This window comes from Heterodontus francisci, chromosome 12 (genome assembly GCF_036365525.1).
Source record: "Heterodontus francisci isolate sHetFra1 chromosome 12, sHetFra1.hap1, whole genome shotgun sequence".
Classification (NCBI taxonomy): domain Eukaryota; kingdom Metazoa; phylum Chordata; class Chondrichthyes; order Heterodontiformes; family Heterodontidae; genus Heterodontus; species Heterodontus francisci.
In genome coordinates this window covers 30,166,660-30,227,607 of record NC_090382.1, presented here as the reverse complement: position 1 = coordinate 30,227,607, position 60,948 = coordinate 30,166,660, and the positions used below count along the sequence as shown (strand labels likewise).

At 42.6% G+C, this 60,948-nt stretch overlaps 2 protein-coding genes and 1 non-coding gene across 4 annotated transcripts; all 3 read left to right on the top strand.

Annotated features, from left to right (window-relative positions):
- Window positions 1–365: 365 nt before the first annotated feature.
- sil1 (SIL1 nucleotide exchange factor) lies at window positions 366–19,376 on the top strand. Of its 2 annotated transcripts, none has more exons than XM_068043261.1 (10): window positions 366–432; window positions 1,453–1,557; window positions 4,022–4,163; window positions 5,250–5,370; window positions 5,794–5,893; window positions 11,562–11,753; window positions 11,834–11,955; window positions 14,376–14,472; window positions 16,685–16,849; window positions 18,704–19,376. In XM_068043261.1, the coding sequence occupies exons 2-10, from the start codon at window positions 1,471–1,473 to the stop codon at window positions 19,055–19,057; spliced, it is 1,380 nt and encodes a 459-aa protein (XP_067899362.1). In that variant the 5' UTR covers window positions 366–432; window positions 1,453–1,470; the 3' UTR covers window positions 19,058–19,376. The 2 variants fall into 2 exon arrangements, with proteins under 2 accessions (XP_067899362.1, XP_067899361.1); XM_068043260.1 differs by lacking the exon at window positions 366–432 and adding an exon at window positions 439–693.
- A 2,013-nt stretch (window positions 19,377–21,389) lies between these two features.
- On the top strand, window positions 21,390–56,710 carry hspa9 (heat shock protein 9). Its single transcript, XM_068043259.1, has 17 exons — window positions 21,390–21,618; window positions 33,908–33,966; window positions 35,158–35,245; window positions 39,810–39,991; window positions 40,100–40,224; window positions 40,573–40,646; window positions 41,274–41,380; window positions 49,835–49,997; window positions 50,466–50,558; window positions 52,316–52,525; window positions 52,776–53,003; window positions 53,208–53,312; window positions 53,860–53,977; window positions 54,351–54,445; window positions 55,702–55,794; window positions 55,913–56,053; window positions 56,238–56,710. The coding sequence occupies exons 1-17, from the start codon at window positions 21,571–21,573 to the stop codon at window positions 56,310–56,312; spliced, it is 2,004 nt and encodes a 667-aa protein (XP_067899360.1). The 5' UTR covers window positions 21,390–21,570; the 3' UTR covers window positions 56,313–56,710.
- trnae-uuc (transfer RNA glutamic acid (anticodon UUC)) lies at window positions 36,844–36,915 on the top strand. Its single transcript has one exon. It is a non-coding gene; the product is annotated as a tRNA-Glu (tRNA).
- Window positions 56,711–60,948: the final 4,238 nt, after the last annotated feature.

The following is a 60,948-nucleotide window of genomic DNA, read 5'->3' as shown; positions in this document are numbered from 1 at the left end:
ACTTCAGGTGACTGAATGAAACAAAGTCTGCTTTCATTGCATCGGATCCTAGAATTTTATTGCTGTTTTGGGGGCCACATTTCACTGTTATTTCCATTATTCTTTGAAATCTGCAAACCGTGGCTTTCATTTTAGGAACTATAGTAATCCAGAATGTTAGTTTAATAAAACGTAATTAAATAGAATAGGAAGCCTCTTTGGAGAGAGGCTCTGGATGCTGTTTGAAAAGCAGCCCGGGAAATCTGTCCCATGAAGTGGTGTTTGCAACCTGGGGCAGTGTCCCTGCAATGCTGGGCGCTGGCCCTTTAAATTGTTGCATCAGCGCGCGGACATTGCTGTGATTGGCTCCCTGGTTGTTACGCGAGAGGACGTGGCTGTTCCAGAGGAAAGCAAGTCAGCAGCCGGAAGCGGTGGTAGTGCAGAGGGAGAGAGGTTAGTGTGTGAGAGGAGCAGGGATTGAAGAGCTGTCGCTGTGAGAGAGGAGTAGGGCAAGAGGGGAGTCACTGAGAGGGGTGTAAGGAGAAAGCAGCATCTGCGACTGTGTGTGAGAGAGAGAGAGAGTGAGTCGGGAGTGAGCAGTAACAACAGTGTGTGAGAGAGGAGTTACTGAGAAGGAAGCGGGGAGAAAGCAGCAGCTTCCACTGCAGCTGGAGAGGCAGCTCAGCATCGCTGAGGCAGGCAAGGAGCTGTCAGGTACGACAGGTTTTGGGATCCCAGTTGCTATCAATTTGCGTTGTTTTAAAAAGAAGTTGAAAGTTTGTTTACTCTATGTAAGAATGTTGTCTCTGGTGGGAGATGGTATTGCACTCTTAAGCTGCTTATGCTTGTGTAACCTGGAGTTTAGCAGTGTTGTAGCTGGGATGTTAGTAAGATACAAAGACGGACATGTGAAAGTTTGGCTAATGATTAAACCCTCACTTTTCACATGTCTCCCAGCCTATTGAGATCATTTATTGTAGCCTAAGTATAAAACTCCAAAGGATACAGTAGTGCAGTGGTTACTGAACCAGTAATTCAGAGGTCTGGCTTAATAAACCATAGAATGAGTTTAAATCCTGTTTTTCAAAAAACAAAATTGTCGATTTTTTAAAAGGCCTGTAAAGGTGGCTATAAATTTATTGGAATGTCATACAACACCATCTGATTCATTGATCTTGAAGTTCTCTCCCCACCTTGCCTGGTCTGGCCTATGTGACTCCAGTCCCACACCAATATGGTTGATCCTTAACTATCCTCTGAAGTGGTCTAGCAAGTTACTCAGTTAAATCACTACCTTCTCAGGGCAACAAATGCTGGCCTTGCCAGCAAGAATAGAAAACAAAAGGCTTGCTGTAGTAATATAGTGAGGCAGCTGAATGCTGATGGGGTGAAATGAGTTAAAGGTTTGATAAATGGGTTAGTGTCATTCTGTATTTGCATGTTTTCACAACACTGCACTATTTACTTTTGTAGATTCTGGAAGTTCTCACAATGCAGCTTGATTGTCTGAACCTGGTCTTGCTACTGATTTGTGTGCACTGTTTCAATTACTGTTGGAGTGAGAACAGCCAGCAGCAGGTAAGAAAGGTCCAGAGAATTAGCTGGGGTCTGTGGGGGATGGAATAAAATGAGATTGGAGCAATGGTAGTGGAGCTTTATCTGAATGAAATTTCACCATTTGTGTAGCAAAATGGAAAGTTAAAGACTTGTGCAGTGGTTAACACTGCAGCCTCACAGCTACAGCGACCCGGTTCAGTTCTGGGTACTGCCTGTGTGGAGTTTGCAAGTTCTCCCTGTGACCGTGTAGGTTTCTGCCGGGTGCTCCGGTTTCCTCCCACAGCCAAAGACTTGCAGGTTGATAGATAAATTGGCCATTGTAAATTGCCTGTAGTGTAGGTAGGTGGTAATAGAATGGTGGGGATGTGGTAGGGAATATGTGATTAATGTAGGATTAGTATAAATGGGTGGTTGTTGGTCGGCACAGACTTGGTGGGCCGAAGGGCCTGTTTCAGTGCTGTATCTCTAAAATTAAAATAATAAAAAAAATATAAGAAACATGGATGCCATATTACCATACAATGAGGTCCCACAAGAGAAATGGTTAACATGTTTCCAGTGATGGTGCAATAGAGGTGGTTTGACTCGCACCCTGGGAAAACCACCTGCTCTTCATAGTGCCATGAAATTTCTTAGTGTCTGCTGGAACAGAAAGATTATTTAAAAGCTCATCTGAAGGACAACACCTTCTATAATGCAAAACTTGCTTAATACTGCACCGGATTATCAACTTAGATTATAGGCTCAAATCCTGTTGTGCAGGTTGAACCCGCGACACTTTGGTTAAGAGGTGACAGTTATCAATAGACCAGAAATTAGAAGAAAGGGGAAAACATCGATTTCTCAGCGTGTCCCAAACTGCGCAGCATTCAATGAAATATGTTTGAGAAGTGATCACTATGGCAAAGATGACCAGTGTTGGTAAATTGTGTAGGGTTTTAACTAAAAGGTGCCCATTTTCAAGGTATGGGTGATTATACTCGGTGTCGCTGCTGTAGCTTTTCACTGCAAGCTCTTGATTAGGTTCAGCTCCAGTTTTATGAGAACCTAAGCAAAGGTCAGAGTAAAACTGTATATACACATTCAGTCCTCGATTATGTTGATTTCCGTGATGGTCCAGGTCATTCTTGAAGGTGCTAGATCTTCCTCTATTGAGGTGCACTGCCAACTTTGTAAGCTGTCCTTTTTCTCTCCAAGTTGAGATGAGACTCCGAGGTCTTGAGAGTCAATGCAAAGCAAGCATCTGAATTTGAACTAGTTTGGAGTCTACCATTCTGCAAGTGTGCGTTTAAGCCCAGTCGTCAACTGAATGCAAGGGCAAGACTGAGAGTGTTTCAGTTTATAGTGGAACCCAGGACAGAATTTTTACCTCCGCTATTGGGACGGGACTGTGGTAGGCGAGCGCATGATATTGCAAGGGTGTGCCGGTTTGCTGGTACCATCCAGCCCTGAGCCATTTTGGGGAAGGCTAGACCAGGGGTCCAACAGCGACCCACCCACAAGTGTTGGTTAACTAGCCAATCAAGGCCATGGATCAAAGATTGACTGGTGTCGGGCGCATGGCAGCTGCCTGGAGGCAACGTCCTGAAGGAAGACTGTGGTGCCAGTGCTCCAGGATGCCTTTGAGGCCCCATGGCCACTGCTTTCCCCCCCCCCCCACCCCCCCCCCCCCCCCCCCAACCTAGCCACAGGTCATGCTGTGGAGGACGGTTGCATAGTGGTAATGTCACTGAACTAGTAATCCAAATGTCTAGGCTAATGCCCCTGGGACATGGGTTCAAATCCCATCATGGTAGCTGGTGGAATTTAAATTCCATTAATTAATAAAAAATCTGGAATTGTAAGCTAGTCTCAGTAATGGTGCATGAATCTATCATCAGTTGTCATTGAAACCCATCTGGTTCACTAATATCCTTTTAGGGAAGAATATCTGCTCTCCTTACCTGGTATGACCTACATGTGACATCAGACCCACAGCAATGTGGTTGACACTTAACTGCCTTCTGAAATTGTCTAGCAAGGGCAATTGGGGATGGGCAACAAATGCTGGCCTTGCCAGTGACGCCCACATCCCATGAGGAAATTTTTTAAAAAATTCTCCCTCCATGATGATGGTCCAGCAGCTGTGGCAATTTTCTATTTCAAATTTGTTAAAGTTGCTGAGAGGGCACCTCGGATTGGAGTTCTTCTGTGCTGGAGGGCCTTCTATTGGACCTCCAGCTTTGAGAGCCCACCTGCTGTCCTTAGTGCAAGCACCCTCTGGCCACCAGTTGGCCAATTCAGGCAAAATCAAGCTTGGGTGCCTGCTCCTGGCACAGGGGTCCCGACCCAAAATACTAAATCCTGCCCCCAGTGTCCATTTCCCTAGTTTTGAGTCACAGTACCTGGCTCTTGCTAACAAATCCTCTTGTAAAATCCTTGGAAAATTGAAGTAAGCCTTACTTTTCTATAATGCCTCCAAAACTCATTCTCTGTTGGTCTATAGAAAGTGTCTGCTCTTACTGTGGTGGATAAGACTGAAGAAAATATTGGCACGAGGAAGGAGGAAGCAACAGTGGAGGATGATCTGGACCCTGAGGACATGGAGGTCTTTTACCCAACTACCGAATGGAAAATAGTTAAACCAGGTAACTTCTCTGCCTCCTGGTGCCCCTCCCTCGCTGTCGAGTCCAACTTTTTTTTGCTTTTTCTCCACAGATCCTCTAACATCTGACTATTTAATGTCAGGCAGCTAATTGGCTGATTGTCCTCTTGGAGTATAACCTTGCCTGATGCTATTATTTAAATGTGGAGTTTGCAGAGAAGGAGCTTCAGTTGCTTATTTTGAATAAACTATTGGGGGTAATGGTGGGCCACCCAATGTTGTTAACAAGCAATTGCACAAGTGACCCTCAAACTGAGGAAGAACCACTAATGTAATTAAACATAAAATCTAATTAACCAAAAATAAAAATATTAGTCTCAGTAAGGCACTCTGTCTTGCCAGGTTAAAAAGCTGTACTTTTTATGTTTGCCTAACAAAGTTCCTGAGTTAGAAATGGGAATCTTTCAGTGTATAATCTCAGTCTACAAGGTAACTTGCCTAATTAGCAATGGCAGCAGGATTCTCCTCTGTAGTCTGTATATGTCAGAAATGTGACCAGCTGCCCAAAATTTTCCATCATGAACTGGCAGTGGCCTGTGTATACTCCAATTACTCCTATATCCTGGAATGGTATGCTGTATCATTACATAGCTCAGAATTCCCAAGAGTCTTGGCCTCATCCCATGATGAGTTTTAAATCTTCAAGATTGGTGCCACTTAGTCAGTACTTCATGATTTTCCACATTCTTTTGTCTACTTCTGTTTTGACACTGGCAGAAGTGTCCTACGCTATGTGGAAGGAACTGAAAGAACAAAGTGGAATAATTTTTCCCTTTTCTAAATGGAAGTGGATAATACTTGAAAAGGAAAAAATTGCACGTCTGTGGGAAATGAACCAGGGTGTGGGACTAATTGGATAGCTCTTTTGAAGAGCCAGCACCATGACTGGCTGAATGGTCGCCTTCAGTGCTATATGATTGTAATTCTCAGTTGTACAACTGTATTCTAGTTCTCGAAGTACAGACACCCCTGTAAGTGTAGAGAAATTGCCTGTGTTGCAGTGTCATTCCTGATCACCTGCTTTTTTCCACCCAACTCGTGTAACCAGGCGTCTCTTCTGTTTGTGCAGGTCAGGCTATTCCTGCAGGGCTACATGTGCGGATCAACTTGGAGACTGGAAAAAATGAGGCAAAAATCCCGGATGACGTGAGTGAGAAGAGTGGACTGAAATACTGGAAGCAAGGAAGCAGGTACTGTGGGAATGTTGCAGCCATAAAAATATTTTGCTCTGCAGTGAAGAAAGAGAAAGATTTGGGGATTTTTAACTTTTTGAAATCTGTCTGGCAGCAAATTACACGTGAAGCCCCGATTTTAGCTCTGCGTGCATTTGGGACAGGCAGGATACAGGGAGGAAGGGGGAAATACCTCTGCGTGCATTCCCCCTCTCCCCTCCTCCTCACCACCCCTCAGGGTAAGTTGTGCATGAGGCCCAGGTCATCTTAACTCCTGGTCCGCATTTGAATTTGGCAGAACAGTCACCAGGCCAATCCTAGTGATTTTCAATTTTATAAATTGAAATAGCTTGACCATAAGAATTGTGCATGTTGTTTTATTTTTAAGCAAGCATAGCAACATTAGGACTCCTGGTCTTTCATCTAGTTTTGCCCTTTCAGACAGGGAATGGTGAATACAGACTCTAAATCCTTCACAGCTGAGGAGCTGAAAAGGGCCTTGAAGTTAATGAAACAAGAAGGCAACACCGAGATTGAGGAGGTAAGGAATCGACCAGAATTTTCCAAAGAAAGCTTGCAGTTTATAGATGTTAGTGTAAAGAATTCACATAGTATAATTGAATGAGAACTCCATATGGAGTTTATCTGTTCTATTGAACTGTTGTGTAATTTCTGCCTGCGATCTTTGCCTTTTTTATTAAGTGTTCTTGTAATTTCAAACTGCTGGTAAAGGTGAATATTTTTGTTTGTGTGGAGCTCACAACTGATGTGTTATCATGACATTCTCCTCTAATGAGCTGAAATTATACCCACTCCCCATTTTAAGTTATCTTGCCTGGTCAGGTGGAGGGCAAAGTGCATTGAGTGATTTCTTCCACCACCCCTCCCCCTCTCTCCTCTTCTCTACCCTCCGCCGCCCCCCCCGCCCCCCCCCCCCCACGCTGCAACTCAATCAGGTCATCAGCAAAACAGTAAGCTGGTGAGCCCATCAATCTCTCCTTTTGTAATAATTGCATGGTAATTCAGTAAAACATTCAAAGCAGGATCTCTGGGTTCTTTTAAGTTGGGGCACTTAATAAAGCAAAATGAAGCGTTTAAAAATTGTAGGCTACAAACGTAAATTACAGAGACGACTTAAGGTTTAGTTCTGAGCAGTAGGTGAATGTAGCTCTTTCAACGAAAGTTGTTTCCTCAAAAAAAAATGGTTTGTTTCCGAGTTAAATTTGTCAAATTAAAGTGACAGCCACAACAGAATTAATTTTCCTTCCACGCAAGGCTCATTGAATTTTAAAAATCAAATTATTGCTGAGTTTCCAGTCTTTTCCTTTATCTGTAAAGTCTTCAATTTAGTTCCATGTTTGTCTTTGCTTTGAGTAAGTTAGATTGATCATTATTTTTGTTAGGTAAGGGTATTTGTGGGATGTGGAACCAAGGTGGGTAAATGGAGTTTAGTTTAGTTCAGTGATACAGCACTGAAACAGGCCCTTCGGCCCACCGAGTCTGTGCCGACCATCAACCACCCATTTAGACTAATCCTACACTAATCCCATATTCCTACCACATCCCCACCTGTCCCTATATTTCCCTACCACCTACCTATACTAGGGGCAATTTATAATGGCCAATTTACCTACCAACCTGCAAGTCTTTTGGCATGTGGGAGGAAACCGGAGCACCCGGAGAAAACCCACGCAGACACCGGGAGAACTTGCAAACCCCACACAGGCAGTACCCAGAATTGAACCCGGGTCGCTGGAGCTGTGAGGCTGCAATGCTAACCACTGCGCCACTGTGCCGCCCGTTGATACCGATCAGCCAAGAGCTAATTGATTGGCAGAATAGACTTAAGGCTCTGCATGGCCTACTGCACTTTCTTTCTACCATTTACAGAATAGCAACTGGGACTTTTCTGTGGATGAGCTGTTGTGATATCAGCTGCTGCATGAGCTCAGTAATAACTTCTGTTACTTCCCAGTAGCCTATTGGAAAGATCAGGATGCTACAATTTGGGCCCTTTTCCAAAACTTGCTTTCTTTTTGGCAGTTTAGAAAAGCAGAGTCCCTTAAGTGAAACTTGTGCCTTTTTCATGTGTGGGTTAGATTTTCCAGGTTTAACAATTAAACACTTTGCTGCTGTGGAATAGTGGGATTCCTACCAAGTTGTCCTGTCACCTCTCCATCTGACCATTAAAGCTGGATAGCTCTTTTTGGCCAGCACAGACATGGTGGGCTGAATGGCCTTCTCTGTGCCATAGATTTCTGTGATTTTACTTGTTCCCATTCATCCAATGTAATACACAATTAACATATAGCAAGATACTAAAAGTACAATAACCAGCTTTACAAAATGTGAATGGTACAAAAAAAAGTAAACTCAATCCAAATTTTTTTGTTCTAGTACAACCCTTTGAATGGAAGGGATCAGACCCTGAGCTTTTTTTTATTTGTTCATGGGATGTGGGCATCGCTGCCTAGGCCAGCATTTATTGCCCATCCCTAATTGCCCTTGAGAAGGTGGTGGTGAGCTGCCTTCTTGAACCACTACAGTCCATGTGGGGTAGGAACACCCACAGTGCTGTTAGTTTGTTCCTTATGTGTAATGGCTCAGCAAAGCAAGAGATTGAAACCCTCGAGTTTGTCAGTTTTAAAAGTATCCTGAAAAGCTGAAAAACCTTTGAAGGTAGTCTTTAGACATTCTTTTCAGCAAGACGCACATTAATAATCGAGGGAACAAGCAACACTTTGGTAATCATGCTTCTTGGTATAAATGCGATTGTACCCAGGAAAAGAGATGGCAGAACCACTTTTTCCCTTGCTGTTCTCTGTCTCAGATGGACATAAAAGAACTCATGCTGCTATTTGAAGAAGAGCAGGGGAGTTCTCCCTGGCATTTTGGCCAATATATTTCCCCAAGCAACATCACTTTATAAAAAAAAAAACATTATCTGATTTTGGGACCTTGCAGTGCATAAACTGGTTGCTGCCTAAGCTCATGAAATGGGCTATATAAATGAAATAAAAGCAAAATACTGTGGATGCTGGAAATCTGAAACGAAAACAAGAAATGCTGGAACCACTCAGCAGGTCTGGCAGCATCTGTGGAAAGAGAAGCAGAGTTAACGTTTCAGGTCAGTGACCCTTCGGAACTGACAAATATTAGAAAAGTCACAGGTTATAAGCAAGTGAGGTGGGGGTGGGGCAAGAGATAACAAAGGATGTCTAGATTGGACCAGGCTGCATAGCTGATCAAAAGGTCACGGAGCAAAGGCAAACAATATGTTAATGGTGTGTTGAAAGACAAAGCATTTGTACAGATTAGGTGTAAATACACTGAATATTGAACAGCAGCAAGTGCAAACCTGAAAAAAAACAGTGGGTAAGCAAACTGAACAAACTAAGATGAAATGAAATAAATGCAAAAGAAAATTGTAAAAAATGTAAAAAAGAATGTAAAAAAAAAAGAGGAAGAAAAAATAACTAAAAATGAAAGTAAAATTGGGGGGCTGTCATGCTCTGAAATTATTGAACTCAATGTTCAGTCTGGCAGGCTGTAGTGTGCCTAATCGGTAGATGAGATGCTGTTCCTCGAGCTTGCGTTGATGTTCACTGGAACACTGCAGCAATCCCAGGACAGAGATGTGAGCATGAGAGCAGGGGGGAGTGTTGAAATGGCAAGCAACCGGAAGCTCAGGGTCCTGCTTGCGGACTGAGCGGAGATGTTCCGCAAAGCAGTCACCCAGTCTGCGCTTGGTCTCCCCAATGTAGAGGAGACCACACTGTGAGCAGCGAATACAGTATACTACATTGAAAGAAGTACAAGTAAATCGCTGCTTCACCTGAAAGGAGTGTTTGGGGCCTGGGATAGTGAGGAGAGAGGAGGTAAATGGGCAGGTATTACACCTCCTGCAATTGCAGTGGAAGGTGCCCTGGGATGGGGACGAGGTGGTGGGGGTAATGGAGGAGTGGACCAGGGTGTCGTGGAGGGAACGATCCCTTCGGAATGCTGACAGGGGAAGGGAAGATGCGACTGGTAGTGGCATCACGCTGGAGGATGATCCTTTGGATATGGAGGCTGGTGGGGTGAAAAGTGAGGACAAAGGGAACCCTGTCACGGTTCTGGGAGGGAGGGGAAGGGGTGAGGGTAGAGGTGTGGGGAATGGGTCGGACACGGTTGAGGGCCCTTTCAACCGCAGTGGGGGGAAATCCTCGGTTGAGGAAAAAGGAGGTCATATCAGAAGCACTGTCATGGAAGGTAGCATCATCAGAGCAGATGCGTCGGAGACGGAGAAACTGGGAGAATGGAATGGAGTCCTTACAGGAGGTAGGGTGTGAAGAAGTGTAGTCGAGGTAGCTGTGGGAGTCGGTGGGCTTATAATGGATATTGGTAGACAACCTATCCCCAGAGATGGAGACAGAGAAGTCGAGGAAGGGAAAGTTTGAAAGTTTGTTCTTCCTAGTTTTCTCCCACCCCTGCTGTCAGTCACATTTGCAAAATTGGGGACTTGCTGCCCCGGGACTTTTTCTTTCTGTTGCAATCAGTAGATGGAAAGTTGTGCTCAGTGGGTTCTGTGATTTCCTGTTGTGTATTAGCAGGCTGGGCTTTCCACCAGGAGTGTGTACCTGCAATATCAATCCATATCCATCATACAAACAAGGATGCAATTATCAGCTCCAAGTAGAACAAAGCTAGTTCTTTGGATGTATGTATGATTTCCATACAGAACAAAGGAGTATTTTACATCAAATAGATTCTTATATAGTTGGCCAGCATGAAGCTAAGAATAGGCAGAGAAATCTAACCAGAAATATGTCTGATTTTTTTTCTCTATTTTTTTCCCCCCATCACAGAAGAAAAATATATCCCAGCAGGGGAGGTCATCATCGAATCATAGAAAGTTTACGGCACAGAAAAAGGCCACTTGGCCCATCGTGTCTGTGCCGGCCGAAAAACAATCCACCTATTCTAATCCCACCTTCCAGCATTTGGTCCGTAGCCCTGCAGCTTACGGCACTTGAGGTGCATATCCAGATTCCTTTTGAATGAAGGGTCTCTGCCTCAACTACCCTTTCAGGCCGTGAGTTCCAGACCATCACCACCCTCGGTGCAAAAGCTTTTCCTCATCCCTCTAATTTTTCTACCAATCATTTTAAATCTATGCCCCCTCGTCACTGACCTCTCTGCTAAGGTGAATAGACCCTTCACCTCCACTCTGTCCAGGCTCCTCAAAATTTTGTAAATTTCAAACAGATCTTCCCTCGGCCTTCTCTGTTCTAAAGAGAACAGCTCCAGCCTATCCAATCTTTCCTCATAGCTGCATTTTTCTAGTCCTGGCAACGTCCTCATAAATCTCCTCTGTACCCTCTCTAGTGCAATTACATCCTTTCTGTAATGAGGTGACCAGAACTGCACACAGTATTCAAGTTGTGGCCTAACCAATGAATTATACAGTTCCAGCATAACCACCTTGCCCGTATTCTATACCTCGGCTAATAAAGGAAAGGATTCCATATGCCGCCTTAACCACCTTATCGACCTGTCCAGCTACCTTCAGGGATCTGTGGACATTACTTCCACACTTCTCAGTATTTTCCCATGTATTCTCATGTATTCCTTTGCTTTGTTTCCCCTCCCCAAATGCATCACCTCACACTTCTCCAAGTACTTCGCCATGTACTCTCTTCATCTCCAATAGATATGCCAGGGCAGGTTACCTTCATAAATGTACAGTAATATTCCATGTTTTTTTGTTCTTACTATGCTGAGTCAGTGTTAGGGGTACAATAAGGGAGTGTGTAAAGAACAGCTATGAATCCCGTGCTGAATTCAGTGACCCCTGCTAAGAAATGTAGATGTCTGAAGTTTGGATTGTCCTTGGTTGAGGTGTGCATCCAAACGTGCTACTCAATAGTCGACTAGGACAGTTATTTTGAAAGTCTGTATGCATGGGGAACATTGAATATAATAGAACAACCAGCGTTTAAATAGCGTCTTTAACATAGTAAAACCTTCTAAGGTGCTTCACAGGAGTGTAATCAGACAACATTTTACATCAAGCCAAAGTAGGAACCCTTGAAACAGGTGACCAAAAGCTTAGTCAAACAATTGAGTTTTAAGAAGCATTTTGAAGGAGTCGGAGGGATTTGGGGGAGGAATTTCAGAGCCCAGTACTACAGAAAAATCTACCTTTTGTGTTTTTTTTTTACATCAAGGGCCATCAGGAGAAGGTGCGAGAGACATTCCGCCCAATCAAGGAGCTGATGGAAGATTTTGAAGCAATGAATGTGGTGATGGAGACTGATATGGAAGTAATCAATAAACTTGTCAGCAAATTCAACAGCTCCAGTGTGACACTGGAGGACAAGATCGTAGCTCTGTACGACCTGGAATACTACGTCCATCAGGTACGGGCAGAGCTTTCAGTGTTCCATGTGACTGCTGGGAATTGGGAGTGAGGTTTAACTTTTATTATGGTTTCTCCTAGGTGGATAATGCCCAGCACTTGATGGCCATTGGGGGGCTGCAACTTATGATCAACGCATTAAACGTGACTGAGCCCGTTATTCGGGAGCATGCTGCCTTCGTGCTAGGATCCGCACTCTCCGGGTAACAACTTGCTTGTTGCACACTTGGTAGGACTTAAGACTGTATGTAGAATGTAACTGCAGCAGATGTAAAATTTAACTTGTCGAGTACTGGAGGCAGACTTCAACACAACGGCAGCTTAACAATGTTGGCCAAGTTGTTGTTGTTGGAGTCGGACATCGCATGCGTGACCCATTTGAGGGAGAAACTATCTTTATTCTTCAGCTCCAATTTTTTGAGCCACAATTTTTCTGGAAATCAATGGGACCTCTGGGACCATAGTGAATGACAGAACCAACAGTATATCCTGAATCAATAAGATTGAAGAATGGAGAAAGAAATGAGGAATAACAAAAAAAAATAGGGTGAATTAGTCAAATTAGATACAGAAAGAGAGAGAAAGAAAAATTAGATTAAGAAACGAAAAAGAGACAAAAGTTGTTAGGACCGCATGGTGTGACGTGGGTGTTTAACATAGAAACTAGGAGCAGGAGTAGGTCATTCGGCCCTTCGAGTCTGCTCCGCCATTCGTTATGATCACGGCTGATCATCCAACTCAGTAACCTGTTCCTGCTTTCGCCCCATACCCTTTGATCCCTTTAGACCCAAGAGCTATATCTAACTCCTTCTTGAAAACATACAGTGTGTTGGCTTCAACTGCTTTCTGTGGTAGTGAATTCCGCAGGCTCACCACTCTCTGGGTGAAGAAATTTCTCCTTTATCTCAGTCCTGAAAGGTTTACCCCGTATCCTTAGACTATGACCCCTGGTTCTGGACTCCCCCACCATTGGGAACATCCTTCCTGCATCTACCCTGTCAAGTCCTGTTAGAATTTTGTAGCTTTCTATGAGATTCCACCCCCCCACTCTTCTGAACTCCAGTGAATATAATCCTAACCAACTCAATCTCCCCTCATACGTCAATCCCGCCATCCCAGGTTCCCACTGTTCAGCTCCCTATCTGACACTATATTTGTATTAGAGTTTAGCCCTTTGTTTTATTTTTCAAATAACCACACAGCTTAGGTTTTTAGAAACAGAAACTCAATTGTTTATTGATCAATACACCTTATCCTGAAAATGTTGCAACTGCATCCATGCATACGTGCACGCACGCACACGCACGAAGAAACCGATAAATAGAGGAGGAAAAACGGTGGGTACCTTTTAGGTTGGGGGGTGGGGGGGAAAGGTTATGATATTTCTGTTGAATTCTTTTGGGAATCAAGTTCTAGATGGATGCAGGCCATCGCTGCTGTATAATGTAGATGTCAGAGTTTTTACAACAGGGTATGTGCTTGGTTGAACGCCAGCTATTCATATTGCTTCTCTTTTCTCCCCCCCCCCCCCCCCCCCCACTCAATTTCTTTTAAGGAAATCGCACTTCCAGTGTGTGTGACAAGGTGAAAAGAGAATTTATTTATTTTTTTTTTTACATCTCCATTTACTACCTGCAACAGAGACTTCAGTTTCAGCTGTTTCCTTTCTGGGTCTCCTAGGCTGAGTGGCATTGCAAGAACATAAATCTCATTATCAGGATCCTTCTGTTACTTAAGTACCAGCCCTAACTTTTTTGTCGTGGCTTTCATTTAACAGTGGGAATGCAGCAATTTCTTGAAGTGCACTAGAAGGTTGACTGCAAGCTCTCACAAAGCTAATGAAGTGATGCGATATGTCCAACAATTTGTGCCGATTCCCAACTCACTGGGTATCTTCTTGTCACAAATGGCTGGGTTAATTCCCACCAATAAGGTATACACTAAACTTGCTGTTATTCTACCAGAAAATTGTCAGCCTTGGCTTAGTGCTAACATTCTCGCCTCTGATTTATAAGGTTGTGGGTTCAAGGCCCAGTTCAGTACTGGGGGATTGCTGCACTGCTGTCTTTAAGATGGAATGTTAAACAGAGGCCCTGCTTGTCCTGTTGGGTAAATGTAAAAGATCTCATGGCACTATGCGAGGAAGAACAGAGGAGTTCTCCCCAGTGTCCAGGCCATTATTTATCCCTCGACCAACATCACTAAGCAGATGATCTGGTCATTATTCTTCTTGCTGTTTTGTAGGATCGTGCCATGCACAAAATTGGTTGCCACAGTTCCCTACATTACAGCAGTGACTGCACATTGAACATACTTCATCGTCTGTCTGTAAGGCACTTTGAGACATCCCAAAGTAATGAAAAGCATTGTGTGTGTATATACAAGTCCTTTCCTTCCTGGATTTCTTACTAGACTTGTGACTACACAAAGCCATTTGACAGAAGTGCATTTGTTGGGCTATTACTTCTATGCCAATTGTTTGCCAGAAATCTCCATGTGTTATTTATGATCTCTCTGATTACTGTTTTGCAAAGCAGACCATGCAAATATCTCAACTTTCTGTGGTGCTGTGGGGTTTGAAAATCATCCTCTCATTGAACACTTTTTTTTTATAACCCTTTAGCAATCCAAAAGTTCAGATTGAGGCGATAGAAGCTGGGGCTTTGCAGAAATTATTGGTACTGTTGGCTACTGACCAGCCAGTGGCTATGAAGAAAAAGGTAACAAAATCTCCCATGTGGGCCAGAGGGTGAAGGCAAGGGCAGATCTCTAGGAAGGAGCCAGAGGGTGAGGGCAGATTGCTAGGAGGGGGCCAGAACCAAGGTAGTGGCTGTTTGTGGTGAAGGCTTTCTGTATCTTGGCTACTAACTCAAAGTGAAATGTTAGGAAAGGTAACATACTTGGATTCTAACTTTTAATGTGAAATTGTTCTTTTTATTGTGTTGGGGGAAGGGAAGAAGGAATGTCTGAAACGGTGTACTTCCAAAGCAGATGTAACTTTTTTGATTCCCATCCTTTTGAAGTGTGCATGTTCTGGCCAGGCAGCACCTTGAATATTGCTTGTAAGCAGCATGAAGGGCCATGAAGCTGATGCCTAGTGTTAGGAAACTGCGTTATGAGCTTGCTTAGTAAAGCTTTCATTCTTCTATCTTGATAGGTGAATGACAGTATAGAAAGTAGGAACAGGTGTAGGCCATTCAACCCCTCTTGCCTGTCCTGTCATTCAATTGGATCATGGCTGATCTATACCTCAACTCCATTTAGCTGTCTTTCCTTCATATGCCTCGATACCCAAATCTTTTTTTTATAAAAAAAAAACTGTCAGACTCCGTATTGAAATTTTCAACCATCCCAGAATCCACATGTTATGACCAGGTGAGAAAGGTGGCTAGGGGTCCCTTTCAGCCTTTGCCTGGTCTTACTGTAACAGGGTTTTATTTTTAAACAGTGTTTTGAGCTCCCCCTTGGTGAATCCTTGTTCACCGCTTTCCCTTTATAAGATAAAGAAATGAGCACAAACAGGCTTTCTTGGGTTTATCGAAGAAAAGTGAAATTTATTAAAACCTACTCTAATTTGGTTAACAGCTACGGATACGCACTGCGCTAGCATGCATACGCACTACGCACATGCAAATAAAGACAGAAAAGAAAAATAAAGCTGAGAGGTTTGACGCAATACCTGAAGAGTTTGTTACGCTTCTTCGAGCTCACTGTAGAGTCTTTGCTTGTAGGCAATTCTTGCTTTTCATTGGGGCCCAGTATTATTCCTGCTCACTGAATGAGATTCTATTCTCTTGGAGTTCATGTGTCTTCAATGGATTCCAAAGCTGGTGAGAAAGAGATAGGAGCAAACAGGAGAGATGTTCTCAATCTAGGAGCCAGGAGCTTTCTGTCTTCAAACACACTGTTTCTCTAATTCAAATCTCTGCAACAGCCAGTTTGTCACGTGACTAAACTGGTCTGACCACGTCCGTTCTGTGTATTGGGAGCAGGGACTGGTTCCTTTGTTCCAACACTGTCTGCTAGTATGCAAAAATGTCTTTCCAGTTAGGGGCCTGGTAATTCCTTGTAATAGACCCTCTTTTCTGCTCAGCAACAATTTGCAATTTAATGTCTATGTGGTGAAATTAATGTGCCTCATTTTTGGCAGGTGGGGGCCTGCATGACGCACAATATTTTGGGGGAGAGGATTCTATGTTTTCATTATCTTTTGTGTGAAACCATGTTTCCTGATTGGCATGGCTCTAACTTGGAGTTTGTTCCCACTTGTTCTGGATTTCCCCAGTAGAGGAAATTGTTTCTCTGCATCTGCCCGATTGAATCCTTTTATTTTAAATACCTTAATCACCTCTCATCCTTCTAAAGTTAAGGGAATACAAGCCAAGTTCATGCAACTTGCCCTCATAATTTAGCCCTTTAAGCCCTGATATTCATGAATCTGCACTGATATTACTTTTTGTAACCTGTCCACCAGCTTTTGGTGATCTGTGCCAATGGACACTCAAATCATTTTGCTGCTCTATAATTACTGGTTTCTTGCCATTAAGAAAATACTCATTTGTCTGTCTTTGCAATGTGGATGACCTCACACTTCCCCACATTGAACTCCCATCAGTGGCTACAGTTTTACGCACCCACTTAATCATACCTTATAGTCCACTCTAAGGCCCCTCTCGTGAAATACAAAATGTTAAATCTAACCTCTAGGACGATTGGTACAAAGTAGTAAAAATGCAAGTTCATGATGACTGATGTTAGGAAGCCTTTCTTCATCTCGAATGGACTTCCTGGTAAAGTAATGGAGCTAAAACCCAAGGCAGTTGGAGGTTATAATTGGGAAAAGTGGGGTAAGGGGAGAGGAATTGTAGATTTTTATGAAGGGGTGTATTAATGGACCAAATGTCTCCTTCAATTGTAACTTTTGTTTTTCAGGCTCTGTTTGCGTGCTCGTCGATGTTGCGCCACTTTCCCTTTGCCCAGCAGCAGTTCCTGAAACTTGGGGGCCTGCAAGTATTAGGACAGCTCTTTCAGGCAAAGGGAATGGAGTCTCTGCGTATTCGAATCATGACACTGCTCTATGATATGGTCATGGAGAAGGTGAGGAAATGAGTCAATAGAAAGACTTGTGAAATATTCAGTGTTCTGTAAACAGAACTAGCATTTACACCATGCTGACTTCCTTTATCTAGCATGCCATCGTCATTGAGACTATCAGTCACACAATCTTTTATCTTTATGCAACAGTGACTTGAAAACAATAATGTGGTTCAAATAAATCTTTTTTTCAATTTAGCCATATTAATTAAAATAGCTGATATCTGGCTGTGACTTTATTTTGTTAGTATTCTTGACCTTTTTCTTGGCCGATGCCAAAAAAACATTGCTGAATTAGTGATTTTTCAACTGTCTGGAATCCAAGTATTGTCCTGTGACTTAGCTCCACAAAATGTTTCTTCAGATTTAAGGCAAAGGGAATTTATTTAACATCCCAGTGATCATCTACACTTAGTGTTGAGATGCTCTTGTTCGTCTGAACTCAGCAGAGGTTAGTTTCCGGGGGATCTTCAAGGAAGGGCAGTAGCTAGTTTAAATCACAACCCTTCTGGCCAACGCCTGGACAGGAGGTGAGTCAGAGGTCAAACTACCAACATCTTAAGTAGGTAGCGAACAGAATAATAAAGACATGGTTTGGCAGGCTGATGAGGGAGGCATAAATTCTCCAATGTTTTAGGTCAAACTGGTCAGGATGGAGGGAAAAGCTCCATTAGTGGATTAACTTAATATTGTGACACTTGTTTTATATGTTATGGGAAGTTTAGTTTAGTTTAGAGATACGGCACTGAAACAGGCCCTTCGGCCCACCGAGTCTGTGCTGACCATCAACCACCCATTTATACTAATCCTACACTAATCCCATATTCCTACCACATCCCCACCTGTCCCTATATTTCCCTACCACCTACCTATACTAGGGGCAATTTATAATGGCCAATTTACCTATCAACCTGCAAGTCTTTGGCATGTGGGAGGAAACCAGAGCACCCAGAGGAAACCCACGCAGACACAGGGAGAACTTGCAAACTCCACACAGGCAGTACCCAGAATTGAACCCAGGTCGCTGGAGCTGTGAGGCTGTGGTGCTAACCACTGTGCCGCCCTGTTATGTTGACAGAATAGTTAAATTTCAGGATTTACTACACTTGGGTCATACACTGCAAAATGTGAAACAACTTCATGACATTTTTTCAACGGTCTGGTCTCACAATGTTTTACCAGTTGTCTTTCAGAATGTTCTGCATGAGAGTTTACAGTAACCAGTTGACACCACAGTGGCTTCCATTTGTTTATGCTCACAGAACATGCTATTGGGCAGTGAGAAACTCCTGGTCATATCAGGCACAGGACCTGCTTACAAGTGACACCAGCAACACTGAACATGGGACAGTACCTAGAGCAGACTTGAAATGTGTAACCCCTTACTGTGGCAGTAATGAGAATATCTCTGCACAATTTGCCTTCCCATCCTTTGTCAGGATCTTTACCTGCACAGTATTTTCTTTCAAAAGGAAATGTTTCTTTAACAAAGGTTTCACTGTATAAGTTCACTTTTTTTTTCTTTTAAATTACAAAAACCTGTTAAATCCATGCCAACCAAATTAGTCCAATTCACTGCTTTAGGTTGTGCTCTGAAGTTGAGAATATACTGCACAGCAATATAAATGTCTAAATGTGGGATAGTCTGTAAGGCAGTGATCCTGATGTAAAACCAGCCAGGTGAGGGCAGTTGTTTTCTATTTAAAGTCTTTTTATCCAGATGTGAACTGTAGCCTCCCATTTATATACGTAGCAGAAACTTAGAACTGAAATATATGGCAGGCAATATACTCAGGTTTGGATGTTAACTCAATAGCTGAGTTGAATATTCAGTATAGTTTGATTATTCTTTTACAGAAACTTATCCAAGAGGCACAAGATAATAGTGCTGAACACAAGGAGAAATGCCATCAATATGATGAGGTTAACTTGCTGCCGCCCATGCTGGAGCAACGCTGGTGCATGCTGGTTCCACAGCTCTTGACATCTACTGAACACGACACGAGAGAAAAGGTCTTGAGGACCATGAACCTTATGATTTCATCCTGCAGGAGCGAGTACCAGGCAATGCAGGGCCTGAGTTCCTTGTTGAACATGCTCCAATCAGAATATGAGGAACTAGCTGCTGAAGAGCAGAGAGGAGGAGAGCAGGATGGTTATTTCCTGGGACTCTTGAACTCTGCCAACGACATCATTAAGAAACTGGGATGATTGGTGTCAAAAAAAAAAAAAACTGGAACTGGTTTCAACCTGAACTTAAAAAAAAACACTTCTAAAGATTCTGTGACAATATACTATTGCAAAAGGTTTTACTCTCCAAAGTAAATTTAGGCCAAAGTGAACTTTGTGTTCCCTTCTATTTTGGAATGTATTTCAATGCCTTATGATTTAAGTGTGAAAATGACAGTTGGGTTAGTAAAGCCCTTTTGTTTTCGAACTTGCCTCCTTCATCTCTAGCTTTGAGAATTTGATGCATTTTGTTGTGGATATTTATTTATTTTGAACTCTAGTAAATTCAGTATTGAACCTGTCTTGGTGTTAAGGGACTTGTGACTTCCCTTTCTACATTTTGCTTTAGATCTTCAAAATTCACTAAGATCACATTTATTCTTGGTGGAGTCAACAAATGTAATTAATACTGGACACACAGGCGTGGGTCTCATCAGACCTGTACAGGGGACTTCCTTTTGATCTCATTTATCTGTCACTGATCAGTACATTTTGCTGCCGAGTTGGAACAGAGGAGTGCAGAGGGAGCAATTAAATGCTAATCGTTCACTTTAAAAATAATAGCTGGTTATTAGTTATACTGACTACTGTAAGATGTAATTGGTACCTGGAAAATAGTGATTAAGAATGTTTTACTGAAGAGTTTAACACTGCATTTTTAAGAATGGAGAAGAATTTTACTTTACCTTATTTAAAATATATTTTCAGTTTCCACCAGCATTTGTTTGGAATGTGCCTGTCTACTAAAATTCCACAATGATGACCTTCAGCAGTGGAAGAAATGTTTATAACATTGGGTACATCTTTCAAGTTTTCAGTACCCAAAATACATTAAGAATGTAAATGTATGCTGAGAATTCTACTTGCAATGAATTAAATTCCTGCAGCTGAGGCTGGGATTTAAACAGAACAGCATCTGTCTAGTACTGACTAAAAGGTAAAAGTCAGTGCTCCTTTTAAGAAAAATATTCTTGTAGTTGTTTTGAATCTTTTCTGCAGCCATATGGGGGCTAACTCCCAGTACCTGAAAGATTGAAATAACTTAATTCTCTCCTGCTATAACACTGTCTTATCTTGGCAACATTCAGGCAAGGGGACAAGTCACTTTGATTCAGTTTGTTTGATATTTTGTATTATCCTTGGTAGTCTTCAGAAAACTTTTTCTTTACAGCCCATTTAAAACTTAAGTTCTAAAAGGGCAACCTTTTTAAATCTGGTTTACATTTTAGAGGGAGCATTCAAAAATTGGCCTGGTGATAATCCAATTGACCTGAAACTGGACGGCTGGTGATCCAACTACAGTCTTGCATCCGCTACAGTTCTACGTTGTAGGACTGGCTTCTTATGTTCAGATTTTAAAAATGCCCTAGATGGTTATGTGGTCCAAAATCAGACAGGCAGCCAAAACTGCTTAGGACAGGGGTTGGGCTACATTGTTTTTAAAACTAGGATCCACATGTACACAAAGCAACTATGCTCATATTGGCATACAACAGCTTTTAGGGCCAGCAAAACTGTGGGGAAAAAAAGAGAATTCTGGAAATACGCAGGTCAGGCACATTAACTCTTTCTCTCCACAGATGCTACCTGACCTGTTTATTTCCAACATTTTCTGTTACTGCAGATGCTGGAAATCTGAAATATTTTGCTTCTGTAATTAGTGATAAAACTGGATTTTTGCTGTCCAATTTTTAATTATACATATTGTAGGCTGGAACTAGAATAAGAAACATCTTAAAGATGTATTTTATAGTTAGAATTGGGGAGAGAGGACCTGCAAATGCTGACAACCTGTAATAACAAAAGCTGCGTCCCGTCCTGTCTGTAATAAAAAAGACAGGTTCACCTTTGGGGTATACTTGACCATGCGGGTTCCATTAATGCACTTGTGTACATGTGCGAACTGGCTGAGGCCGCCCTCTGACCCCAGCTGCTGGCTGAAGCCGCCCTCTGACCCCAGCTGCTGGCTGAAGCCGCCCTCTGACCCCAGCTGAAGCCGCCCTCTGACCCCAGCTGCTGACTGACAACGCCCTCTGACCCCATGATGAACCTGGCTGATGAAAGTCTTTGCAATAGACGAACCTCCTGTAACCTTTATGCACAAGGTCCTCAAACCAGGGTTGCCCATCCGGCACCGCCAGCCCTTTTAAAATGTTGATCGTGTAATGTACAGGATTCGCTTCTTTAGCACCTTCTTTGAAGACTGAACCGATTTAGTTGTTGCTTCTGCCCGCGTCCGCTTCGTTTGCGATTCTTTTATTTAAATAAATCTTCTGCTCAGGCGCTGTGTAGATGAAAGCACACGGGTCCTGCCTGACTGTCTCTGACGACATCACCCTCGCTGCGCACGTGCGACGGAATTTTCCAGAAGCAGCGCCTGGTGCGGATCTCAGCTCCGAGTCGACCCTGGGAAGACCCACTGGCCGACCGCCGACCTCGAGCAGACCCCCTCATCCGGCCCAGAGCCCGGACACTCTGAGCAAAACCGTGTCGCTATGCTGTACCTAGTGCGCTCAGCCTCTCGGCGCCTGGTCGCCGGCAGGGTAAGTAAGGAGAGGGCCGGGGACTCGGGTCGAGATGGGTGAAAGGAGGAGGAGGAGGAGGGGGTGGGGGATAAGAAAGGCCCTGAGTTCAAGACGGTCGGTCTTGTCTGTCTCTCCCCGGGCCGGGTACCGGTGCAGGCCGTGAATTGCGGGCCGTTCCCTCGGTGTGCGACCCAGAACTAGAGTGACCTTCATCCTGTTCCTCGGGCCTTTCGGTTACCGGTTGGTGGCGGCTGTTTCTTGTGTATTAGCCGTGTCGCTGCCGGCAGTCGGAGGGGAGGCTCCGGTTCACAGCCCCACCCTTGGTTCACGAATTTAAATCCAGTGAATCCACTCATTGAGCGGGAGGGTGAGCTAGGTTTGGGTTCGTTCCTCCTGGGCCCGTTTTAACCCCCCCCCCCAACTTTCATCCTTTGGCAGGAAGGGTGCTGTTTTCACCTTTTGATCTCCTTCCGACTGGAAATGTATTTCTGCCTGACCTTTTGCACTCTTCTTCCTTTGGGAAAATCCATCAGTTAATTATGAATTTGAAATTAATAGATTTTTATCATCCAAAGATATTAAGGGATAACGGGGCAAGGGTGGGTATGTGGCGTTAGGTCACAGATCAGACGTGATCTTATTAAATGGTGGAGCAGGCTTGAGGGCTAACTGACTTATTCCTGTTTCTATGTTTCTACTTATTGAGAGAATAACAGGGGAAAATAAGATTGGATTGTTCCCTTATTTGAGAGTCAGCATGGTTTGTGAAAAGTAGGTCATGTCTGACTAATTCACTTGTTTTTATGAGGTCACCAGCATGGTCACTTAAAGGGGTGTCTGTGTGTGTTGTTCATCAGGACTTGCTGAAGACATTTGAGAAGGTTCCATGCAAAATATTGACAACATGAAAGCACATGGAATTATAGGCTACCTTGTGAGATGAGTTGTAATTGTTGGGAGAGATAAAGGGCATGTACCCTGAGTGGTAGGATGTGGCAAGAGGTATTCCTCAGTGATCTGTACTGGGGCCTCAGCTCTTCACCATATTTGTTGGTGATTTGGATGAAGGCATAGAGTTTGGGGGGGGGGGGGCGGGTACTGTAAGTAGTGAAAATGGGAGTAGGAAATTACAAAGAATTGGCATGTAAAACTGGCAAATAGAGTTCATTATGGGAAGGAAGTGTGAAGTTATTCACTTTGGACCTAATAAAAACAAATTAGAGTATTTCTAAACAGTGAGAAACTAGGAACTGTGGAGGAGCAAAGAGATTTAGGGTTCCAAGTGCTCAACAACAACGACTCGCATTTATATAGTGCCTTTAATGTAATAAACATCCCAAGGTACTTCACAGGAGCATTAGAAAACAAAGTATGACACTGAACCATAAAAGGAGATATTGGGTCAGATGACCAAAAGCTTGGTCAAAGAGATAGCTTTTAAGAAGTGTCTTAAAGGAGTGAAGTGGAGAAGTATAGGAAGGTGATAAGGGAGTGGGACTTAGCAAGTTAAGACACGGGCACAGAGTTTTGGCTGACCTCAAGTTTACGGGAAGTAGAATGTGCGTGACCAGCCAGGAGTGCATTGGAATAGTCAAGTTTAGAGGTAATGAAGGCATGAATGAGGGCATCAGCAGCAGATGAGCAGAAACAGGGCGAAGTCTGGCGATGTTAGAGATATAAAAGGCGGTCTTGGTGATGGCACGAGTGAGGTTGGAAGTTCATCTCCAGGCCAAATGTGACCCCAAGGTTGCGAACAGACTGGTTTAATCTAAGACTGTTGCTAGGAAGAGGGATGGAGTCTGCAGCTAGGGAACGGTGTTAGGAATGGGGACTGAAAACAATGGCTTCACTCTTCTAATATTTAACTGGAGGAAATTTCTGCTGATCCAGTAATGGGTGATTCATTTTGGTAGGAAAAACATGGAGAGACGATATAAGATAAAAGGTACAACTCTAAAGGGGACGCAGAAGCGGAGGGATCTGGAGCTATATGTGCATAAGTCATTGAAGGTAGCAGGACAGATTTAGAGAGTGGTTAATAAAGCATACAGTATCCTAGGCTTTATTAATAAGGGCATAGAGTACAAGAGCCAAGGAGGTTACGTTGAACTTGTATAAGGCAGTAGTTCAGCCTCAGCTGGAGTATTGCGTCCAGTTCTGGGCGCTGCACTTCACGAAAGATTCACCAGAATGGTTCCAGGGATAACTTCAGTTATGAAGATAGATTGGAAAAGTTGTGACTGTTATCCTTGCAGAAGAGAAGGCTGAGAGGTGATTTGATGGAGGTATTCAAAATCATGAGGGATCTAGTAATATATAGGGGGAAATTGTTCCCACTCGTGTGAGTATCGAGAATGAGAGGGCACAGATTTAAAGTTATTGGCAAGAAAAACAAGAGCAACATGAGGAAAAGCATTTTTACGCTGAGTGATTCGCATCTGGAATGCGCTACTTCAGAGCGTGGTGGAGGCGAGTTCAATCGAGGCATTCAAAAGGGAATTAGATGGTTATGTGCAAAGCAAGAACGTGCAGGGTTGCAGGGAGAAGACGGCGAAATGGCATTAGGTGAATTTCTCATTCGGAGAACCAGTACGGAAACTTTGGGCCAAATGACCGCCTCCTGCACTAACAATTCAGTGATTCTGGGTGTGAGATAAGCAGTTTGATAATTTCGCAACAGTGGAGGAGTTGAGAGGGGTGGTACTCAAACTACTCGTGTCACTTAAAGCTAGTGAACAGGTAGAAAATAATTTAAAAGGCTAATGAAATGTTGGCTTCTATTGCATGGTGGCTGGAAATTATAGTAGTTAGAATACTGTCTTGATCTTTGGCTACCGAACCTTTAAAAGTGTATATTGGTCTTAGACCTGCAATGCAGATTCACCAGAATGATGGGGCTTAGAGGGTTAAGTTATGAAGACAGATTGCATAAAATTGGCTTGTATTCCCTTGAGTTTAGAAAATTGAGTGATTTAATAGAGGTGTTGAAAATGATGAGGATTTGATAGGGTAGATACAGAGAAACTATCTCCTGTGGGGAAATCTTGAATAAAGGGCAGCAATTTTAAAACTAAAATTAGAACTGCATCATTTAGGAGGAAAATCAGTCATACTTTTTCGCAGTGGACTGGAAATCTGGAGCTCATTCCCCCAAAAACTGTAAATGCTGGGGGCCAATTGAAATTTGCAGGACTAATGTTTGTGAGGTGAGGATATCGAGGAATGTAGAACAAAGCTGGGAATCATCCATAATCTAATTGAACAGGCTTGAGAGCTCAGTGATTTACTCCTATTCATAAGTTCCAAATGCATTAATATATATCCACCTTTAGGAGCTGGGTTTAAATGTGGACCAGATTTAAAGTGATACGTCTCTTTAACTGTTCAGATCCTAAATGGTGAGTTTGAGCAGTTCCACCCTGATACTTATTGACACAGAAAAAAAATAGTGAATTAGGCAATTGTTGCAAAGAAATTGACAGTCTCACTCAGGCAAAAGCAGCTGTTTATATTGATGTGGACTTGAGTCCCGGTAGCACAAATTCACAATTTGCAGATGATATGTAATGGACGTCATCAAAGTCACAAATTACATTCTCTGTGACTTTCATTCTTAACCTCTTGTCTCTGACAAAGTCAGCCACCACCACCCATCTCCGTCACCTCTCCCTTGTTTAGACTGCCCTTATTTGGGTTCGTTCTTACCTGTCCAATCATAGCCAGAGTATCCTAATACAATTTTACAGCACAGGAGAAAGCCATATGAGCGATCATAAGAAATAGGAGCAGAAGTAGGCCATTCGGCCCCTCAAGCCTGCCCCACCATTCAATAAGATCATGGCTGATCTGTCCCAGACCTCAACTCTTTCGTGCCAGCTCCTCATAGCCCTCAACTCCCCGATGTTTGAAAAAATCTACCTCCTCTTTAAATACTTTCAGTATTAAGGGGTTTAACATCTTTGAAAGTGGATAATTCCCCAGGCTTGGACGAAATGGAGGGAGAGAAGAAATAGCAGAGGCTCTGACCATCATTTTCCAATCCTCTCTGGCTATAGGCGTGATGCCAGAGGACAGCTAACATTGTACCATTGTTTAAAAAGGGAGAAAGGGATAGACCGAATAATTACAGATTAGTCAGCCTAAACTCACTGGTGGGAAAATTATTGGGAAAAACTTCTGAGGGGCAGGATAAATGCTCATTTAGAAAGGCACAGCCAGCTCTTTGAATGAACTGTCCAATTAGTCCTACACTCCTGCTATTTTCCCACAGCCTCGCATTTTTTTCAGTTTAGGTGTTTATCCAGTTCCTTTTACAAAGTTACTAATGCACTGCCTGAAAGGATGATAACAGATTCATTCCTGATCATCATAGGTCACTGCATTAAAAAATATAAATTCTTATCTCCCTTCTGATTCTTTTGCCAATTAACATAAATCTGTCTTGTGGTTACTGGTGGAAAAGTTGCTCCTCGTTTTCTCTATCACAATACTCAATTTTGAACACCTCTATTTAATCTCCCCTTAACCTCTGCTTGAAGGAAAATAATTCAGCTTCTCTATTCTTCCATGTAACTGAAGTCCCTCATCTTTTTGGTATTTTATTTTTTTATATTTAGAGATACAGCACTGAAACAGGCCCTTCGGCCACCGAGTCTGTGCCGACCAACAACCACCCATTTATACTAACCCTACAGTAATCTCATATTCCCTACCACCTACAACAGCCAATTTACCTATCACCTGCAAGTCTTTGGCTGTGGGAGGAAACCGGAGCACCCGGCAAAAACCCACGCGCTCACAGGGAGAACTTGCAAACTCCACACAGGCAGTACCCAGAATCAAACCCGGGTCCCTGGAGCTGTGAGGCTGCGGTGCTAACCACTGCGTCATTTTAGTCAATCTGCGCTGCACTCCAAGGCCATGACATCCTTTCTAAAGTGTGATGCCTAGAATTGTACGCTTGTATAAAGCAAGGATTTAACAGCTTTATCAACTAATCCTGCCACCTTCTAATTTTATGTATATGAACCCTCACGTCTTTTGCTACCTGTACTCCCTTTTAAAATTGTACCATTTAGTTTAAATTGCTGCACCTCATTCCTCCCAAAATGTATTATCATATTTCTTCAAAATGTCTTCTCTTCCTGTGCCTGCTCTGAAGCCTCTGGAAACCCCCAAGACTATATCCTTAGCCCCTCCTATTCCTTATGTACGAGCTGCCCCTCGGCAACATCATACAAAGACATGGTGTCAGGTTTCACAAATGCAATGGCAGGAATTTTATGGCCCCCCCGCCCAACCCCCCCCCCCCGGCCCGCTGCAATTTTATGCGGGGCGTTGGCAGCAAGAAACGGCCTGTCAAGGCCCTTAAGTGGCCAATGAACTGACATTTAAGGCCTCCGCCTACCGTCGCGGTTATTTTACCCTTATCTGGCAGGTGGCCGAGGCTTCAAAGTCCACCTGGTGAAACCAGGCGGCCTTCTTGCAGGCTGGTGGAGGGCTCTCCCTGTGCCCCACTGAGGGCCGCCCCCGAAACCCAACCGTCCCCAACGCACAACACTCCCCCTGCCCCCTTAACCAACCCCTCTTGCCTCGCCTGGGCCTGACCAATTGTCCCTGGCAAGGCCCTGAAAACTTAGCTTCGGTCCCGGGCCGTCCTCCATCCTCTTTCCGATGGCTGGGTGTAGTCCCAGCAGTGGCCATCACTCTCAGTGGTGCTGCTGGGACTAAGATACCAGCCCGCTAATTGGCCAGCAGCTCCATTAGGCGGGGCTTACTGCCTCAAAGAGGTGGACGTCCTGCTCAAGACCAATTAAGGGCCTGGGAAGTGTAAACTCCTGGTCTGGCACCCCAGGCCTGATGGAGGCGGGCTTACCACCAACTTTTTGGCTGGTGGACAGGCACCCCCGCCCGGCCCCAGCCCAACCAAAAATTCTGGCCAATATCAGCCTGCTTTGTCCAACATCCAATCCTGGTTAATGCCAGTTTTCCTCCTGTTAAACATTGAGAAGACCAAAATCATTGGCTTCACTCCTTACAAAGTCCACTATCTCGCCACAGATTCTGTCCCCCAACCTGAGCTGAGATTCCAACTCCATCACAAACCTAACATTGCCTATCTACCCCTGCCTTGGCCCACCTTTTGTAGAAGACCTCACCCATCCCTCTGTCACTTACAGACCTGATTATTCTAACGCTGTCCTGATTGCACATCCCATCCTGCACCAAGTTCCACTATTCCATCTACCCATCTCCCAACATCTTGTAGCAAAGCTATTTCATCTGGTGGTTGAATCAATAGCTAGTAGACGAAAATTTCTGATCTTCAAAAAGCAATGGAAGAGGCTAATTTTCTTGTTTTGCAGAGAATTATTAGGGTTGGAATGCCCTGCCAGAAACTGATGGAAGTAGGTTTTAAAAGAGAAGTGGATAAATATTTGGCAAAATAAAAATTTGGAAGAGTGAGGGAATGAAACTACTTGAATAGTTCTTTCAGAGAGTTAGCTGGGCATGATCTGCGAATGGTTTCTGCGTCCTGTATATATTGACTACAATTCTGGAGTTTGATTTTTTTAAATTTTGAAAATGTAAATGCTCTGAAGGCTTGCTTTGAGATGCTCCAAGATGCCTCTGCTTTTTCCTGCTCGCTAAAAGGACAGCATTACCCCTGAAATAATCAAGAGTGCCAAGCCTGCTATACTCTCAGCACTACATGAACTGCTATGCCTGTGCTGGGACGAGGGAGCAGTACCCCAGGACGTGCGCGATGCCAATATCATCACCCTCTATAAAAACAAAGGTGACCGCGGTGACTGCAACAACTACCGTGGAATCTCCCTGCTCGGCATAGTGGGGAAAGTCTTTGCTCGAGTCATGAGAGGTATAGACAGGGTGGATAGCAAGAGGCTTTTTCCCAGAGTGGGGGATTCAATTACTAGAGGACACGAGTTCAAAGTGAAAGGGGAAAAGTTTAGGGGGGATATGCGTGGAAAGTTCTTTACGCAGAGGGTGGTGGGTGCCTGGAACGCGTTGCCAGCGGAGGTGGTAGATGCGGGCACGATGGCGTCTTTTAAGATGTATCCAGACAGATACATGAATGGGCAGGAAGAAAAGAGATACAGACCCTTAGAAAATAGACGACATGTTTAGATAGAGGATCTGGATCGGTGCAGGCTTGGAGGGCCGAAGGGCCTGTTCCTGTGCTGTAATTTTCTTTGTTCTTCTTTGAGTCGCTCTGAACAGGCTCCAGAAGCTGGCCGAGCGCGTCTACCCTGAGGCACAGTGTGGCTTTCGTGCAGAGAGATCGACCGTTGACATGCTGTTCTCCCTTCGTCAGATACAGGGGAAATGCCGTGAACAACAGATGCCCCTCTACATTGCTTTCATTGATCTCACCAAAGCCTTTGACCTCGTCAGCAGACGTGATCTCTTCAGACTACTAGAAAAGATTGGATGCCCACCAAAGCTACTAAGTATCATCACCTCATTCCATGACGATATGAAAGGCACAATTCAACATGGTGGCTCCTCATCAGAGCCCTTTCCTATCCTGAGTGGCGTGAAACAGGGCTGTGTTCTCGCACCCACACTTTTTGGGATTTTCTTCTCCCTGCTGCTTTCACATGCGTTCAAGTCCTCTGAAGAAGGAATTTTCCTCCACACAAGATCAGGGGGCAGGTTGCTCAACCTTGCCCGTCTGAGAGCGAAGTCCAAAGTACGGAAAGTCCTCATCAGAGAACTTCTCTTTGCTGACGATGCTGCTTTAACATCTCACTGAAGAGTGCCTGCAGAGTCTCATCGACAGGTTTGCGGCTGCCTGCAATGAATTTGGCCTAACCATCAGCCTCACGAAAACGAACATCATGGGGCAGGACGTCAGAAATGCTCCATCCATCAATATTGGTGACCACGCTCTGGAAGTGGTTCAAGAGTTCACCTACCTAGGCTCAACTATCACCAGTAACCTGTCTCTAGATGCAGAAATCAACAAGCGCATGGGAAAGGCTTCCACTGCTATGTCCAGACTGGCCAAGAGAGTGTGGGAAAATGGCGCACTGACACGGAACACAAAAGTCCGAGTGTATCAGGCCTGTGTCCTCAGTACCTTGCTCTATGGCAGCGAGGCCTGGGCAACGTATGTCAGCCAAGAGCGACGTCTCAATTCATTCCATCTTCGCTGCCTCCGGAGAATACTTGGCATCAGGTGGCAGGACCGTATCTCCAACACAGAAGTCCTCGAGGCGGCCAACATCCCCAGCTTATACACACTATTGAGTCAGCGGCGCTTGAGATGACTTGGCCATGTAAGCCACATGGAAGATGGCAGGATCCCCAAAGACACATTGTACAGCGAGCTCGCCACTGGTATCAACCACCGGCCGTCCATGTCTCCGCTTTAAAGACGTCTGCAAACGCGACATGAAATCCTGTGACATTGATCACAAGTCGTGGGAGTCAGTTGCCAGCGTTCGCCAGAGCTGGCGGGCAGCCATAAAGACGGGGCTAAAGTGTGGCGAGTCAAAGAGACTTAGCAGTTGGCAGGAAAAAAGACAGAAGCACAAGGGGAGAGCCAACTGTGTAACAGCCCCAACAAAGAAATTTCTCTGCAGCACCTGTGGAAAGCCTGTCACTCTGGAATTGGCCTTTATAGCCACTCCAGGCGCTGCTTCACAAACCACTGACCACCTCCAGGCGCTTATCCATTGTGTCTCGAGATAAGGAGGCCAAAGAAAAATATAAAAGATAACTTATATTTTAAAGAATTACAATCCCCTTCATCCTCTGGGGGATTAGGATATAGATAATGTATTTACAATGCACTTGGTGATAGAGCCCAGTTAAGAATGGAATGGAGTTAGCAGAGCTGCTATGCTGGTGGCTCCGTATTGTTATTCATCAAAGTAGCATATCTTTGGCTCCAAATGCTGGTTAAATTCTTGATTTTAATTAAGACTGCATTTGTTGACAACACTACCGCTAGGGGGCGCTGTTGTGGCACATGCGCAAATGCAGCATGTGCCACTAAAACGTCACAGACTGCGACTTTAGGTAGCTGCCTGGACTAAAGATGGCGCTGCTCAAATAATCACATGGAGGGTACCTAACAAACACATGTCAGCACACAATGGCGGAGTGAGAGAGCGGGCCGGGGTGGGGGGGAGTGAGGGGGGGCTGGGGAGCAGACCAAGCCTGGTAGGAACAGAGCGGCCGGCGAGTGGGCGAGCGAACGGGTCGGTGACGGAGGGGAGCGGAGCGGGCCTGCGGGGAGAGGAGCTTCCGGCCCTCTCCATCCAGCTGCTTTCTCCCCTATTTCTCAACTGTACTTCAGGCATTGCAGCTCTCTGGTCCCTGCGTTTTGCATCCCTCTCTTCAGGAGCTTCTGAATTTAACTCTCTCCCACTACCCCCCCCCCCCCCACACCTCCTCTCTACCCCCCCCCCCTCCACCCCGTCACAACCCTCTCCCTCTTCCCCCTCTATCCCTTCACAAGCCCCCCCTCTTTCCCTCCCACCCCCCAAAGGACCACACCGCAATTGAGTATCTGAAGTGCAGTTGCAAAGTCGGGAAAATAACATCAAAAACCTCAACAATTCCAGGTTTAATTATTGAGAAATTTTATTAAGTACATTAAACATTCGAAGCACTGCTGTGCATGGATACATGAGTGTTGTGTTGCCAGCATTCCCATGAGACAGACAGGCCGAGTCTCTGCTTTGCAGAACTAAAGAGATTGTTCCTGGAGAGCCTTGTGGTGAATGAATGCGTGGCTGTCTATTCCACTACTGTATTGTCCATGTGAAGAAGGCAAAGTCATGCATTGAATCCACCCATGACTGCAGATATCTCCGAGAAATACAACGTTCCTTGGACTGCTACTCTCGCTGCATCCTGAGATCCACACTCAGTGCTATGCGCCGCCACATGCACACACTGGACCTCTCTCTCCTTGAAGAAAGTCACAAGAGTCTGAGCTCAATCTATTCTTGGTGAATGTTCCCCAAACACATCCCAATGTGTGCTTCCACTTCATCCATAAATGCAAGGTTCCTTTCTGTATCGTGACAAGCTCCGCAGCATGATCCAGTTGCCTTCATTGCTTGAATGCTGACCTTAAGTCTCAAGGATTGTTTTCTCAAGGGCATGTTTTACGTGAAAAGAAATAATAAAGAACATCAGTGTCAGAGCTTCCCTCCTCCAATGTTGAGCATGCTTTATGTTCTGCAGTAAAGGCATGTACTGATAACACCGCCAATGAATCACTTAGTACCCAACTCAGCTGTAGGAGTCAGGATGATGTTACTGCCCCTATCTCGTGATGGTTCAATGCTGCTCTCAGGGAAAACATGAATGATGTGAGGGTGCTGGAAAAAGAAGCACATTTCTTTTGGACTATGAACATAATGCAGGCCATTTAGCCCAGCTGTTCCCTGCTAGTGGTTATGCTACTCGTACGCCTTCCCATCCGCTCCCATTTAATCCTGCCTACTGCTATCAGCATCACCTTCCATTTCTTACGCTCTTATCTACCTTTGCCTTCAAGCAACACTGAGGATGGAGAACGGTGTGGCTGCACTCCCACCTCACCAGTTGTGTACTCAGCAAGAGCATTCACATTTGTGCTACCACTGGACACGGCATGCTTGTTTCTTTCAGTGCTCAGTCTCTTCTTTCTGGATGTTCCCCAAGTACTTGACCGCTTTGGATGCCCTCTCTGCTTGACAGGCAGCAGCTGGCAATTGCGGAGTCTCACAAGGCTCTGCATGGTTGTTTCAAGGGCGGATGGGGAAACATGTGGCTTTGTGTCCATGTGCACGGCTCTAATGGGTGCAGGAACAGAGCAACTTACAACAAGGACTGGAGCACATGTACTGCCTACACACAGCCCCAGACAATGGAAAGGATTTTAGTGCAGTGCAATAGACTGGAGCACATGTACTGCCTGCACACAGCCCCAGACAATGGAAAGGATTTTAGTGCAGTGCAATAGACTGGAGCACATGTACTGCCTGCACACAGCCCCAGACAATGGAAAGGATTTTAGTGCAGTGCAGTGGACTGGAGCACATGTACTGCCTGCACACAGCCCCAGACAATGGAAAGGATTTTAGTGCAGTGCAATAGACTGGAGCACATGTACTGCCTGCACACAGCCCCAGACAATGGAAAGGATTTTAGTGCAGTGCAATAGACTGGAGCACATGTACTGCCTGCACACAGCCCCAGACAATGGAAAGGATTTTAGTGCAGTGCAATAGACTGGAGCACATGTACTGCCTGCACACAGCCCCAGACAATGGAAAGGATTTTAGTGCAGTGCAATAGACTGGAGCACATGTACTGCCTGCACACAGCCCCAGACAATGGAAAGGATTTTAGTGCAGTGCAGTGGACTGGAGCACATGCAGTGCCCTAGACAATGGAAATGTTTTCAGAGCAGCTTACAACAGGGACTGGAGCACATGCAGTGCCTCAGACAATGGAAATATTTTCAGAGCAACTTACCTTGGAGCAATCTCCTCTTTCTGATAAAAATGAAGCAGACTGAAATCTCCAAAACGACTAAATAATTGCGATATAATGCCCGACGAAACTTCTCCTCCTTCCACTTTCAGAAACTCGCGCCGAAGCTTTGACGCATGCGTGAATACCTGTTGGCGTTGCATAAAGCGCATGTGCAGAGGCCGACCAGGTGCGTTGCCCGAAGAAGCAGACGTCACGCGATGACGTCATCGGCGCATGTGCTAACCAGTCCTGGCAAGTCGAAACGCAGCGCATGCGCAGAGAGCAGGAGACCGTCTGCGCATGTGCGCACTGCGGCGCAGCCTGATGACATCAGTGGCGAGCTGCATTGTCAGGAATCACTTTGTTTAATTAATCTAATCAAGTAATTTGGAGCTCTTTGTAGTTCATCTGCATTGATTGCAGTTACACTGCAATTTATGTAAAGCCATATTGGTGAGAAACTACCATCTTGAGATGGTTTCGCAAGGTTGACAGCATGTAACCTGACGACTTTTCTCAGGTTATACTATAGTTATCATTCGTGTGAAGCCAAAACTGCTTTGCATCGTAAAACCGTAGAATAACTGCTATAAGACTTATTGGATCACTGTTGGGAGAGGTCTTGCGCAGTTCATTAGTTTTGTTTTTGCACATTGGTTGCAACCATATCAGGGAGTGCAAAAGGAATGGTGCAGTTTGTTGTTTAATCCACTATACCTCTTTACTGGAAAGATTTAATAATCTCTGCAATAAATAGAATGGTACAAATGATAGAAAGGTGTTAACGCTGTTATTTGCTTTCCAGGGTCATTGGAATGCACTGAGCCAGGATGTACTTCGATCATTGACAAGACGCAATTATGCGTGAGTTTTTATTGAAATACTCAAAAATGCAGTTGATCTTGTTATTGCCTACCAGTGACCAGTAGTAGTGTTAAAGCTATTATAGCAGTTCTAGTTTAAAGTCTAATACTAATTTAAAACAGTGTTGCATTAAAATTCTGGCTGTGGTGCTGAATTATTGTGTGCCATAGTACCCTTGTACTTAAACCATTATTAGTCTTTGGTCAACAACTTGTAGCCTTACATCTGTTTTAAGTTCTGCATAATTTTGAAATTTTAAATGTTTGGGCCTGGAGGAGTTGCAGGCTGCTTAAAATCCACTAGAGCTTTGTAAAACTTCAAAACATTGAAGAGCTGAAGCTTACAAGATTTTAGACTATGGCTGAGGAGGGTGAAGAAACATGGTAAGGGCTCTCCCCTTTTGTATGTTTGTGGGTTTCGCCTGTTCTCTGTGTTCTCTGTCTTTGTATGCACATAGGGCGTCATTCAGTTTTTGCGGCCTTGTATTATTTTGTAGTCCTACAAGGTTTTACTCGAACTTCAAATGCAGCGCCAAGTGATTGGATATTTCTGCAGTTCTTAATTCATTCTCAGGATGTGAACGTTGCCCGCAAAGTTGGCACTTACTGCCCATCCTTAATTGCACTAACTGTGTAGTGGGCCACCATCTTGAACTGCTTGCATTGGCTTTTTAAGTGTCTTGCTAGAGCACTTCAAAGGGCATTTAAGAATCAACTATATTGCTGTATGACTAGATTCACACACAGGCCAGACTGGGTGAGGACAGTGGGTTACTTCCCCATAGGACATTTGTGAACCAATGGAATTTTTTACAATAATCTGGCAGCTTCATGGTCACATTCAATGATACCCAGCTTAATATCTGTACACTTTTTTAAAACTGAATTAAAATTCTCAAAACTGCCATGCTGGAATTTGGAATTGCCGCCTTTGGATTATTAATCCAATAACATGACTACTATACTACCTGCAGTTGTGCCTTTTAATTTGATATCAATCTGTGTTATTAAATAACTGGGAGGTGATGTTGGAATGGAGTTGAGCATGTGTTTAGTTCTCATTCATAATTGGACATAGTGCTATTTTTCAAATTGTCGTTTAGAATGCATCTTGCATTTGGATGGAGGCTTAGAACTGCTGAAGAATTCAAAATGCATCTGCTGATAAATATTTGTACTTTGTGTTTCTCAGGTCTGAAGCTATTAAGGGTGCAGTTATTGGAATTGATCTGGGCACAACCAATTCCTGTGTTGCAGTGATGGAAGGCAAACAAGCAAAGGTAAGTTGTTATAGCCATTCCAAGCCTTTGGAAGTGAAGCACATACTATAAATACTCAGCAGGTAGCACACTGGTTATGATGAAAGGTCATTGACCTGAAATGTTAACTCTGTCCACAGATTCTGCCAGATCTGCTGAGTATTTGCAGCAATTTTTGTTTTTCTAATAGTACGTTTCATGAACAAGATGAGTTGTTGAGGCTAAAGTGGGGAGATGTGGGGAAATCAGGAATTAAATGTGGGCTAGAGTTATGAACTGAAAGATGGAAGAAGCAAAAGATTGGAGTCTGGAGTGGAGGGCGTGGCAGAAATGCTAATACGATTGCCTCAGTTTTTGTTGCAAAGTAGTTTGGAAATTTCTCTTCATTAGAATATAATGAAGGCATAGAAATATTTTTGAGAAATCCGAAACTAATCCTATTATCCTGCTGTCTTTCATGGCCCACTAATTTCCTCATTAAATGTCCATATTTTTCTCAAAAGATGCATTGTCTCTGCCACTTTTTGCAGCAAAGCATAGCATCTTGCATCAACATCTTCATAAATATCTGTTCCTCACGAATAACTTTAAATCAATAATCCCTTGTCACTGACTCCTGCTAGAGGCATTAATTTTTCCATATTCAGCCTCTTCAAAATTCTTCATAAGTTTAAGCTGTTAAATCTCCTTTTAACCTTCTCTGCTCTTGTTGAAATAGTCCCAGTATCTTGTGTCTCATTATTGTATTTGCCTATTCTGACAGCGTCCTGGTGAATCTGTTTTTACACTGTACAGTTTAAATACTATTCGCCAGGGTGCCCAAAACTGCACTGAGTACTCTAATTGTAGCCTAACCATTACCATCTAAAGATTTGTCATTAACTCTTTGTTTTAGATTAGAGATACAGCACTGAAACAGGCCCTTCGGCCCACCGAGTCTGTGCCGAACATCAACCACCCATTTATACTAATCCTACACTAATCCCATATTCCTACCAAACATCCCCACCTGTCCCTATATTTCCCTACCACCTACCTATACTAGTGACAATTTATAATGGCCAATTTACCTATCAACCTGCAAGTCTTTTGGCTTGTGGGAGGAAACCGGAGCACCCGGAGAAAACCCACGCAGACACAGGGAGAACTTGCAAACTCCACACAGGCAGTACCCAGAATCGAACCCAGGTCCCTGCAGCTGTGAGACTGCAGTGCTAACCACTGCGCCACTGTGCCGCCCTTGTAGTCTGAGCCCTTACATATAAACCCAAAAGCCTAAAAGGCTTTTAGTTTTATGACTTACTTGAACCTTCAGGGAATTATTTATTGAACTCCTAGATCTCTGTTCATCCTCGCCTATTGGTATCTTGCCTTTGAGTGCATGTGCCCATTCCTTATTTCCGCACCTTCAATTGCAGCTGCAACCTGTCTGCCCATTCCACGACCTTATTGGTGTCTTCCTGAAGTCTTTTGTAGCACACCTTGCTGTTAGTCAGGCACTGTAGGATAGAATACTGGAGCCTGGTCTTTATATACGTGTAAGCTTTTCATTAGAGGCACACACACAGCATATCGTGCACCTTTAACTAACAACTGCACTATTAGCGTCCTATATAGCCTCCCTGGTGGTCTAGTGGTTAGGATTCGGCGCTTTCACCGCTGCGATCCGGGTTCGATTCCCGGCCGGGGACTGACGTTTCTTGTTTAGGGAGGTGCAGTGGTTAGCACTGCAGCCTCACAGCTCCAGGGACCCGGGTTCAATTCTGGGTACTGCCTGTGCGGAGCTTGCAAGTTCTCCCTGTGAACGCGTGGGTTTTCGCCGGGTGCTCTGGTTTCCTCCCACAGCCAAAGACTCGCAGGTGATAGGTAAAATTGGCCATTGTAAATTGCCCCTAGTGTAGGTAGGTGGTAGGGAATATGGGATTGCTGTAGGGTTAGTATAAATGGGTGGTTGTTGGTCAGCACAGACTCGGTGGGCCGAAAGGGCCTGTTTCAGTGCTGCATCTCTAAATAAATAAATATATACGAGCACAGGTGAGCCTGCAATTAAGTCCCACCACCTAAATACAGTTAACCCCCAAGTGATAGAAATTATTGAATAGCGCCACCATTTACGTCCCCAAGTTTCAATTTTGTACTGTCCATGCCCGAGTCCAAATCAGTACCAATATCAAAAGTGTACACAGCACTGACTATTGGAGTACCCTACTTCAGCCCTTTTCCAATCTGAACAATATCTATTAATCCTAACCTTTGTTTCCCTTCAGTCAACTAGCTTCCACACCACGATGCTGCATAATTTCTGTAATAAGCCTCCTGTGAGAACCTTATCAAATGCCTCCAGAAAATTTACCGACCTGTTATTCAACTACTCAATTTTTCAAAAAACCTTCATTAAGTAGGTCAAACATGATTAGCTTTTAACATCAGTACTGGCTGTCCTTGATTAGCCCATACAATGCTAAATACTCTCTCATTTTGTCTTGAATTATGGATTTGTTGAATGGAGGTTGGATGATGGAAGAGTTGGTAGCTAATGGCAAATATCTGACAAGCTGTCGTGCTACGTACATTCAAGCTTATATCCTGCAGACTTGAGGACACAGAGTTGGTGGTTGTTTAGTAGGAAGTGACAGGGATGACAGACTATCAGATCTTTGGCAATTGAATATGAAGGCAAGGCGCTTATTGGTATCCTTGCAGATGGAAGGCCAGAAAATGGAAAGGTTGCAGCTTATAAGGGTGCACATGAAGAAGTTTTGATGTGGGAGATACATAAATGAATGAGGTGGGAGTTGTGAGGTATAAAACAAGACCAGAAAGACACTGAAAGACCAAATTACAGTGGTAGAGACTAGTAAAAGACATAGACTTTTTTTTTCTCTGCAAATTTCTTGTTTAAGGACCTTGGTCATTGGCAGTTTTGATGAAGCCACATTTTTGGTTCTCTATGCAGGTGGAAATAGAGTACAATTGTTTATGGGCATAAGCTGTTTCTTACAGAGGTTAAAGCATTGGTTGAAAAACCTAATGCTCGGAGAAGCAGTAATCCTTAGGATTTCGGAGCTAGGCAAATAAGTCTTGTAAATTGTGCATTGAGTAAAGGCCGGGTTGAGTCTGCAAATGAAATCCGACCTGAGCCCGACAGAACCACATCCGGCCCGAGTCCTTGCATTTTTTCCCGTGCCCGACCCAACCATCAGTTAACCCAGCTTTCGTTTTTCACTTTAAGCTTGTGCAGATAAGCAAAAAAAAAAAAATGTAACTAAACAAACTTTCAAGTCCATAGAGTGCATTAACATTGGAGCCACGTACAGGAGGTGGCGATAGATTGCGTCCAAACCGACCTGAGCCCAAATGCCGGACTCGGAAGAGCGACCCGACCCGAACACGACACATGTCGTCGGGTTTGGGTCGGGTAGCCATGCTGTGGCGTTGAGTAGATGCCTGTACATGGATTGCCAGTTTGTGAATTGTAAGTGGTTCTTAAATGGAAAGAAGTTAATCTTTCATACTACCCTGGTGCCTATTGAGTAACTTTTACCTACATTGTTGGACTGGAGTTTAAGATGTCTTACCAGTTTTTCTATTTTTAATATCTTGACCTAAGTTAAATGAGTTATTGATGGCTGTATCATAAGCAGGAATGGTAAATTCTGGATGGTTACTTCTTACTGGTACTACTTATACTACTTTATCATGATATGCTTGAGGGTATGGGTAAGGCTTCCACTGCTATGTCCAGACTGGCCTAGAGAGTGTGGGAAAATGGCGCACTGACTCGGAACACAAAAGTCTGAGGTATCAGGCCTGTGTCCTCAGTACCTTGCTCTATGGCAGCGAGGCCTGGACAACGTATGCCAGCCAAGAGCGACGTCTCAATTCATTCCATCTTCGCTGCTTCCGGAGAATACTTGGCATCAGGTGGCAGGACCGTATTTCCAACACAGAAGTCCTCGAGGCGGCCAACATCCCCAGCTTGTACACACTACTGAGTCAGCGACGCTTGAGATGGCTTGGCCATGTGAGCCGCATGGAAGATGGCAGGATCCCCAAAGACACATTGTACAGCGAGCTCGCCACTGGTATCAGACCCACCGACCGTCCACGTCTCCGGTTTAAAGATGTCTGCAAACGCGACATGAAATCCTGTGACATTGATCACAAGTCGTGGGAATCAGTTGCCAGCGTTCGCCAGAGCTGGCGGGCAGCCATAAAGACGGGGCTAAAGTGTGGCGAGTCGAAGAGACTTAGTAGTTGGCAGGAAAATAGACAGAGGAGCAAGGGGAGAGCCAACTGTGCAACAGCCCCGACAAACAAATTTCTCTGCAGCACCTGTGGAAGAGCCTGTCACTCTGGAATTGGCCTTTATAGCCACTCCAGGCGCTGCTTCACAAACCACTGACCACCTCCAGGCGCGTATCCATTGTCTCTCGAGATAAGGAGGCCCAAAAGATGAAGATTGAGGGTCCAGTCTCAAAAAGAAAATTTATATTGTTTCTGTGTAGCTATCCTTACAAAACTTGTAAAGTTTGTGTGTACCTGTTGCTTAGATAGTCCTGATAACTATTTTGTTGTGTTCCAGGTACTTGAAAATTCAGAAGGTGCCAGAACTACTCCCTCTGTAGTTGCTTTTACAGCAGATGGTGAACGTTTGGTTGGGATGCCAGCCAAGAGACAATCCGTAACCAACCCTAAGAACACTTTATATGCCACGAAACGCTTGATTGGACGGCGTTTTGATGACGCTGAAGTACAGAAAGATTTGTAAGTTTAACATTTACTCAAATTATTTTTTAAAAGGCTTCAAAAGTAACATTTTGATTCCGCTATAACAAAAATTCATTTCCCTTATGTAAAAAATACTGTTCACAGGAAAAATGTGCCATTTAAAATTGTGCGCGCCTCTAATGGTGATGCCTGGGTGGAAGCTCATGGGAAGATGTATTCTCCAAGCCAAGTAGGGGCATTTGTCCTGATGAAGATGAAAGAAACAGCAGGTAGGAGCAGCAGTGGCAGAGGACAGCTTTGAACTGATCCATCTTTAGAGATAAGAGCCTTCAAGATGTTTACAATTTCAAGTTAAAGATTTTGAAGTTTTATAGTTAGTTCTTAATGACATTTTCACTTTCTAGTGTGATTAGTATGTGTTAGCTCCATGGCCAATATTACATTGCAGTTAGTATGGACTCCTCAAGAATCAATTCAATCATACATTCTTGGTCAAAATTCCTACAGATGTGGAAATCTGTTTTGAGGTAGGGTTCGCATGTTGCAGTATGACCAAACCAGATATGAATGCAATTATCTTGCGTTGAAGGATTCTGATTTTAACTTTCTGTTTATAGAAAACTACCTGGGACAGACTGCAAAGAATGCTGTTATTACAGTGCCTGCATATTTCAATGATTCTCAAAGACAGGTAAAAATAACAGTTGTACAAATTTGAGTAAATGTAATTGTTTTTGACTTGACGCATTTACAGTCCACAAGTGCATCATGACTAAGAAGCCAAAACATGCACCTAAAGTGCTGTAACCTGCAAGGCTACGGACCAGGTGCTGGAAGGCGCAGACACGATCGGCTGAATGGCCTCCTGTGCTGTAGTTTTTCTATGGTTCTAGCAACAACGCTTTATCTAAGCTGAATGTGTATTGGGTGTTGAGGCCCAAACTGATTTCAGAGGAAAGTGGAAAGAGACTGTCTCTTACAGCGAATTTTGCTCTGCTTCATCTGTAAATCATCAATGTGTGTTTCAACTGATGTGTGTCTTCATTCAGTGCTTTATGCAACAAACATTGTGAATTGTGAAATTTTTATGCAAATATGAAAAGAGATCAAAATTGTTAACGTCACTGTAGCAACATTTGACCTGCTTTGATGTCTCAGCACTATGTAATGATGCATGAAAGTGTTGGTAGCTGTATGTTCAGCATATTCTAGATTTGCAGTATAATGCTTTGTTGCAAGAGTGAAACAGCAATAAAACAAAAATAGATATGTTCATTTACACCTTCAGTGCTGTCATTGTGATACTGTGTTCATCTAGGCTACGAAAGATGCTGGACAGATCGCTGGATTAAATGTTCTGCGAGTAATCAATGAGCCCACAGCAGCTGCTTTAGCATATGGATTAGACAAGTCTGAAGACAAAGTGTACGTAAAGAGTAAAACTTCTAATTCATGATGGAGTTTGTTTGTTTTATTAAAACAAAGGCTGACTCTTGGTTCTTAATTCAGTATTTTTGCTGCATTCACTTGTGTTGTAATTGTAGCATGGACTCTACACTAAGTGCAGTGCATTAGTTTCTTGCTCATTACCAGTCCTCATCAACAACTATCAAAATGCATTTGTCAGGCAGTTGTATCAAAGCTGCCGCAGTTACTACTGTGCAATTTACCATCAATAGAAGATAATAAGACACAGTTAGGACTAGTCTGATGGTGTTTTTTTCCCCCTTCGCAGAGTAGGGGTCAGCTTGCAGTGTTACCCTGTTAAAGCTGCTCCCTTGATTTTCTACAATATAGTGTTGTGATGATAAGATAGTTAAGAGAAGAGGCTTTAGATTGTTTAAATGTAGTCCAGTTCTAGTGCAGAGCATTTGTTTATTGTACATAGTGGTAGAACCTGGGTTCACGTGAGTGATTTCTGAAACACTAAGGAAATTTCTGAGTGTCATTGTAAACTGATGCTGTACATTTAGAAGATTATCCTGTTGACCAGAGAGCAGGCAAAATGTTCAGACTATTTGTGGTTAGATGAGGTGCTCCAACCTTTGATCCTAACCATCTACAAATGGGATAAAAATAAACATAGTTTTTTTTTAAAAACTGATATTGTTTCTTGAATTTCAGCTTATGGACTAATTGCTGCTGCGCTTTTACAGTACAAATGCATTTGCTTTCAAGCTACTTGTGTCTTTGGATTTAAAAATTGAAAATGTTACTACAAAATTTAAGGGGAACTGAGAGAAATCAAGTAACTACTGACCTGTCAGTTTAATAAGTTGTGGGAAAGGGAGTCATTATGGATTTGTGAAGGATAGGTCATACCTGACTAATCCAGTTGCATTTCTGGAGGTTACAAGCACGATGGCTAGAGGAATATCTATGAATATTGTTTATATAAACTTCCACGAGACACTTAAGAGGCTTCACAAGTGATTATTAGTAAAATTACGAACATGTGGAATTGGAGGTAACTTTTTGTAGGTCAGTAATTGATTGGGATGTAGGAGACAGAGTAGGGATTATGGGTGTGTTGCTTGATTCGTGTGGGGCGTCTGCTTTTCACCATATAGATTTATTATTTAGATAAAGGAATAGGAAGTTGTAAATCCCAAGTTTGCAGGTGACATTAAAGTTTGCGGGTGAAAGTTGCAAAGAAACATGCACACTAAGTGCACAACAGGTGAAGTTCACTGAGAAGGGTTCACTTTGAGAAAGACAAATATTTTCTTAATGCTGGGAGTACAACAGCTGTAGAGGAACAAGGAGATTTAGGTGTCTATCTCTACAAATCACAAAGCTAATGTGTTGATACTAAAAGTAATATAATGCTGACCTTTAAGTTGAGGGGTTAGACTTCAAAAGTGAGAAAATTGTACTTTAGTTGTACAGCATTTTAGTCAGACTCCATCTAGAGTTCTGTATTGCAATTTTAGGTACCGAGCCTCAAGAAAGATGTAATGTGCAGTGCAGATTAACCAGAATGACACCAGGGTTTAAAGCATTAAATTGTGCAGACATTCCCTTGAGTTTAAGATTGAGAGGTAACTATTTTCAAGTGTTTGAAATGATCAGGATAGGCATAGAGAAACTGTTTTCCTATGGCGGAAGAATCCAGAAGAGACTTAGCAGAACTGCAAAATTATAATTATCAGGTTAAGCCATTTTTTTCTAGAAAAGAGAATGCTGAGAGCTGACCTGATGGAGGTCTTTATAAAATTATGATGGAGCTTGATAAGGTAGACATGGGAAAGATGATTCCTCTTATGGGGCAGTCCAAAACTAGGGACCATGAATATCAGTCGGTTGCTAATAAATCCAATGAGAATTCAGGCGAAACTTCTTGTTTCAAGTTGTTAGAATATGGAATTAGCTGCCATATGAACTAGTTGCGGTCAGTGATCCCTCTAAATTTTCGTTGTGCAAAGACGGTTTATTTCAATGTGTGGTACCTTTAGATTTTTTTGCTTGGCCGCACATATGATATAGAGTCCCATTCCCCTGTTGCCAGTGACCTGTGTGGCCATGGCTGTGCGTGCGTGCGTGCAGCTTGAGGGACCATTGAGGCAAATGGCATAGGTGCATTTAAGGGGAAAGTAGGGAAATACATGAGGCAGACAGGACCAGCAAAATATGTTAGGGTAGGAGGCGACTCGCAAGAAATAGGAGCAGAAGTAGACCAAATGACCCACTGATCCTGCTGCGCCATTCAGTATGGTCATGGCTGATCTTGGGCTACATTTCCACTTTCCTGCCCGCTCCCCCTATCCTTGATTCCCTGCAAGACCAAAAATCTATCTGGCCCAGCTTTAAATGTATTCAGTGATGGAGCATCCACAACCCTCTGGGGAAAAGAATTCCAAAGATTCACAACCCTTTGATTGTAGTAATTGCTCTTCATCTCAGTCCTGAATAATTGGCCCCTTATCCTGAAACTGTGCCCCGTGTTCTTGATTCCCTGACAAGTCAAAACAATCTCTCAGCTTCTACCCTATTGTGCCCTTTCAGAACTTGTGTCTCAATTAGATCACCTCTCATTCTTCTAAACTCCAGAGAATATAGGCCCAATTTACTCAGCTTCTCATCAAAGGACAACCCCTCATCCCAGGGACCAATTTAGTAAATCTGCGCTGCACAGCCTCCAGTGCAAGTATGTCCTTTCTTAAATGTGGAGACCAAAACTGCACGCAGTATTCCAGGAATGGTCTCACCAAACCCCTTTACAATTTTAGTAAGACTTCTTTATTCCTGCACTCCAAGCCCCTTGCAATAAAGGCCAACATGCCATTTGCTTTCCTAATAGCCTGCTGCACTTGAATGTTAACTTTGTGCATTCCTTGTACAAGTACCCCTAAGTCTCTCTGAACATCAACACTTACCAGTTTTACACCTTTTAAAAAAAAAAATTGTTCTTTTCAATTTTTACGACCAAAGTGAACAACTTCACACTTCCCTACATTATACTCCACATGCCATCTTCTTGCCCACTCACTTAGCCTGTCTATATCTCTTTGCAGCCTCTCTATGTCCTCCCCGCATCTTACCTTTGTATTACCTTGTATACCTATCTTAGCTTTGTATTCAGCAAACTTAGATACATTACTGTCTGTCTCTTCACCCAGTTCATTAATATAGAGTGTAAATAGCTGAGGCCCCAGCACCGATCTTTGCGGCACCCCACTATTCATTGCCTGCCATCTTGTAAATGCCCCAGTTATGCCCACTCTCTGTTTCCTGTCTGTTAACCAATCCTCTATCAACGCTCATATATCACCCCCAACACCATGAGCACTTATCTTGCCTACTAGCCTTTTATGTGGCACCTTATCGAATGCCTTTTGGAAATCCAAATATACGACATCCACTGGTTCCCCTTTATCTACCCTACTAGTTACATCTCCCTTTAGTAAAACCATGTTGACTTGTTCTAATCAGTCTATGCTTTTCCAAGTGCAACATTAAGACTTCTTTAATAATAGTTTGCAGCATCTTCCCAACGACTGATGTTAGGCTAACTGGCCTGTAGCTCCCTGTTTTCTCTCTACCTCCTTTCTTGAAAAGTGGCGTAACATTTGCCAACTTCCAATCTGATGGGACTATTCCTGAGTCTAAGGAATTCTGGAAAATGATAGCCAGCGCATTTACTATCGCTGCAGCTATATCTTTTAGAACCCTAGGATATAGGCCATCTGGCCCTGGTCAGATTTTAGTCCCTCAAGTTTCTCCAATACTTTTTCTAGGCTGATATCCTTAATTTCCTCACTCTTAGCCCCTAAGATACTACCTATTTCCGATATGGAACTTGTGTCTTCTACTGTGAAGGCAGACACAAAATATTTGTTCACTGCCTCTGCCATTTCCTCATTCCCCATGATGATTTCTCCTGTCTGTGCCTCTAAGGGACCAATGTCTATTTTAGCCAGTGTCTTCCTTTTTATGTACTTATAAAAGCTTTTACAATCTGTTTTTATATTGCTGGCTAGTTTATTCTCATTCTATTTATTCCCTTTTTATCAACTTTTTGGTGACCCTTTGCTGATTTCTAAAACGCTCCCAATCCTTAGACTTGCTACTATTTTTTGCATCATTGTTAGTCTTTTTGTTAGTCTAACTCTCCTTAACTTCCTGAGTGAGCCACGGATGGGTCTGTCTTGATGAGTTTTTATTTTTGAATGGAATGTACTTTTGTTGAACCCTTTGAATTGTTTCTTTATATGTTTCCGACTGTTAATTTGCTGCCATATCTTCCAGTCTATTTACCCAATTAACCTTAACCAGTTCTTCCCTCATACCTTCATAATTGGCTTTGTTTAAGTTTAAGATTCTGGTTTACAATTGAAATGCGTCACTTATAAACTTAACATGAACTTCAATGATATTATGATCACTATTTCCCAATGGATCTTTTACTATGACATTGCTTATTAACCCTGCTTCGTTACACAATATGAAATATAAGGTAGCTTTATCCCTAGACAATTCTACAACGTATTGCTCCAAGAAGCTGTCACAAAAACATTCTACAAACCCATCTTCCAGACGACTGTTACCAATTTGATTGTTCCAGTTTATATGTAGATTAAATTCCCGCACAATTAATACATTACCTTTTTTACACACTCCAATAATTTCCCTTTTAATGTTCTGTCCAATAATATAACTGCTGTTAGGGGGCTTGTAAACTACTCCCACTAGTGTTTTCTGACTCCTGCTATTCATAATTTCCACCCAAACTGATTCTACTTCATAATCTTCTGAGGCTGGATCCCCCCTTCTTAATGTCTTTATGTCATCCTTTACTATCAAAGCTATCTCTCTTCCTTTTCCATTCTGTCTGTCTCTCTGAAATATTGTGTACCCTGGAATATTCATTTCCCAACTTTCATCCCCTTGCAACCATGTCTCGACAATGGCAATTAGATCTAGATCATTTACCTCTATTCGTGCCACTAGTTCATCTATCTTATTACAGATGCTTTGTGCATTTGGATAAAGAAACTTTAATGTCATTTTTTACCTCTATTCCCTGCAATGACCTTATTTGCCGATGTACAATTTTTGTTAAACTCGGTCTTTTCCTATTCCATTCTGTTGGGAGTTGCCGACGTCACTATCCTGCTCCGATCCCCTGATCTCTCTCTTTGGATTTCTAAATTTCCCTTTACCCAAACCCTACCCCCACCCCTTTAGCTTAAAGCCCTGTCCACAGCCCTAGTTATGCGATTAGCCAGGACATTGATCCCAGTCCAATTCAAGTGAAGCCCACCCCAACGGAATATTTCCCTGTTCTCTAAGTACAGATGTCAGTGTCCCAAGAATCGAAACACCCTTCTTTCCTCACCACTCATGGTGCATAAAGAGTGGTGTTGACCTTTTGGGCGAACTGGCCTGTTTCTATACTGTAGCTTCTATGTAAATGAGGGCTTAATGGCATTTAGGAGTGAAATTTGAAAATGCTTTTTTTTTCCCCCACATAGGTTATTGGAAATCTGGGACTAGCTCCTCCAAAAGCTGTAGGTGCCAGGTCGATTAAATTTTCTATACTGAAATGGATAGAATTTTCGAAATACTCAGCAGATCTGGCAGTATCTGTGGAGAGAGAAACAAAGTTTACATTTCAAGTTGATGACCTTTCATCAGAACTCGGAATAATTAGAAACTTAATAGATTTTTAAGTCAGTCAGATGAAGGAGAAGAAGGACTGTGATAGGGAGGATGACGTGAGGTGTTATATGATAAAACAGTTGGTGGGGTAGAGGCAAAGGGAGTAGTAATAGGACTAGTAAAGAAACAAAGGATGTGTCCAGAAGAGGTCTCAGAGTCATAGAATCATAATGGCAGAGAAGGAGGCCATTTGGCCCATCGAATCTAGGCCGGCTCTAGATGGCAGAATAATGAACAGTTGCTGTCCGAAAGCAGAAAAAATTAAGGTAGAAACATGCAAAGAATAAGGAATCAAAACGGGTGCAGAGATTACGGTCTGAAATGGTTGAACTTAATGTTATGTCGAGCTTCATTGGAACACTACAGTAGGCCGAGGACAGAAGTGGCAACGTGAGAGCAAAATCCAGAATTAAAATGTCAGGCTCCTGGAAGCTCAGTATCATGCTTGCTGGCTGATTGGAGGTGTTCAGCAAAGTGGTCCTCCAATCTGTGTTTGGTCTCCCTAATGTAGAGCAAACTATATTGCGAGCAGCGATTACAGTATACTAAATTTAAAAAGTACACGTACATCGCTGTTTCATGTCGAAGAAGTGTTTGGGTTCTTGGACTGTGAGGAAAGAGGAGGTAAAAGGGCACTTGCATGGAAACATGTCGTGGGAAGGGAATGGGTGATACAGGAGTGGACCAGAGTGTTGCGGAGGCAACTGACACTTTGGAATGCTGAAAGAGGAGGGGAAGATGTGCTTGGTGGTGGCGGAAATGGCAGAGGATGATCCGCTGAATACTGATGCTGGTGGGGTGGAAGGTGAGGACAATGGAAACGCTATCATGGCTCTGGGAGGGAGGGGAAGGGGTAAGAGCAGAAGTGCGGAAAATGAGTTGAACATGGTCGAGGGTGCCTAGTCAACCACTGTGGGAAGGAAATCTTGATTGAGGGAAAAGAAAGTCATATTGGAAGCGCTGGTGTGGAAGGTTTGCATTATCAGAACAGATGTGGCAGACTGAGAGACTGGAAGAATGGAATGGAGTCCTTACAGGAAGCAGGGTCTGAGGAAGTGTAGTGGAGGTAGCTTGGTGTCTGTGTGTTTATAATATTTGTTGGTAACCTATCCCCAGAAATGGAGGCAAAGAAGTCGAGGAAGGGGATGGATGAGTTGGAGATGGATGATGTGAAGCTGGAAGGGTGGAAATTGGAAGCAAAGTTGAATAAGTTTTCCAGTTGAGGAGGAGAGCAGGCAACTGCACTGAAAGTCATTGTTGTACCTGAAAAAGAGTTGAGGGAGGGGGTCCCCCCGAGTAGGATTGGAACCAGGAATGTTCCACATATCCCACAAAAAGGCAGATGTAGCTGGGGCCCATGTGGGTGCCCATAGCAACACCTTTCATTTGGAGAAAGTCAGATGAGGTAAAAGGAGTTGTTCAATGTGAGAACGTGTTCAACCAGGTGGAGGAAGCATGTGTCCTAGCTATGCCTGCCTTTTTGTGCGATATGCGGAGCATTCCTTGTTACGGTCCTATGCTGGCGGGGCAGAGGGGGTGGCCTTCCTCAACTCTTTTTCTGGTAAATCGGTGACTGTATCGGTGCAATTTCCTGCTTTCACCCTGAACTTCAACTTTGTCCTCATTTTAACCCCACCAGCCTCCATATTCAACGGATCATCCTCAGCCATCTCTGCTGTGATGCCACCACCAAATGCATCTTCCCCTCCTCTTTCAGCATTCTGAAGGGACTGTTCTCTCCACAAAACCCTGATCCGCTCCTGTATCACCCCATCCCCTTCCCACGGCACCTTGCCATGCAAACGCAAGAGATGCAACATCTACCCTTTTACCTCCTCTTTCCTCACTGTCCAAGGACCCTAACACTCCTTCCAGGTGAAACAGCGATTTACGCGTACTACTTTCAATTTAGTACACTGTATTCGCTGCTTAAAATACGGTCTGCTCTCCATTGGGAGACCAAACACATGTTGGGTGACCGCTTTGCAGAACACCTCCAGTCAGTTGCCATTGTGACCCCGAGCTTCTGATGGCCTGCCATTTTAATTCACCACCTTGCTGTCATGCTGACATCTTTCTCCTTGGCTTACTGTAGTATTCCAGTGAAGTTCAACGCAAGCTCTAAGAACAGCACCTCATCTTTTGATTAGGCACCTCTACTGCCTTCTAGACTCAATATTGAGTTCATCAATTTCAGACTAATCTGCCCCATTTTGATACCTTTTCTTTGAATGCATTTGCCTTAATCTTGTTTTTGCTTTCAGAAGGCAGCTGTTCATTATTCTGCCATTGACAGTTCTGATGAAAGTTCCACAGATACTGCCAGACCTGCTGAGTATTTCTAGCATTTCCTGTTTTTATTTCAGATTGCCAGCATCTGCAATAATTTGCTTTTGGATAGAATTTGGTTAGGTAAGGGTATCAAGGGACATGTAGCAAAGCTGGGTAAGTGGAATTGAGGTACATGTCAGCCACAATCTAATAGAACAGCCTCTTCATGTTCCCGCAGATAAATCTATAAAATTATATTTTAATTTGTATTCAGAGAAGATCCTGTTAAACAGTATAATAGCTAGAATTGGCATGGGAAATGTATGTTTCACCCAAGTTAAAGTGGTGCTCCCAAAGTTCCTGTGAGTTGCATATTGTAAAATCGTAAATAACTAGCTATGGTATGAGAAGTTTTTGTTTCAGTGAACTTGATTGTTTCTTAAACAGCGTGGCTGTCTATGATCTGGGTGGTGGCACTTTTGATATCTCTGTGCTGGAGATTCAGAAAGGAGTCTTTGAAGTAAAATCTACGAATGGGGATACCTTTTTGGGAGGTGAGGACTTCGACCAGGCTTTGCTACAGCACATCATCAAGGAATTCAAGAGAGAGGTTTGTATTAATAACTACTTGTTTGTTTTAAAATTGGGTGGGATGAGGAGAGGAACCTGTTTTAAATAGTTAGGTTTTCATTGCGTAATTTGGAGCAGTTCTTGCAGAGATAATATCACTTCCATTATAATTGTTCCAACAGTGCCTGTTTTAAGTCTGAGGCATATGGTGTGATGGTCCTGTCTACAGCTAGCCATAAAAGCTAGCTATCATTTTGCCTGTGCTCTGTTTCAGTTGCTTGGCATGTGTCCCAGGCATCTCCCTCCCCTCCCCACAACTCTTCCACTGTTCCTCCCTGCAAAAAGAAGTTTAATTGCATTGTATATCTTTTTAGTATTTTGAGCTGAATCGTTCATCTGTTCATGAGTCTGTAAGTTTCTGAAAACTAGTTTAGCACATGGTACATTTAACATAATTAAGCTTGTCACCCACTATATTGTATTCTTAAGAGTCTTATTTAATATTTAGTCAGGTGTAGACCTCACCAAGGACAACATGGCGCTACAACGAGTGAGAGAAGCAGCAGAGAAAGCCAAGTGTGAGCTGTCTTCATCTCTTCAGGTCAGAACATGTTTTCTATCCGGAATAACTGCCTGTACACACTCAGTCGAAGAGCTAACTTTTTCACCTTGTTTCTCTCTCAGTTTTACGAAGAACTAAAGGCTGGGTCTTCTGTAAAAGGGTGGCTTATCATGATAGCAAAATGTTTAAGGTTTGAAGTTGCCTGCTGGATAGTTTGACTTGAATCTGCCAATAAATGATGGTGAAATTTGTTTAACTAAATATATAGATTTTATACACGCCTGGAATAGACTTATTGCAACAAAAACAAGAAATGCTGGATTCACTCAGCAGGTCTGGCAGCATCTGTGGAAAGAGAAGCAGAGTTAACGTTTCGGGTCAGTGACCCTTCTTCGGAACTGACCCGAAACGTTAACTCTGCTTCTCTTTCCACAGATGCTGCCAGACCTGCTGAGTGAATCCAGCATTTCTTGTTTTTGTTTCAGATTTCCAGCATCCGCAGTATTTTGCTTTTATAGACTTATTGCATTTGGGCGATAACTATTCAGATGTGTAAATTAGTACTGTTCATTTTTTTTCATTCTTTCATGGAATGTGGACGTCACTGGCAATGCCAGCATTTGTTGACCATCCCTAATTGCCCTTGACAACTGAGAGGCTTGCTAGGCCATTTCAGAGGGCAGCTAAGAGTCACATGTAGGACATACCAGGTAAGAACGGCAGATTTCCTTCCCTAAAGGACATTAGTGCACCAGGTAGTTTCATGGCTTTCCATTCCAGATTTTTAAAAATTAATTAATTTAATTTACATTCCACCAGCTGCCATGGTGGGATTTGAACCCGTGCCTTGAGGGTGTTTAGCCTGGGCCTCTGGATTACTAGTTCAATGACATTACCACTGCACCATCATCACCTCATAAAATGATGATTGTGGGCAAATCATTTGTAGGGTTTCGTATGTAAAGGAGCACAGAAGTAAATATCTCTGAGATGGATGTTAGTGGAAAGTTGAATGCTAGCAATGGTGTCCCAGTCCTTCTCATGTTAAAAGGAAGAACTAGCTTGGAAATGGCATTCTATATCTACGTACTTTTGCATTATTTACTTTTTATTTGGCGGGATGTGGTGGTGGTCCTAAAATGGTTCTTCTGCTTTTTAATGAACTTTTCTATGCATATGGAGATTGGGCATTCTGGCAGATTGGGTAAAACACAATTTAATACTAACCTTCACTGCTTCATCCCGCTTCCTGTGGCCTGAATTACAAATCTAACCTCGAATGCAGGGATTTTATTTTGCTGTTCAGTGTAAGGTTCCTATGTAAAATAACCTGTGGGCGGTCTCTAAACTAGTCAATAGTGGGCATGAATACATAGCACAAAACTGCTAATTTGATATTAATTGCCAATCTCACTTGAAGTTACAGGATGGTTAGTGTGAGAAATGTAAAATGTCACCTAAATGGAGTAGGGGGTGCTCTTCTAGGGTTTGGGTTGAAACAGTGTTGGTTGCTTCTTCAGTTCCTATGTTCTATTTGTTCCCATTAATTTATCACTTTCCATCTCCAATAAGGTTCTCATAAGGTTGATCGTTCCATAGTGTCTTACACTCAGACATCTACACTGGTATATTATGCACCTTGGGGGGAAACAAAAGTCCCACTGACTGACTTGCAGCCAATATTTGGTGTTTTCCCATCAACTTGTCTATCTTGTAATGGATTAGCAGAAAGTCTGAGTATGTGAAGGTATGTGTAGTGTAACCTAGTGCTGATTATTTCTCTTGTGTTTTAACAGACTGATATTAACCTTCCTTACTTGACAATGGATGCTTCTGGACCAAAACATCTGAATATTAAAATTACTCGTGCTCAGTTTGAGAACATTGTTGGTGACCTCATTAAAAGGACCATAAATCCCTGCCAGAGAGCCATGCAGGATGCAGAGGTCAGCAAAAGTGACATTGGTGAGGTCATCCTCGTGGGTGGAATGACCAGAATGCCAAAGGTAAATGACTTTAAGATATCAAAGCAGTTGAGGAGTGTCTCTGTGCAGCTTAGCGGGAGCATTGGTCTTCGTGAGGATGCGAGAAAATTGGGATGGAAGAAAATTAAGCATAGAATGATAAACTGTGCTTGGTTTAAAGTGATCTCTCCCTAGTTATTTTAAAGTCAGGACTTATGAAAACTAGGCTAAATAAAGAATTTTATTTTCAACAGTGATTTTATCTTGTTCCATGCCTTATTCCTTTCTTCAGGTTCAGGCAACAGTTCAAGAGTTATTTGGTCGTTCCCCCAGTAAGTCAGTGAATCCCGATGAGGCTGTCGCTGTTGGTGCTGCTATCCAAGGTGGTGTGCTTGCTGGCGATGTCACAGATGTACTGTTGCTTGATGTTACACCCTTGTCGCTGGGTATCGAGACCCTGGGCGGTGTTTTCACCAAACTCATCAGCAGGAATACAACAATTCCAACAAAGAAAGGCCAGGTATGGAGTTGATCAATTTATACACTGTTTTCCCGTAGATTGTGTTCTAATCCATGAATGTATGCTGAAATTGAGATTCTTGATAATTATTCTAACATCATGACTTAATGCCAAATACCTTTTTAAAACTTTGGCTTTTAAGATATCGAACAACCAATTTAAAAGCACAGTACATTTTATGTTGGCTGTTCATGTGAATGGCAGGTCTTTTCTACGGCTGCTGATGGACAGACACAGGTTGAGATCAAAGTGTTCCAGGGAGAGCGAGAGATGGCAGCTGACAACAAGCTTCTAGGACAGTTCACACTGGTGAGTTCTGTTGGAGTCCATCGAATTTCTTCGACTGCACAGTAGTCTTTGAAATCAGGAAACTGATCTCTACTTTAACATCTCGGAGCTGAGATCTTGGTAAATGAGGCTAAATTGTTTAAAATATGAATTTTTTTAACCCTAAGATGTAGTTTACCACTATTGTGAACAGTATTTTTGAAAATATTTGTTGCCATACCCAGTAACCATAGGACAGATTTACAGCTGAATCTAGATCTACTTTCATTTAAGAATTTCGGTGCGTTTGTTAGAAAAAGGCTGTATAATTTTAGGGGCCTCCGTTGTGATTATAGCATTACCAGAAGTCTGAATGCTTGTCTTCGAGTCATAAAGGTAAAGCACATATGCTGTAACTTTCTATGTTATTTTATTTGTACAGAACTGCAGAAAAAGAAAGCAATTGAGATGTTCCTGCATATCATTTGAATATTCTTGCGCTAGCCAAACTCTCTTTATTTAAAAAAAAAGGTTTTGGGGCATGATGGTTTAGAAATAAGCACACTGAAGTTTTTGTGCCTTTTGCTAGGTTGGAATGCCCCCAGCTCCCCGTGGAGTTCCACAGATTGAAGTTACGTTTGATATTGATGCTAATGGTATTGTCCATGTTTCTGCAAGGGACAAGGGCACAGGCCGTGAGCAGCAAAGTAAGTACTAACTCAAATTGTAGCAGATGCCAGCACAGGTAGTAAGCAGCACATGACGGCTTACTCATTTGATAAATGTCATTTGATGTTGATTTTGTTTTTAATTCATTTTAACAAAGCAGTATAGATATGAAACCCATTATTCAATTTTGTAATGAGGAATCTTGCCATGTATAGAATATAAGAAAAGGGGGCTCCTGTATGCATTGGGATTATTGCAAACAGTCCTTGGAGTACTGGTTTGAAACTGACTTGAAACTGTCAGTTAAATCATTGTCTAAATAAGTGAATTTTGGTTGGATAAATGGTTATTTAGACTTGTTATCTATTTGATTTTGGAAGTTGAAGTTTTGGAAATTATTTTCAATTCCAGTCGTCATCCAGTCCTCTGGTGGGTTGAGCAAGGACGACATTGAGAACATGATCAAAAATGCAGAGAAGTATGCTGAAGCAGACAGGAGGAAGAAGGTATGACAGCAGTAAGATTAGTTAGTGTATGGAAACATCGAACAATCCGAAGAGGATCGTGATCAATTTAAGGCCTATTTTTTGCATAAAGTTATTTCGTATTTAATTCCTATTTTACACATCACTTTTAAACCACACAATCTTAGCAACAGCTCTAAATGATTTTATAAAGAGGATGATACTGTTTTATCTGTACTGTACTTTCAAAGTTATAGTTTAATATTATGTTACGACCAGGTGAGAAAGAGGTCCAGGGTTCCCTTTCAGCCTTCACCTGGTCTTACCGTAACAGGGTTTAATTTTAAACACACTTTTTAGCGCCGCCTTGGTGAATCCTTGTTCACCACTTTCCAATTATAAGGCAAAGAAACCAGCACAAACAGGATTTCTTAGGTTTAAAGAAGAAAAGTTGAAATTTATCACACTTAATCTCTAATTCCGTTAACACTTACGGATACATGCTGCGCCCCATGCTGGCATGCATACATGATACACACATGCAAACAAAGATAGAAAAGAACAGGAAAAAAAAGTGCAAACGTTTGAGGCATTATCTGAAGAGTTTTTGTTACAGTTCTTTGGGTTCACTGCAGAGCCCTTGATTGTAGGTGGATCTTGCTTTTTGTTGGGGCCCAATATTCTTTTTAAACCTTGTTTGCTGTAGGAAACTTTTCTCTCTTGGGGTTCATGTGTCTTCAGTGGATTCAAAGGCTTGTGAGAAAGAGATGGAAGCAGGCAGACAGGAGAGATCTTCAGTCCAGGAACATTCTGCTTTCTGCCCAAACTGTTTGTGCAAATTCAAAAAACTCAGGTTGCCCAGCAGGTTAGTCATGTGACTAGCTGGTTTGACCATGTCTCTTTGTGTATTCGGCCATTTTAGCAGTCAACCTGGAATGCGAGCCCCCCCATCTTCAACGTCTGGTGATCAAAAGTCCATTGTGGGTTGAATGTCAGGGAATGGCTGCTTTGCCCTTCCAAACACTGTCTGCCGATCAACAAGTCCTCCCCTCACTCCAGTAACAGTTCAAAATCAATGTTCATGACAAAGTTAATGTGCTTCATTCTTGGTAGGTGGGGCCCGAGTATGACAATTATATGACTTTTTTTGGTAACTTAAAAAGGGTAGTTAAACCTCTGCTCTACTGTACCTCGCATGAAAATTGTAACCAGTTAGTTAGTTAGTTGAAGGCTGGAGTAATTGTTGTACATAGCAAACAGATTTCAGAATTCTTCTGTGCCCCCCACCTCCCCCACAGGAAACTGTTGAAGCAGTAAACAACGCTGAAGGAATTATTCATGACACAGAGTCCAAAATGGAAGAGTTCAAGGATCAGCTTCCAAAAGAAGAGGTATGACCCTACAGACTGCTGAGTAAATTAAATCCCGAACCAAAAATCATAAACGGTGTTGAAACCTAAAAGCTTTGACGTGAAAATCATTTTTCTTTTGTTTGGTTTAATTAACTAGTGTGACAAATTGAGAGAGGAGATTACAAAAGTGAAGGATCTGTTGGCTCGAAAGGATTCTGAGACCGGCGAAAACATCAAAGCAGCAGCAACCAACCTTCAGCAGGCCTCACTGAAGCTCTTTGAAATTGCATACAAGAAGGTAAAGTATTTGCACTTTGAAGTTAGTATATAGAGTTAAGATAATCTATAGCAAAAGAACAGCAGAAAGTTTACTATTCAGCAGCAGTCTGCTTTTTAAGATGTATAAGTTGATGGTCATCTTGATAAAAACTGAGCTGAATCTTGGGGAGAATACACTGACAGACTTTTTTGTTGACTTTCAGATGGCATCTGAGCGGGAGAGTTCAGGCAATACAGACAGTGGAGAAAGTGGAGACAAGAAAGAGGAGAAGCAATAAAATGCTTCATAGTAATTGTTTGTTTAATGAACTGGGAAGGAGATGATAAGCTTGGGAGTGGCAGAGCCAGATGAGAACTTTTTCTCCTGAGCGGATTTGCACAATAGTCATTCTCATACTGTATTTTTGCAGTATCCTATACATAGTTTCTCTTTATAAAGTAGAAGCATCAGCATTGAGTCTGCGCTTTAACAAATCTGTCAGATTTGTTGTCATGTAATTTAATTCACCTTGTGTAATCGCTGATGTATGAGGGCTAGACTTTGTGGTAGAAGAAATAAACTTTGTTTGCCACCAAATTTGATTGTAATTTCTAATGTATGATGAGTAGCTCTTTATTTTGGGAGGAGCATTTGATCCTAAAGAGGACATTGAAATACAGTGATTCATTTAATTTATCTCTGGTTTTGTCTTAATTTACACAAACACAGCTGAAAAGAACGCCTTAGAAACAGTACCCAGAGTTCTGGGCTTCCTCTGGAGTTGGTGGGTTCCTATGTAAAGCTGAAGTTTTTATGACTAAGATAGTTTTGATTACAGTTCCAATTGCAAAATGACTGGCAGCATTTGCTTTACCGTTGAATATAAAGCTAGAGTAACAAAGACATTGCAAGGACTATTGTACAGGAGAGATGAAAAGAAGGGCTGTAAATGCCTGAAATATGAAATGAAAACACAAACACAATGAAACTGCAAATATAGTCAGCACCTGAAAGAGAAAAGATAAATTAATATATCAGGACTATTTGTGGGAGCTTTCACCATAGCTGAGGTTTTCCTTCCTTATATCACAATGAGGCAGAATCCTTTTCTGTTTGTTATTGGTAATTAGATGAACAGAAGGGTGGCTTTTTGGGAGACAGACACTCATTTAATAGATTTTTGGATCTTGAGCTGAAGCATCCGAAAACTGCAACAGATGCCTAATTGGTCCACTGAAATGGTTGTAAAGGCACAGACGTATTCAAGTAATTGAGTTTGTGGATCCTGTAAGTTCTTGAGACATTCTGCAGCATAATAATCTCAGATTTTACTTAATTTATATAAATCAGAAAAATGAAGAAGTCTGAAGGCGGGTGGAGTACCCTGGCTGTCCTGCTAGTTGATGGCATTGTGCAAAATTTAAACCAAATTTCCCATAACAAATACTATTGGTGTTCTCAGTCTTGTGACTTTCTTTTTAAATAAAACCTAAAGGTGAAATGAACAACCAATATTTTGTGACCTTTTTGTATTTGTTACACCTTGGACTTGGGTAGGCTTCATTGTGCTTTCCTTGATTTCCTGGTTGAAATGGAGGTGGTTTACTGATTTATATTATTCATTAATTTCATGTCCCAAACCTATCCTTGTTCCATATTAATAGTCTAGTGCATGTTTGCAGTGTGGTTGCAAAAGGCATTCTCATTCCATGGGGCAAAATGTTGGCATTTGGCTGAAATGAGCACTGTTCTTATAACTAAATAGCTATTTGACTAAATTTGAACAAATGGGATCCATTCAATTTGTAGATTTAAAAAAAAACAATCAACTATCAATTTTTTTTGTTTAGACTTTCTGTTCTGAACCAATGAGTAGGAGAAACTGATCAATCAAGTTACTCTCTTATGAACTTGGTTTAAGATGTGACATTCATTTTTGAACTACTGAAAATATATTTCTGTAACATTTAGAACACAAAAAATGCTTCTTTATAAAGCAGATTTTACTTGCAGTTGTAAATACCTGTAAAATTGTTCTTGCTGAGGTGTCACATCATAAATCAAGTTCCAAGATATTGCAATCACTAACTGCTCTACAGTTTCCCTGTACTGTCTGAAATATCTAGCATCTAATTTTATATCTGTCCCTTAGTTCTTGTCCTCCCAACCACTGGAAACAGTCTGTTTTTACTTACTCTGTCCCATTTGTTTCAAAGTTTTAAACAGTAGCAATATTGAGAAAAATTGATTACTTTCTCGGTATTTACCAGCGAGACTTAACGGGATGGACATGATATAAGAGAAGATCAAAAAGGATTTGAGCATTTAAGATAGAAAAGAGAGGGAGATAATAAATTAGAGAGGATAATAAAAAAAACTACTGCTCCAGATGGTTTGCATCCACCCATAATGAAACAAGCTAAGAAAGAGATTGTATATTAAATTCATTGGAAAAGTAAATGCCAGAAGACTGGAGAACAGTTAATGTTCCTAAATTTAAAGGGTAATAGAGTGTGGTAGGGAAGATAATGCAATCTTTACTCAAACATGTAATAGAAATAACATCTAGGAACTGAAAATCTAATAGCATGGATTTCAAACAAGGTGGACCTTATTCCAAATGAAGATTCACCAAAGCCTTCGGACAAGTTTTGTACTAAAATGTCTGGAAAATACAGCCCAGGACCTTGTTCAATTTGGCTGTAATGTTCTGACACTCCTTTAAACCTTTAGAGAGTGATGAATAATCATCTAAGTCTCCCGTCCTGTCAACTTTAACCAATGCCCACTCACCATGCACTCCATTGTCAGGAATTTCCTCAGGGTTCTCCTAATCAGCAACGCAACTTAGAAGGGTTTCTGCTGCTCTTTCATCTATGTTACAGCAAGCAATTGGGAGTATCAGAGATTCCTAGTGCTTACCTGACCTCTGTGTACCCATAAAACACCAAATGGATTACATCTGCACATCCTCACTTCAAGAGGACTGTCAGACAGCGAGTGTTTGCATATTCAAAAAAAGAGCTGGGTCAAATCTAGGGAACTATAGCTCAATGTCAGTGCTAGGAAGGATAGTGAAATCATTACTCAAAGATGTAGAAAAACATAGAAATGGAAAATAAAGAATAGTAAGCATGGATTTCAAAAGATTGTCATACTTGGCCTTTATTGCATTATTTGAAGAAATAATAGAGCAGGCAAGGCTAATGCAGTGGATGTAATATACATAGACGTTCCAAAGGACCTTTGATAAGTATCGCATAGTAGAATCATGACTAAAGTCAGCAAATGTGGAGGCAGGAGACATGTAGCAGAATGGATAGCAATAAAAATTAAATGCTGGAAATACTCAGCAGGTCAGGCAGCTTCTGTGGAGAGAGAAGTAGAGTTAATATTTCAGGTCTGTGACCTTTCATCAGTTCTGAAAATTACTTAGAAGTGCGGCAACTATGTTTATGTAGGCAATTGATGGAGCTATTTTACACAAATAACAATGACTAGTTCTTCTGTTTCCCAGTAGGTTTGGTTGAGGATAGAATGTCCAGGACACATGAAAAGCTCCTTGTTCTTTGAATTCTGCCATGGCATCCTTAACCTATACATAAACAGAACAATATTTAACATCTCACCTGAAATGTGGCATGCTGATAAATTAGTCACTTCCTCAGCATGATATGCAAGTGGCAGTTGATATTTTATACTCAAACCCTGGAATAGGTTTGAATCAGACCCTGATTCAGAACTGAGCAAAGCTAATTTTTGAGGCGGTCAAACAGTTAATGAGATTACACCGAGTGAGACCTTTGTTCTGTGAAGACCTTTGCTCTGCTAATATTGATTTGTTCAGTTCTGACACCACAAATTTCACATTGATTTTTGCAGACCATGAAGGAACAAAGAAAAAGCACTAAGTGCTGGATTGTTTTATTTCAAATAGACTTGCCATATTGTTATTGATTGTTATGTATTCCATCTTAGACCAATGGGAAGAACCTCCTTTGACCTAACAAAGAACCATGGTGTTAAAAGGTGTTATGTAAATCTTCTTTCTTGTTCTTCTTTGGTCTCCTTGTCTCGAGAGACAATGGGTAAGTGCCTGGAGGTGGTCAGTGGTTTGTGAAGCAGAGCCTGGAGTGGCTATAAAGGCCAATTCTAGAGTGACAGACTCTTCCACAGGTGCTGCAGATAAAATTGGTTGTCGGGGCTGTTACACAGTTAGCTCTCCCCTTGCGCTTCTGTCTTTTCTTGCCAACTGCTAAGTCTCTTCGACTCGCCACACTTTAGCCCCGCCTTTATGGCTATCTGCCAGCTCTGGCGATCGTTATGTAAATTGGTGCATTTTAACTACAGCCCAGTATTTCAGATCTGTGCTCTGAACCATTCCTTGTGATTTAGGAGCAGTGGTGCATGAGGCAGTGAGTGACATACTTGCCCATTGGGTAGGGAGTCACTCTTCCTCAGCTCGTTGTTGAATACTTCTTACTGGTTGCTTTCAGAGCAACACTGGTAGAGCGCTGGGTGGTTAGTCAAACAGACAACCTGTTGCCTAGGAATTAGGACAAGGTATTTGGTTGGAAAGTAATAAACCATGTACCACCCAAATTTCCAAATCCACCCCTGCAAGATGTCGGACATGTAAAATTTTACCTTGTGTATTATAGAATGATCTCTGCTAACTTCTAAGATTATGTGAAACTGAAGGCTCGAAGGTGACCTGAATTTAGCACAAAAGCAAAATACTGTGGCTGCTGGAAACCTGAAATAAAAATAGAAAATACTAGAAAATATTCAGCAGCTGGAGAAAGGAAACAGTTAACATTTCAGGCCGATGACCTTTCATCAGAACGGACCTGAATTTAAGACTGGGAAAGTGACGACATTTGGGAAGAGACAACCATCTGAGGTTTGAGACTCGGGGGAGGAAAATTAGTTTT

Coding starts and splice junctions, on each gene's coding strand:
- sil1 (XM_068043261.1), top strand. CDS start 1,471: ATGCAGCTTGATTGTCTGAACCTGGTCTTGCTACTGATTTGTGTGCAC. Junction 5,894..11,561: donor GCAACACCGAGATTGAGGAG/GTAAGGAATCGA, acceptor TTTTACATCAAG/GGCCATCAGGAGAAGGTGCG. Junction 11,754..11,833: donor TGGAATACTACGTCCATCAG/GTACGGGCAGAG, acceptor GGTTTCTCCTAG/GTGGATAATGCCCAGCACTT.
- hspa9 (XM_068043259.1), top strand. CDS start 21,571: ATGCTGTACCTAGTGCGCTCAGCCTCTCGGCGCCTGGTCGCCGGCAGG. Junction 53,978..54,350: donor CACAGGCCGTGAGCAGCAAA/GTAAGTACTAAC, acceptor TTTCAATTCCAG/TCGTCATCCAGTCCTCTGGT. Junction 56,054..56,237: donor TTGAAATTGCATACAAGAAG/GTAAAGTATTTG, acceptor GTTGACTTTCAG/ATGGCATCTGAGCGGGAGAG.